This window comes from Saccostrea cucullata, unplaced genomic scaffold (assembly GCF_032062105.1).
Source record: "Saccostrea cucullata isolate Sc308-1 unplaced genomic scaffold, CSIRO_AGI_Scuc_v1 ctg690, whole genome shotgun sequence".
NCBI lineage: Eukaryota > Metazoa > Mollusca > Bivalvia > Ostreida > Ostreidae > Saccostrea > Saccostrea cuccullata.
The window spans coordinates 56,426-128,514 of NW_026918916.1; the positions used below are offsets into that span (position 1 = coordinate 56,426).

At 32.8% G+C, this 72,089-nt stretch overlaps 4 protein-coding genes across 5 annotated transcripts; 2 read left to right on the plus strand and 2 right to left on the minus strand.

Moving 5' to 3' along the window:
- Positions 1 to 12,016: 12,016 nt before the first annotated feature.
- Positions 12,017 to 20,906, plus strand: LOC134275753 (neuronal acetylcholine receptor subunit alpha-6-like). The gene is made up of 8 exons (XM_062758030.1): positions 12,017 to 12,101; positions 12,943 to 13,076; positions 15,192 to 15,236; positions 15,349 to 15,458; positions 15,629 to 16,092; positions 16,904 to 16,990; positions 19,944 to 20,062; positions 20,195 to 20,906. Exons 1-8 carry the CDS (start codon positions 12,038 to 12,040, stop codon positions 20,537 to 20,539), a joined length of 1,368 nt encoding a protein of 455 aa, XP_062614014.1. The 5' UTR covers positions 12,017 to 12,037; the 3' UTR covers positions 20,540 to 20,906.
- Positions 20,907 to 21,853: 947 nt separating this feature from the next.
- On the minus strand, positions 21,854 to 36,661 carry LOC134275761 (tRNA (34-2'-O)-methyltransferase regulator WDR6-like). Of its 2 annotated transcripts, none has more exons than XM_062758064.1 (23): positions 36,371 to 36,661; positions 34,266 to 34,361; positions 33,891 to 34,093; positions 33,492 to 33,601; positions 31,437 to 31,584; positions 29,250 to 29,489; positions 28,910 to 28,972; positions 28,726 to 28,773; positions 28,396 to 28,506; positions 28,024 to 28,091; positions 27,434 to 27,585; positions 27,184 to 27,302; positions 26,838 to 27,005; positions 26,307 to 26,543; positions 25,769 to 25,948; positions 25,421 to 25,475; positions 25,183 to 25,242; positions 24,612 to 25,002; positions 23,447 to 24,012; positions 22,927 to 23,058; positions 22,615 to 22,709; positions 22,266 to 22,336; positions 21,854 to 22,045 (listed from the first exon to the last, which is right to left on the minus strand). In XM_062758064.1, exons 1-23 carry the CDS (start codon positions 36,456 to 36,458, stop codon positions 21,970 to 21,972), a joined length of 3,477 nt encoding a protein of 1,158 aa, XP_062614048.1. In that variant the 5' UTR covers positions 36,459 to 36,661; the 3' UTR covers positions 21,854 to 21,969. The 2 variants fall into 2 exon arrangements, with proteins under 2 accessions (XP_062614048.1, XP_062614042.1); XM_062758058.1 differs by having other exon boundaries at positions 27,428 to 27,585.
- A 296-nt stretch (positions 36,662 to 36,957) lies between these two features.
- Positions 36,958 to 43,004, plus strand: LOC134275775 (protein FAM204A-like). The gene is made up of 7 exons (XM_062758073.1): positions 36,958 to 37,182; positions 37,305 to 37,398; positions 37,927 to 38,050; positions 39,316 to 39,511; positions 39,722 to 39,778; positions 40,270 to 40,319; positions 42,898 to 43,004. Exons 1-7 carry the CDS (start codon positions 37,021 to 37,023, stop codon positions 42,938 to 42,940), a joined length of 726 nt encoding a protein of 241 aa, XP_062614057.1. The 5' UTR covers positions 36,958 to 37,020; the 3' UTR covers positions 42,941 to 43,004.
- A 239-nt stretch (positions 43,005 to 43,243) lies between these two features.
- LOC134275755 (ankyrin repeat and SOCS box protein 8-like) lies at positions 43,244 to 44,750 on the minus strand. Its single transcript, XM_062758045.1, has one exon. It carries the CDS (start codon positions 44,560 to 44,562, stop codon positions 43,798 to 43,800), a length of 765 nt encoding a protein of 254 aa, XP_062614029.1. The 5' UTR covers positions 44,563 to 44,750; the 3' UTR covers positions 43,244 to 43,797.
- Between the last annotated feature and the right edge of the window lie 27,339 nt (positions 44,751 to 72,089).

Sequence of the window (72,089 nt, forward strand, 5' to 3'; positions counted from 1 at the left end):
GCGATTGACCACATGTCTTCGCCATTGCCAAAACAAAGTGATGTATTTCCAGTATTTGTAAGGCTATATTGTAATCATTGTCATAATAACGTTTTTCTCATCTTTGACTCCTGATTAGGTTGTAGCGTTTTTATGAGCTTGAATCAATAGACTTCTCTGCCTTTCAAGTAAATAGTCGGTTGCAATTCATTTGCTAGTTTGCCATGCAGCCATGAATGGAGAATGGACATTTTCAGATCATAAGACATTTCGGACAGAAAATCAACTCAATCGTCTAGACTTTGTTATTTAGACAGTTCAATAAGTCACGAAAGAGGTAATTAGATGTCTGTGGAATTTGATTAAGATATATTAATAGGCAAACATGTATTCATTTCATATTGCAAAACATGATTTTTTTTTCCTTTTCATATTAACTCAAAAAAATGTTTTGAGTAATGTGGGGTCATTGAGAGGGCGAGAGAGGATCTTTGATTTAAAACATCTGTAAGTCTAATTGTCTTAAAATTGAAACAAAAAACCCTATATACTAGCGATATAGAATATGATTTTATTTTTTTTTTTAGATTTTTATCTCCTCAAATTCTATAATAATGGTGGGTTTTTTTTTTTTTTTACAAATGAAAAGCTTATTGTTTAATCTTTGATTGTTACTTTTCTAATACGACAGAGTCGCAACCTTGAGAAATAGAGTTTACAAGCTCTTTAGTATTTTTTTTCAAATCGGGAAACAACATGCCTTTTATTCTCTGACACGATGCTACAGATGTATATGATGTAATAAGATGAAAAAAATCTCAGTTTTTTTAACTCCAGCAGGATTTTAGAAAAATTCTAGAAGAATTAGACTTTGAATACTGATTTTATATATTTTGTTTGTTTTGTATTTTTAAAAAACAAGATGAAAAACAAACAAACATTGCTTCTGAAAGGTGCAGTGTGTTCTAAAACTACTAAAATTACTTCAATATCCTTGACACACATTGCTGACGTTCCTTATGCTTGGTAATGGTTGAAACCAACCTCTTATGATAATTTACACATCGATTTTATTTAGAAACACTTAGATGGATATTAAGCAGCATGAAAAACGAGATATCATAGAACCAATATGTCTCTCATTTCAAAATGTGTGCAAAAAGATACCTTAATGTTTTGTAAAATATGAATTTATTTAATCAGTCCATTAGTACAGCAGTTGGAATGTGTTAATCCTCGTAATGAAGTCGGGTTCGGGAGCACTAATGTTCTCACCAGTGGCTCGTTAGTCGTCCGTGTTCGTTTAACTGCTTATAGCATCAGATACCTTTTAAAAGTTTATTAGAGGTTCTTAAATTATGATATTTGATAGTGTGTTGAATGAAAAATAAACTGAAACATTGAATTTCAATTATGTGCATAATAACTATCTGTACCTTCTATTACAAGTACGAAAAACATGGTGATAACGAACAGTATTCAAGCTCAAAAGTCCATCAAACAATACAAATTCCAGAGAAAGCAAACATAGATGATCTCTAAAACATCAGTAGGTGGGATCAGGTGCCATGGAGGAATGAGCAACTCCTGCTGACCGGTGTCACCGGCCACACCAGCCGTGTGCTTCTTGTCGTGATCGGCAAATAACGGGAAATCCGTTAACAATTCAGTGTGTATATACTGACCTAGCAATAAATATGAAAAACGTCAGTCAGTATTTGACTTTAATTTATGGTATATTGTGTTTGCTGACAAGGTCATTGTATCAACCATAGAACTTACAAAAGTATGATTTTATCGAGACTGCTGATATTCTTGTTCCATCAATTTGTTTAATAATTTATCTCGTTTTAGAAATTTTTCGTACGTGCACTACATAGAGCATTGTCTTACGTATGGAATCAACTGAGAGATATATACCCCGAATGCAGGTTAACAGGTATATTGCTGTGTAAGTAAGGGAAGTTGATGATTCAAAACTTGGTTGTTAGTATATTATTCTAAAAAATTACTGATTGGTTATTATTCAAAGCTAATTCACTCTGAATTAGCTGCTTTTATCGAAGGAAGTGCATAAATGCTTTACCGAAATCTCAGTACTTATTCCTAGTGATTATCGTTCTTGTCAAATATCTTAGTTGATTATTCCCCCTTTTAATAAAAAACATCTGAGGGCGCTTTGGTTGCAACTTCCTTTTTCAATATTCCAGCATCATCTTGGGTCGGTAAAAATTTTCCAGCTTGTTATTGTGTATTTTAAATTTGAAACAGTCATTGAAATTAATAACTGATTTGGAGAAGGCATTTTCAAAATAGATATTTTCAGCTTTTATGCTAGTATTAGGTATAGTTAGCCAATTGTCACCGATGTTAATGGATTTCTTGGTGGGGGGGTATAGCGTGGTTATCATGTAAAGCTAGTAAGATGGGGTCTTAGTTATAAATAGATGGTCTACTTAGATAAAAATGTATTAAAAATACATAATTAAATGGCGGGGGGGGGGGGGTCGTCGCCAAGCCTTCCAGCACGATAGATTCAATATTGAGATCGGGGCGGGGGTGGGGAGGGGGGGAGGGGGGTAACTCTAAAAAAAAAAAAAAATGTCGATACGGATAGCTATGGTCGATATATTAAAATTAGGGTCGATTGCACTCACTAGATTAATGTAATAACTAATATTTTAATACGATTATTCTATACCCCGCAACATTATCCGAGCATTTGCTGAGCGATCTGACAAGCGATTATATCCGGATTTGGTTTTCTAAATTAGTTTGAACATTCAACTTCCAGTTTAGAAAATCACTTCATGTTTACTTTCAGTTTTGAGTTTAAGTCCACTTTTGACTAAATATTTTATTACCCTGTGAATCGATTTCTTAAAAGGTAAGCGGTATCAAGTCAGAAGAACAAAAAAGATATTTCTATCCGTTGAGTCAATATCAAAATTGTAACTTTATAAATTTAGTTTAATTTAAAGTTGCTCATATGCTCCATGTTTTGCTCGTCGATGAACAACAATTCAGGGGTTCCATTTTTAATGGTAAAATTCAAGAAATTAAATATAATTAATGCACTTAAAGCAATTATTATTATTTATCATTAAAATTGTTTTAATATAGTCATGACTTCTTGTAAAGCAGTCTGAAATGGGAAATGTAAATTCACTTGTTGTTTACCTATTGTTAATTTTATAAAATACAAATAGGAAACATTATTATCACTTAAATTACCATAATTGACACTTGACATGGTTCTCAACAGTGTTTGAAATAACCGTGCACCTGACCGCCAGAGTTGCACAAATTTATACGTATTGACGCCCAGCTGGACGAGTAAACTAAAAATTTTTTTCCATAAGTTAAAATTCAGATCGATATTTAAAACTCTTTAATCAACTAATACTGGTTGCAAATTGTAACAAGCAAATGGGTACAATCCATCATGCAGCCTATACTGGCTATAGGTTAGGAATCGAATTTGTAGAGTCAGCCCTATTCACATTTTTGCTGACAGCAGCTGTATAAAATTTTTCAAAGACATAATTTTTTGCGACTAGTACATTTTTGGCAGGGCGGACAACTTCAACTAGCAATCAGCCGTGCATGCTCAGCTTATTTTACAGTGAGTTTTAAACACTGCAGATAAAAATATGGTACATTCTTAATACAATTTAAAAATTTTTCTCTCTTAAATATTTTGGATGGTTTTATCATATTCTAGCCAGATAAATTTATACCTACTTCCAGCAAACCTGTCATGCTCATGTAAAATAGGAACACATGTTACATGTATATTTGCTATCTTTGATAATGCTATTTGTAAGACACATCCTTACAAGATAAGCCACAAAAATACATTTTAACACATGTTTATTTTACACAAATAGCCTCAAACATTCTATGATATAAAAAGTGGTTCATGGACCTGCTAATTATATATGCCAGAGAAATGTTTACATATAATTATTTTTCCTGTTGATACAGACAATCCATTATTATACCGATCTTCATGTCTTTTGACGGCGACTACCTATCTCAGTTGAGTTGGTTTTCATATTTGTTATGTTACCTTATCATTATTTATAAACACAAACGTTGATCTAAGTTCTCTTGAAAGGGAAGACTTGAAAAGTTTAAATAAAGTACATTTCAAAATATTTTTGCAGATAATATGAAAATAAAAATAAGACAAAAACATAATCTCCGTTTCTCTGATACATGTAATGCAGGCTTTTAACATTGAAACAATAGTAAAACGTAACAATTTCATCATTTTGAATTACACAATTTAAAAACAAGGTTTGCATTCAAAGATTAAGTGTCAAAAAGTTTCAAAAACCTGAGGCATCATCTGCTTTCTTCTCACTGCAAAGGTCCTGTTCATTTCTTTTTTTATAACCCAGTAAAGTGCTTTGTCTTGACGTTCTGAAGACATGCTATTTGTTCGTTGTAACAAAACGAAGCCCCATAAATCAAGCCGTCAAAACGAATCGTTTCTTTGTTAGCCTCTGTTAATTGCTTTCCTCTTTTCACTAAAGGCGCTGGAAGCCGAGTTTGTAGTAAATATAAATGTAAGTAATTAATTGAGCGTGTTATATTTCTGACAAATGGGTCAAATGCTGCTGTGCTTTTGGTTCCAGTTTTATCCGACTCAACGAAAATAATTCGACACTTTTGTTTGTTTTGATTTTTCATGCCAAATTATTACTTTTACTCGAAATAGAACGGAAAAGGCTACTCTAAAGCCACATGTACTATAAAATTCAAGTAAAGTAGCTAAAGAGAGAAATTAATGTAAAGTATGGACTAAAATACTCTTTGATACATTTTACTGAAAAACAATTGTTATCCACACATTATTTGCTTTAGGTTTTGCAGTTGTATCGGTAAAAACGATAAAGAATCTATTTTGATATATTTCAATCAACTTTTCTGCCAATTCTTTGTACTTGTTTGGCATAGGTTAATGTACGTTAGAAATGCTTATGGTTGCTTGATATCAAAAACAATTTCTTAGTTATCAAAATTATCAAAATTTCATACGGATTTATCCATTGACACCTTTCATGCATGGTTCTTTAATTATGTGTGCCTCAAACCTAAATCCTCTGAGTGCATATCTTTGAAAGGTTAAAATAGAACTTCAAAGCCGAAATTATGCCTCTGTGGATTCTGTATGTTCCGTTTCTGATGGAGAGGGGGGTCAAGGTGATGTTGAGGATGTTTTTTTATCGACTTTTTCAAATATTTTTTGTCACAGCTTGACCAACATGATTAAGATAAGATTGAATATAAACAAAACAGATTGTTTTTTCATATATGCAATTTTTGCAGTAATTTCCTTCAAAATGTGTTAATATACACAAATTGAATTCAAATCATGTAATCCATGGATCTTAATGTCCATGCATTTATTCTTTTACTGACTGAACATCAACAGCAGTTAGCATCCACTCAAAATTCAATACCATCCACTTGAATCCTGAGTGTTTTTGCTCTGGGAATTCAAGAAAATAGATAACGCGATGCCCTGGTGTCAATTAATGGTTTCCGAGGGACATGGTTGATTCTGTAATTAATGGATGCATTTGTTCCGACTACTGCATTAATCACATCCTATTTAGGATACAACCAAACCTCTTTGCTTTCACCAGTCTGCATCATAGCAGGTTCCATTTACGGTGTCAACTGGTCTTGGGAAAATCAAGTAGAAAATTTAACACAAAATACGTCAATATTTGTCTTTATACACATGAAAGATGAATAATATCTTTAGGTAAAAAACATCATTTCAAATGACATTGATTTTGTGACTTCATTCATTAAAAAAGTTTTTTAAAAATACCAAAATTACATTGTTGTTTGTAAGGCTTATCATTTTAATTGTATTAAAAGGAGCTTTAATTTCATTCTACAAGTGTTAATTCATCTTTACTAAAAGATGACGACTTATTATCTGTAAAATACATGTACATGTATATTCATTTTCATTCCTACGTTAATTTGATATAACCCTTTGAATATGAGATACCACAAAGTCTGAAACACATCATTCATATTTCCTACAAAATAACGTTGATGGTAAACTGGTAAATGATGATAAACTAACAAATTGATGGTAAACTAACAACAAAACTTCATGATAACTGTGATTACTTCAACTTTTCCAATCAACTTCCCTTTAGCAACACACTATTATAGCCTGCTTAGGGGTATTATTTTTCAGTTGATTCGATACGCAAGGGCAGACTCTACGTACTAACAATCTCTGAAACGAGGCAATCTACTGGCAAATTATTGATGAAACAAGGATTAATTTTCAGTCTCGTTTAAATTCAACAATCGCAGGTTATTTGTTCAATATAATGACCTTGTCAACAATTAATCAATCCATAATTAAGTAGAATGTTGATTTATTTTCATTCACTATGAATTCTGTTGAGATTTTCTTGTTTACCCCATTATGACAAGGGTGTTCTTATTCACCTCACTGTGACTAGGACTTGGAGAACACGGCAGATGTGACCGGTCGGCAGGGGATGCTTATTCCTCCTTGGCACATGATCCCACCTCTAATATTGTTTGTTCTGCTATTGATTTGCATTATTTCAATGGACTTTTGAGCATTTACTGTTGTATATTTCTATATTTCATTTACATTAACAGCATATCCCCGCTATTTTCACAATAATAACTCTTTTTTAGCTTTCTAAATTCTAATCAAAATTTAAGCATTATTTCTACTAGAAGCTGTTCATTCAATTTCTCTGAATGGATGCCGTCTTTCCAAGGTTATTTGCTAATCAGGTTCAACAGGTTCGTCTTAATGATGTTTGCTTGCCCTCGTTAGTAATTCTCTACAACAGGATGAACACGGAAATAAAAACTCTCTGAAGTGGTGATACGTCTGAAAAAACGTTATATATCAATGATTGCCACATCGAACTCTGATGTACAAATTTGCTTTAAAGCATGCAAAGAAAATATCGGGACTGTTTTGATTAGAACCCTCGGACAAGGGGATTAAGATAATTGATTTCATGCTTGATAGTGGCTGCAATTTGATTACAGATGGATTTTTCAATTAATTAATTAATGTCAAGTCATCGTGTACCGGAAAATAGAAAAGAAATCTACTACTGCTGCACGCAAAACACAAACATAATATTTTCTACATCATGTTGGATTCAGCGTGTAAAATAAATCTATCAAAGATTTTATTTGCTGGTTTTACTATTGATTTAAGTAGTTTCATGGTAATTAAACAATACAATAGTGCGTATACCAGCTTTGTCTAAGGTGGTTTTACTACACTACTAACAAAGGTGCTAAATAAAATACAGAGTCAAATGCAATAGGTCTACAGTAGTAAAATATCTGGCCTGCATTACAAGGGCATGTCACCTTAAATTTTATTGACATGCCAAGAAAGATAATTCTCACAAGAAAACAACAAAGCAAGAAGGGGTACTATTATATGCAATTGACGAAACAAATGAAGTAATAATTAAATTTATAATAATTAATTTGTGTATGAAAATGAAATAAAAAAATCTTGGTTTAAAGAAATAAAAAATTATCACACGGGAAGAAAAAAAGATTGCCTTGATATTTATTTATATAGATATGTTATTAATAGTTATACTAATTGAAAACTTCATTTGTGACTCGATATACATGTATCGAAGTAAAATTGAACTTAACAACAGCACCCATACATTCTTAAAAGATACAATTTTTAATTGCACAGAATAATTACAATTTATACAACTGTCAATTTTCCGGCTAGATCTAAAAATACCTCACCGGAAAAGATACCCTTACAGGAACCGATCAAACTTCGACTTATCCGTCAAATTGATGTAACATTTTATGGCCTCGTATCTGTGGTCTTCCGATACGTTTGTGTAACGTTTTGCTGTAATTAGCCATCAAAGCATTAAGGGATTTTGAGAAATTGTATTTCTTTAATATGGTGGGGAAATTGTTGTCAATCTGAATAGTCATTTTTTTAATTAATGATTCCCAAACTAACTGCAAATGTCCTGATAACAAGTAATAAATGTATTTTTGTATTCTAGTGTATTGTTAGTATCAGGATGGTTCTTTTAATTAGGTAAATTGCGTCTACTTTTAGAGGACAATAAGGCAAAATACGGAATACAGTTTAAATGATATTTGTAACCTAATGCACCATTTTAGTTCAATGAGTATAGCAAAAAATATTCTGAAGAGACTGAACATGCAACGTTGATTTCAAATTTACGATGCAAACCGATTCATTGTATTTCATTAATCAAAGTTTCAGATAGATGCATTTTTATAATTTCTTTTTAGATAAGAATCCATGAGTTCCATTTCCAAATGGAACCAAATTTCTAAAGTAGGAAACTTGAGATATTTTGTGAAAAAAAAATCTTTGATTTCTAACAACCTCATAGGACTAAGCCTAAAACTTGGAATTTTCTTTACAATGTGGTGTAATTTTTTTCATATCGTTAAAAAATGAGAAGTTCACTCATAAAGATAATGTCGGGGGCATAGGTTTGAAAGATAAGAAAGTTTGGAACAAGTGATATCTTTAAAAGGTTTCCAATTGACCACTATATGTTAACAACGAGGGTAGGAATTGTCGAGAAAAACATCATCATTAACAAGTTCCTGTTTTAGTTTTCCCTAATCCATTAAAAAAGGGGGAAAATATTCAGGAACAATACAACTTGAAGAAGGCATTGCATTCTTCGGACGTAGATTATACAATAAATATACCGATAATTATACATGTACATGTATATACATTTTGTGTCCTTTGATTTTTTTTTACCTTAAGCTTACGTAAATATACAATTCAATCCTTATATTTGCAGTAATTTATACTCAGTTATACTAATTTATACTCAGTTCTTCTGAATTCTTTTTAATGAATTATAAATTATATCAGGAAATAAAAACAAGTCTTCACATTTCAAAATTCAAACTTGTGATTGTGATTATAGATGTTGCAAAGAACCAACCCTCTAAGTAATCACGTGTGTCGTAAGATATTTCAATCCGTCTGGTCCCTTTATTTTTATTTTAACAAAAAAAAGGTGCTGTTAATAATAATAATCTTATGTACATTTTTTATCAATACATGAAGAATTGCATTCCACAGTAATTATTTCACGTTGAAAAACTACATTTCTACAGATATAACAAAAATGTTGCTTTAAATCTTTCAAACTACAGTAGAAGCATAAGTTTTTCGTGGGGATAAAATTTCCTTTATTTGTCATCCAAAATATTTTCGTGGGCATTTAATTTCATTGTTTTGAAAGTAACCCTATTCAATATAAAGTCATATCAAATTTTCTGTGTGATTTAATTTCGTTGATAATTGTTAACAACGAAATAAACGAAATTTAATCCCCAACGAAATATTTGTGCCTAGAAATTGATCATTTGAAACAAAATCGTCTGAATGTTCTTGTTCTTCTTTTAACTACAGCCCTGCTTAGCATGCACAACCGGTGATACTAATATATGGTTAAAAATTAAGACCTAAAGATATAATTTAAAATATCCTAACTTTATATGTTTCATGTAAAAACGATAAATAATAAACATAGTCTTTTTAATACAATATTCAACAGCTTCTTCAATAAAAGTGCAACTCGGGAATATTATATCTTGTAGTTGGTCATCGTTAAAATCAGAGTCTGCCACGTCTGTTTTATATCTCCCCTTCTTATAGTTTTAAATGTAGAGAAAATGTGAAGATAACGTACAGTATTCGAGCTCAGAAGTCCATTAAACATTACAAAATAGCAGCGCAGCAAACACGTACCTCCAAGACATCAGAGGTGGGATCAGGTGCCATGGAAGAGTGAGTATTCCCTGCCGACAGCTCACATCCGCCGTATGTTCCTTGTCACGATTGGGAAATTAAGGTAAAAATCCGTGGAAATATAAGTGTGTAAATAATGGCCTAACAATCTGTATGAAAAAAGTCAGTCAGCATTTGCCTTAAAGATAAATTGTGTTTGCTGACAAGTTCGTGATATTGAATATAGAGCTTACAAAATGATGATTTAAAACGAGACTGCTTTCATTATTGCTTCATTAACTTGCTTAAAATAACTTATACCTTATTTTAGAAAATGTTCATACGTAGAATATGCTCTTCAGTATGGAAAAATTGAGAGATATGACTCCGTATATAGGTGACAAAGTATACTGCTGCATAAGGGAAGTTGACCATTGAAAGTTAAAGTCATCACATTTATCATAAAGCTTTGTTGTTAGATTACCATTAGCGTCTTTTTCTACTAAAAGATCCAAATATGAAACAAACATGTCAGACTCTGGGGTATCTTTTAATTATTTATATTTATAGCAGACCTTTTTTGTATTCATATGAAGCAGAATTATTGCAAAATCTTATACGTGAAAAGAAGAAAACACTTGCTGTGGCCTTCAACTCAACATTTTGCGATATCGACGACGTATTGTCAATTAACAATGGTTATTTCCATTCTTATGTCGATACGATATATCCTGGTGAGTTTGAGATAAAAGATACCACAGAGTCTAACACATTTGTTTCATACTTGGATATTTTACTTCACAAAGACGTTAATGGTAATCTAACAACCAAGCTTTATGATAAACGTGATGACTTTAACTTTTCTATCGTCAACTTCCCTTACTTATGCAGTAATATACCTTCATCACCTGCATATGGCGTTAAGATATCTCAGTTGATTATATATACAAGAGATATACAAGAGCATGCTTTACGTATGAACAATGTCTAAAACGATGTAAATTATTGACAAACAAGTTGATGAAACAAGAATATCAGCAGTCTCGATTAAAGTCATCATTTTGTAAGTTCCTTGGTCGACAAAATAATTTTGTCAGCAAATACAAATTATCATTGAGTCAAATGCTTACTGACGTTTTTCATACTAATTGTTATTCTCTTATTTATACACTAAATTGACGACGAATTTTTCCGCTATTTCCCGATTATGATAAGGAGCACACGGCGGGTGTGACCGGTCAGCTGAGGATTCTCATTACTCAATGGCACCTGATCCCACCTCTGATGTTTTAGAGGTCTGTGTTTGCTCTGCTTCTATTTTGTATTGTTTTATGAACTTTGATATTGAATACTGTACGTTATCTCCATATACTTCGTTATTTCAAGCTCACCTGGATATATCGTATCGACGTATGAATGAAAATACATTGTAACTATCGGTGATTCACAATACGTCATCGATACATCAAAATGTCAAGTTGAAGGCCACAGCTAGTGTTTCTTTTCACGTAAAAAAATTCGGAACAAATTCTGCTTGATATGAATTAATGTTTAGGAATTTTTAAAGGCATTTTAAAGTATTTTATCAACTTAACATTTTAAAAATAACCAATTATAAAATTATCACTTAAGGAATTTTATTCGACAAATTAGAAAAAAAAACTTTGTATGTAGAAGAGGACAGTGCAGTCAGGAAAATGTGATACCGACAAAAATTTTAGTCGCTTCAGTTACCCTATGGTGATCGCCTGAATAAATCTGAAATACGATCGATGTTGGCATTATGCGAAAGCTTGTAAACCCTTAGGGGTGTAAATAGGGGAACTCAAATTTATTCATTCTTAAAGCCCTTCAAAGATCTTTTTTTTTTTTGGTTGTTTAAATAACTGGTTATTTTGAAAATATATCAAACTTTCTAATCACAACTGACATATACATAACATAATTATATGTCTGATCATATTTATTTACGACTTCTAATATTTATTTGGAGGGATTTGCGTTAAGGATAAACTGCTGAAACTTTTCTTTTTCTAAAAACCGTTCCAGTATATAACGTTGTATTTATCATGATATTTGTCATACTATTGTAATGAATTTTATATTTATATTTTTTCTCCTCAATTTTTGCTTTGGAAATCACATTTTAACCTTTAGTGAACCTCGAAATGTTTTCCTATACATACATGTACACATATACATAAATCGCAATTTTTTTTTCATTCCAATGACTGGAGAATTAATACCGACATGTTCAAGAAGAAAGGAGTTTTCTTTTTATTTAATGCTTTGTGTATTAGCCTTATAAAAGCAGGTAAGATATAATCTTTAATTGAATTCCAATGACCTGAGATACACTGTATATACGGAGGGGTCTCACACATCACTTTGCAATAAACAGATGTGTCCCATTCTCGCACATCGGATGGAGTTTACCGGTCATATTTTGTTTGCATGCAGTAAAATTGTATCGTTTTTTTTTCATAAAAAATTTAATAATGCCATTGCCATAATGCAGTCCATGAAAATATTGTTTATATCAAACCTACATGTGACAATCTAAATGCCTATTACAATGCTTTGAACTGGCATACAAACTTTTCAATATTTGAGCCATGATCCCTCTTGATTGTAATGATTACTAGTATTCTAGCCTTTGTGGTCTTATTAAGGTATATGCAAAATACATTATGCTTATATATTTTAAAACATAAAATCATCATGTTAGGTATATATCGTATACCCATATATCCAGTCTTCAAGGTTACGATAATAAAATTAAGTGACAAATGACATGTGCAACTGTAATATAATATTTGTATATAAATAGACTGTTTTTAAGGATTCATGACACTTTGTTTCACGTCTACGTTTAAATGGGGCAATGTTGCTTGATGTACATTTGCCTGTTTATTCGGAAATACCAGGTATTGTTACACACAATATATTAATTCCTGCAGTATTTAGATTTTCATACGTATGTAAGAGGTCTTGGCTGTTGCAAAGGATACTAAAAACTGAAAAAAATATTGTATTCTCAAAAAAATTGAATCTTTAATTTTTGATAGATGCTGTAGTCATGTTAACAAATATATAAAATACTAGTAGAATGAGGATGAAACTGTGACTGACTATTTGATACAATTACTTCGCAGATATTTTCGCCCATGAACAAAGACTACATAATACTCTCATGAAAAACTACCTCACAGCAGTTCGACCAACGACAAATCTCAGTAAACCAATCCATGTTCAACTTCTGTACGACTTAATCAGAGTTGATGAATTAGTAAGTATACAGATTGTACTGTATGAAGTCATTCCAATATTTGTTTAGAAACCTAACTGAGAGTCGTTTTAATTCCACGTTTCTAAAAAATGTATCATTAGCAAAAGTTTCAAGATCAAAAGTCCATTAAATAATACAAAATAGGAGCAGAGCAAACACGGACCTCCAAAACATCGAAGGTTGGATGAGGTGCCATGGAGGAGTGAGAATCCCTGCTGACCGGTCACACCCGCCGTGTGCTCCATGTCATGATAGGGAAATAACGGAAAAATCCGTTGTCAATTCAGTGTTTAAATAATGGACGAACAATTAGTATGAAAAACGTCAGTCAGCATTTGACTCAATGATAAATTGTATTTGTTGACAAGGCCATGGTATCGACCATAGAACTTACGAAGTGATGACTTTAAATGAGACTGCTGATATTTTTGTTTCATCAACTTGTTTGTCAATAATTTACCTCGTTTAAGAAATTGTCCAAATGTATAGCATGCTCTTGCGTATCGAATCAATTGAGATATATAAACCCCGTATGCTGTCGATGAGGGTATATTGCTGTATAAGTAAGGGAAGTTGACGATAGAAAAGTCAAAGTCATCATGTTTATCATAGAACGTGGTTGTTAGATGAGCATTAATGTCATTCAAGCAAAATATCCAAATATTTATAGATGTGTCAGACTCTGTGGCGTCTTTTATCTCTAACTAACCAGGATATATCGTATCGACATTTGACAATACGGCGTGAAAATATCTAAATGTCGAGTTGAAAGACACAGGAAGTGTTTTCTTCTTTTCACGCATAAGTTTTTGCACAAATTTTGCTTCATATGAGTACAAAGATAGGTCTGCTAATAAGCGGGCACAATTGGTACCCATGTGAATTGCAATAGATTGTTGGAAGATCTGGTCTCAAAAAACGACACAGATATTGTCTATTAGAAACTCATGCATCTTTTTGATGTCATCTTCAGAGTACTTGTGTGACAAAGTAACCACAGGCACCTGAAGTATGGATAATACCCCCGCCCCTTTTTTTAATGAAAAAAAAAATTTAAGTGTGTATAATATCTCAAAAATATAAAATTTCCCCGTCAAACACACCTATATGTCGTTATATGCGAGCAGATTGTACTTTTTCTCACGTTTAAAGAATGATCCTATTCGGTAAAAATACACAAGGTAAGAAACAAAAGTTGTAAACAAACGGGGGTTCCCCCCTTCGAGACAGATTTCCAAGGTAATAATAGTGTTACCTATCATAATTTTGCAAGCACTCTGTCAGGGAGATGTTCTCCTACTGAAGTATTTAACCTAAACCCCGCCATTAATGTTTAATATGCCGTAATCGGACGATTTATTAATCGGATACATAAAATTTTCTCCATTGGCAGCGTTGGAGGAGGTTTTGGAGTCGCACTTCTGTTTCGCTTTATTTGATTGGGTAATTGTGATATAGTTTGAATATCTAACCAATCAGATAAAGCGGGGGTTTAGGTTAAATACTTCAGTAGGAAAACATCTCCCTGACAGAGTGCTTGCAAAATTATGATAGGTAACACTATTATTACCTTGGAAATCTGTCTCGAAGGGGGAACCCCCGTTTGTTTACATACAACTTTTGTTTCTTACCTATACCGAATAGGGTCATTCTTTAAACGTGAGAAAAAGTACAATCTGCTTGCATATAACGACATATAGATGTGTTTGACGGGGAAATTTTATATTTTTGAGATATTATACACTCTTACATTTTTTTTTCATTAAAAAAAGGGGGGGGGGGGTATTATCCATACTTCAGGTGCCTGTGAAAGTAACTGCAGCTTCTGGAGTTGAACCACATTTCTAAGGCTAATGCTTGCTCTTATCATAGATTTCACTGCTTGCACGTTGTTGGTCTGTTGTTTCAAAAAATCAATCTTGATATAAAATCTTTGATGTCGTTATATTTTGGTATACCAAAGATCTATAAGAGGGAGTCATAAAAATTACATATTAAAAGAAAAATAAAAAATACAATTTCTTTAAATTTTAAACACATTTAGGCTTTGGCACTCAGTATGCAATAATACATTGGTGAAATATTATTTCTTCTTGTATTTTTTACAACTCTTAGGATGCTGCAAAGGAAACGATTACCACTACATTTTTATTCGAACAGGTAAGCATAGCATATATTAAATATGCCAATTTAACTAAACTGCATGATGTACATATATAAATTATGTCCTCTCTTTAAACAAAAACTGATCTATTAAAAGTTTTATTTCTAGATTTGGAAAGATCCTCGTTTGACTTGGAACACTACAGAATACGGGGACATTAAATCTATACGGTTTCCATACAACTCAGTTTGGCATCCAGATATAGAAATCGAGAACTTGTAAGTGGTCTGACAAATAAGTCCGACGGGTACTTTTGCATACACACAGCATAACCAGTTAGTAGATACGTCGATATCAAAAATACTGTATATCTGCTGGCTTTTAACGTGTTGACTTGTCATTGTCATGAAATATCAGCACTACAAATTGCTTCTTACAAAATTTTCAGGGCGCCTGGGCCATCTTGGTCGTCTGAAGCTTCTGTATACGTCAGCTATGACGGTACAGCCATCTATGTGCCTCACAAAACCGTGTCCACTTACTGCTCAATGGACCTTACATTGTTCCCATTTGATACCCAGACATGCTCTATAACGTTTGTTCCGTGGACCCACAATGCGCTTGAACTAAGATTGGGAATGTTTGGTCATTACTACAATACAACAAAGATGGAAGTCAGTTTAGAAAGCCATCTCGATTTTCAGTGGAAAATTTTAAAAGCCACGGCCGTCATCAACAGTAAGAAGTATTCTTGTTGTCCAGAGGAGTATCAGAGGTTTGTTGTGACGATAAAGACGATGAGGAAGACCAGCTTTTATCGTTACGTCGTCACCTGGCCATCTATCATCGCTTGTTTCCTTGTTCCTTTTCTCTTTGCTATACCTTCACATTCAGCTCAGAAAATTACATTTGGTAAGAAGTGAAACATTTTTGTTTTTGTTTTTTGTTTGTTTACAAATGCATGGGCTTCTGTTGAGGATGTCTAGTGTGAAATGTAATATAAGAGGCAGTGAACTGGGGGGTCGCCTTAAGGCGGGTGAGGTTCAAGGGAGCCCCTCAGAAGTTTCTCAGTTCTAGAGATTTCAAGGTTACATTGTAACATTTAATTAATAGATCCATTACTCCATATGCATAGTCGCATAGTCTTTTTCTTCAAACATCTCATACTTATTATAAACAAGCAGTATCCGGTTTACCCTTTGCAATATGTATTTGTCTTGTACACTTGCATTAAGGTTTAGAAATTTTCATTTCACTTAGGGGCCAATTAAGAGTTTGAAAATGACATTTCTTCGGAAAAACTTAGTTTCCAGAACTCTGACTTGTTACACAAAAATTAAAACATCTATATGATTGGTGGTCAACTTTACGATAGCTAGAGCTCTGTAGATACAAAAAGGGTTTTTTGGAATTTTTCTTAACTTTTTAGTAGGCTTATCGAAGAATTTTTTAATGTAATAAAATATGTCTTTCTAAAGTTCCTAGTTAAACGGAATTATGTTTTTTTTACTTCTTAGATTGTAGACGATAATGATTTTTTTTAAAATAAAGTACTTAAACACTTCAAGAACCCATGGGTTCAATTTAAAACGAGTTTATTATGTAAATTATACCTTTTGCTGCTTTTTGATGGTTCACTAGGTACAGAGGACAATAATTTTAGAGGCAAAATACCACTGTCTCTTGACAACATTCTTCTGCTTAAAGTTCATTTTTCTTGCAGGTCTTGGACTTATGATTTTTGAGTCCTTAATCGTTATAGTCTTCGTTGAGACGAACATTTTCGATCACACTACAGTTCCAAATCTTGGTAAGATATTATGTATAGCATAATTGATGTTTTATTGCAGTTGCTTGTCTCGTCGTTATTTTATCTGATCAAGAGTACACAAACAGGCTATCATCTATGCATGCCTTGCTTTATTAATACACACATTTACATGTACTTTAACTATAATTATTTCGAACTGCAATGAAGTTGAGCAACAGTACATTTGTTTCCATTTGCACCCTTCTAAACCTTTGAACCAACTACTGCAGTCAGTGGTGGGGTAACTTTCTCTTTCACTGCAATTTTAATGATGTTTCTTTTTGAGAAGTTGCTTTAATAATAAAAGTTGTCCGCTTGCCTGCACTTCTCTTTTGCATGAATTATAGTCGAACAAAAAACCCCCGGTGTTATTTTATATTTTAGAATTTATGAACGCCATTTGATGTAAAGTCATGGTTTAATACAACCCTTTATGTCACACCACTGCACTACATATCGAATTTTCAAAATCAACGTACATGCATGTATGCAATTAAGAAATGCACAAAAACATTTTTTTTCTAATTGCACCAAACTTTGTCATTACAATCGTCAACTTCCATTTCTTATGCTGCAAAATACCTTCATTGCATGCATATGGAATTTATATATCTCAGTTGATTCGATACGCAAGAACATGCTCTCCGTATGAACAATTTCTAAAACGACGTAAATTATTGACAAACAAGTTGATGAAACAAGAATACCAGCAGTCTCTTTTAAAGACATCATTGCGCAAGTTCTATGGTCGATACAATGACCTTGTCAGCAAATTAATACATTTTGTCATTGAGTCAAATGCTGACTGACGTTTTTCTTACTAATTTGTTAGGCCATTATTTACACACTGAATTGACGACGGATTTTTTTCATTATTTCCCGATCATGACAAGGAGAACACGGTCGGCAGGGCTCACTCCTCCATGGCACCTGATTCCACTTCTGATGTTTTGGAGGTCCGTGTTTGCTCTGCTCCTAATTTGTATTGTTGTATGGAGTTTTGATCTTGAATGCTGTTCGTTATCTCCTTATGTGTTTCATTCAAAGACTGCATATGAATCCTGAAACATCGGGATACTCAGTATATAGTATCTACATGAGAATTGAAATAAACATGCATTGTTGATTGACATTACTTCGTCGATATACATGCATCTAAATGTAAATGTCCAGTTGATGGTCACCGCAAGTGTTTTCTTCTTTTCACATGTAAGATTTGAATACAAGAATAGGTTTGCTTATAAGAAGGTGCAATCGGTACCTATGGAAATTCCAATAATTGCTGGAAGACCTCTGGAATCCAAAATCCACAAAGATATAATTGTCAATCAGAAACTCAATTATCTTTTTAATATAAACTCAAGAGTACTTGTGTGTACAATCAGAATGTTTTCAACAAAATAATTTTGCCAATGGCCAATGACAAGGTAAGTAAATTTACGAGTTCCATGTTTATTGAAAAAGCAGCTGTCAATGCTGATATCAAAAAGCCTAGACTTTATATCAGGTCGAGACCACTACCTTATATGGAAGGCAATTTTTAACACGTGACGATGTCTTCGTCACACCTATTCTCCAATCAAGTGAATGAGTCCCAAAGCATAACAGTATATACTACTTGTTTACGATTCAATGGCGACACGTGGTTTTCGTCGGTTTACTGCACAATATTTAACTCGTCACCAGAAAAACTGTAGAGCTTCTTGATCACTCTCCATGTTCACATTTAATAATAGAGTTGTTTTAGATGATTAATAGTTGCTTCGAATACCGTACAAACGCTTTGACGTTTGCATGTACATAAAAAAACTTTTTGATAATATTGAGGGGTTAAACAATGATTGCACACCTTCTCCTGCTGTCTAAAACCAAGGACCTATATACTACCTGCTAAAACTATGTACACGTATATCACGTGAAAAAAACTCAAAGGTTTATCGACACGATAGCACCTACTTCTCTTTAAACAATGGGTTAGGCCGATGTATTATAAGTTGATATAAGGCTTCATAAAGCAAATTTTGTAAATGTGAGCATAGAAATGAAAGATTATACGTCATTTTAAATATTTCTTTCACAAATCTCAAAAAAGAATTGAAAATAAGTTTCCAATGGACAATTCAATTCGCCCTTTATTTTCAACACAGCTGGGTACTTGTAGTAGCCCACAATGCATTGCGACTCATTCAGCAGTAGGTAAAGTACACAGATAGCTAATTTACATGCAAATTTATGCTGACGTCAGAAAATCTAGTGGTCTCGACCTGTATATCGTGTGGAATAGTTGTATATAAAGTTGAAAAGGCGCGATTTTTTATGTTGTTGAATCGGGTAAAGTTTTTGATTTTAAATTTTCCAAAAGTTTCTTAGATTTTACGTATCCACATCTTAATTTCCCCCTTCTTTGAAAATATTGTTGCACATTACTCTTGAAGGTTCCCCTTAATCTGTTAATAGAATTACATTAGTATGGAAAACATTTATATTTTTATTTAATTAATTTGGTATGCAAAGATTTAATATTCAACCCATTCCTAATGGAATCCACTAAGTATCTTTGTTTATGAGGATTTTTATGAAGTCTCAGAATCCTATATAGATATGGTGATACAAATTCATTTTGGTTGTTGGGAAATTGGAATATTCAAAACTGACGTTAATTGATGATTCAAATTTGGATTAGAAATCCCAACAGTATATGAAATATAAATCCAAAACAGTTTGTCAACTACTATATGTTCATTGAATAAATAATTAGAGTGTAAATCAAATTCGAGTTTCAAACTGGATGAGGATATGACCTGATATTCTTTTTACTCACTGACGGGCTATATTTCATAAAGCGTTAACATGCATCATGAAATATGCCTGAGTGAAGTATCAGATCATACCTTTTTGCACTTTAGAAATTGACTAACAATGCTAAATAATAATCAAATTTTATTTATTTCAGCCATTTTCCACTTGATAATTTTGATTCTAACATCAGTGAGTCTCCTTTTTTCCATTTTCATCGTCTCGCTGTGTGATGATCGTGGAAGACGGAAGCGAGTACCAGCGTGGTTACAAAGGGTAAGTTTGGCGAGAAAAAGTCGGGGAGTCTTTGTTCTAAGCTTAAGAAAATACTCATTCCTTAACTGATGTTTTATATTTATTTTTCTTACATTTATGTAATGTACAAAAACTACAACATTTTATTTGAAGCTTGCCTTGAATGATACTTGCTTGAGGAAAATACTTTGTCTTGGACAATATGGAAAGTCCTTCAGATATTCTAATGTCGGTCTTTTAGAAGACCCGGGAATACATGAACCTCCACACGACACCCCCGAAATGCACTCAGTGTCCAACAACGATATTATGAGGGACTTATCGGAGTCCATTCGGAATATCTCTGACAAGATGGCCTCTGAGGAGGCTACTGCTAAGATAATACAGGATTGGAGAGAGGTGGGGAGACTGGTGGATAGAGCTCTTTGTTATATCTGTTTTGTAGCAGTGTTTAGCTTATTAATGTGGTCAGTTACCTCCTCCATCTGGTTGAAATGACGACAAGAATACACTTGTAACTATCAAAGAAACAATGTATGTATATGTAAACTGTATTGAATAAGAACACCATTCATGTACTAAAAGTAAATACATTGAAAGTATAGTTGTGGGGGGAGGGGGATTTTAAAAGCGGGCTGTGAATTAAAATCGCGTCCTTCATAGCTGCTCAAAGTACGTAAGCATTGAGAATCTGATAAAAAAGGATGGAAACAATGAAAAGCGCACATCTTCAACTTAAAAAGTTATACAACTGCATATTTTGCTATTGGTGGTATTTAGCTATTGGTGCCTTTGTATCACAGAAAACTGTAGAAAATATATTTTTCTGTATGTGTATTACTTTTATTATTAATTAAAACTTTACAGTATCAATAGTGTAAATTGTGTTATGTATAAAGTATTACAAAACAACAACCGTGTTTACATGCTTTGTTTGATTCTTTAAACTTAATTTTTGAATTGTCAATTTAAAAATCCGTTTTAGTGTCAAGAAAAGTAAATTATTCAGGTTTGGTTCAATTTTCATGCTTTTTGTTGAGGAAATCCAGAGCCATAAGAGCATGAAGCTCCAATAGAGTTTATGAAAGTTTAATGTTGATTTGCAATGATTGCTTAATAATTCACGACATATGAATTCGATAAGTGTTTTATTGGTTTAAAAGAACTATGTCGGGATGGAGGAATGTAGAAAATGTCTTCTGTGAATAAACTTGACATTTTAAATGACATCCTAAAAAAATGATTCCCTTGCTGCTAAATGACCTGAGTGCCAAGTACAGGTCTAATTTTGGGGCCATCTAACAGTAAGTAGGGACGTTAAAAAAAGAAAGGTATTGCAAGATTATACTTAAAAAAGTACAACTGGAAGTGTGATGAAATGAGTACAGATGCTACACCAAAAGACTACAAGTTAAACATTCTGCTTGACATCGTTTGAAAGAGAGGGTCACAATTGCTGCACCTTATTTCATTGCACAAAAAGTACGCAATCGGCTTCGGGAAAGCCTGCAAGCAAGACTGGCCATTGAGCACAGTGAGAGATCTTCATAATACCAACTCCGGTTGTCATGGGGACTTGCCTTTCAAGTTTTATTCAAAAGACCAAACAACCTTCATTTCAAAGTTCTGAGCACTTGGGAAGGAACACTTTCTACTTAGGAGCAGAGAGTTATTTTGAAGTTATTGACTAACTCACTATTTAAAGTTCCTATTTAAAGTCAAAATGCAGCTTTCAAATCAGACCTATTAAATGTGGTAAAGAATATGAAAAACATTTTTATCAAGAATAAAAATTTATTTAATATACTTAAATCTTTTCAGCTACATGCATATGCTTAAGAGAAACTAATGTAAACATAATTTTCTGCATGTGTAATTGTGTGTTACAGTATAACTGTCTCATTTTGTAGCCACAGGCACAACACATGCTATTCACACTGAGTCTGCACATGTACTTCAAAGGTTGCTAATCCTTCACCAGATACCACAACAGTAAATCTATCCCTGTAAAAACAGAGCTATTTGTTCATTTTAAAAAGTTAAATGAAAGGCTCATAGACCACAGTGCTCATCTGGAATCCATCACTGATTCTATGCAAACCAGATAAATAGGAAGAAGATGAGAGATAAGTATGTAGAGAAATAGGTAGATAACTGTAGAAAAATGAAATCTTTCACTGTGTTCAGAAAATTTCTGAAGTTAGTTTAATTTTTTTTTACTTACTTGTCAACTTTCAAGATGTCCATGTTTGATATGTCAGTCACACACACAAACTTACAACTAAGCTGCTGTACCTGGAGTTAAAATTAAATTCGTCCATGAAAAATAGAATAATGTACACCTAAATTATATCACAGAATGCACAACCTCTTCAATTCATGGAGAATTATAATAAAAAAAATTTAATGCAAAAGCTTTTATAGCACTTCTTGAAAATCATCAATGAACAAAACGTTACATACAGAATAAAACTGGCAGAAGAACAGCTAGAAACACAGAAAGACAAATAACCCTTAGTTGCTTTTAGTGAAAGCTGAGGAATAAAATTTAAGAGTCAATGTCATGTATGTACCTGTATATGATCACTATTAACCCTGAGATCCCACAGTATAAGCCTCTGATCAATGGACACTGATAACAGCTTACTGGGAGATAGAAACTTCACACCTAAAAGTTTGCATATTGAAAATCATATCTTAATGAAGAAATTGAATGAAAATTCAATCAATTTACAGCAACCTTGAGCTAGAACAATCTAGAGATAAATAAATAATTGTTAACTCATCTTGAAAATGTTTATTTTCAGAAAATTTAACGGTGAGTATGTTCAGCTTACAACTGTGGGTTAAATGTTTTATTTAAATACTTCTTCACATACAAGTACCTGTTATTTCTGTTGCATGAGCACATAAACAGGACCCTTTAGCCTTGACCCTGATGACATCATCATCAAACTGAACCAATGAAATACATATAGCATTGTCATCCCCACCACTGGCTATCAGGAAGTCATCATCTGTATATAAAAAGAAAAGTATTATAATAATACTATAAATAGGGTTATTAAACTTATGTTGGTGAATATTGGCACAAGTTGGCTGTACAAATGCACAAGCTTGTGATTGCATTTGTACAGCCCACAAGTACCAATATAACTCCTTTATTACATGTATTGAAAACTAACAAACAATTCGACAAAATAAATTACCCATGAAATTTCTGTTTTTCCTCACATCACAAAAATTTTACCACACTAATTACACACTTTACAGTAGTATTCGATCTTGCAATGATTAATACACTTTTTTGCAGGCAACATCAAATGGTCTTTTTTTTTTTTTTTACTTCAAAAGAGTTCTGGTTGGTGGTATGGTTATATGATATCACTTCCCTTTTTAAGTTACCTTTATAATGGAGCCAATCCATTCCATTGACACCTGACTGATGGTGACTCAGGACAAATCCAGGTCTCATTATTTCCATGGCCTCTTTATCAACCGAGTCTGTCTCCAGAGATCCGTCAAAATCTTCGTGTATGCCATCAGCTTCATAACATACTCCTGAACTATCATCACTGTACTGAGAGTACTGTAAATCACTTCTTGCTTCCTGTTTATCATCAGTATCACATGTATTTGAGGCAGATATCAAAGAGTTTTTCATATCACACTGCTCCCTGAGACTATTACTGATATTGTTTCCTATATCACTCTCTATGGAAGAGAAAGTCCTCTCCATTTTTACTTTTTCAGGACGTGATTCCACTCTATTTTTAACAATAAGGGAGATATTTTCTTTGTTTATTTTCCAGAATGCTATCTGACCATCAGTTGCAGCAGACAGTATGTACAGTTCCGAGTCTGTTTTGTTCTTTCTTGTGAGTGTGGACACTTTTAATACGCAGTGTTCATGAAAGACAGATTCCATTAGAAGAGTAAGGTCTCTCTTTTCTTCATCAAAAATGTATAACCTGAAAATAAGAACAGAACATTTGAAAGAATACAACAGTTTTTGAATTCTCTCTCTCTCTCTCTCGTCCCTTCTCTTTGACGTTCCATCAAGATTTTCCACAGCCACTAATTCTGTAATGTCATTGTTTGTAATATGGTAAAATGCAAGATCAAGAAAAAAAATCTTACAGAAAAAAAAATACATGTAAAAATACATATGGTACATTCACAATATACATGATCACTAAATTTTTTCTAAGTTTTACTATTTACACAAAATAGATTTAGGTCTATATAATCTTAAGGAATACTTTTATACACAAGAATGAATTTTTTTAAAGGCATTGAGTAAAAATACAATTATCTCCTTTAAAAATATCTACAGTAGATTCCAGTACAGAGAAATTCAGAGAGAAATTTTTTTTAAAGGCTGAGTACAAATACAATGTATCTGGTTTTCAGGTAATTACATCACACAGGCACACATGTGCTTGTTCAAGAAATTAATAAATTATCTGTACATTTTACATTTTATTTTATAACTAAGGAATGCTAAAAGATACCCACATAAAAATATTCATCAGTACCATCATTGAATCACTCAAAATTTGGAGTTTACCTAACATAAGCATCTGAGCAGGCAGAAGCCAGGACATGTAAATGATCTGGAAATTCTGTCCACACTCTTGTGAGCTGAACACTACTAAGGTCCATAAACCTCGTCTCTGGATTCAGTTTTATCTGCTGTAGTTTCCACATCCTGGTTCTTCCTTTTCTTTTGATCTGACCAATCATGAAGCTGCACAGATTCTCAGTTACTAGGGAGGTGGAGTTTTCTACTGTCAATCTCCATACCAACATCTGAGCTCTGCCACCAGCAGAAAACATTAACATGGACTTCTGGTCATGTGACTGTTTGTAGGAGGGGCATAAACAGAGGGCCCTCACACTAGATATATGTCCATTCAGGTACTCTATGCAAGACATTTCTTTCACTGCATAATCATTATCTTGCAAGAAATTAAGGCTCATACATTTTCAACAATGTTTAAACAAGAAACAATAATATTTTAGTCATTACCTTTGCATGTTCACAATTTTTCAGTTCACTTCATAACTCTTAAGACTTAAAATTGCACTTCTATGAACAAATAAAATTTTAAATCTTTTTAATAGTTTTTAAAGGATACATTTTATACTTGATATCTGTACACTTGTGTCCTCACTTCCAGTTAAAATAATGCATCCATCTGTTAATAAAAATACTTGCATCACATAGCAATTTAAATATCACATTTCTGCAAAGTTACAATCTTAAATACAACATAGATTAGCTTCATAAGTTTTGTAACATATCTTCTGACTATGCTGGGGGTAAACAACATTACTAAATAAACAACTTTACAATAAAGGGCCATTTTCACTTACCCTCTCTCGCATCAAGAAATCTAACACAAGTTATCTCCCTTCCGTGTAGAGCACTCTGCAAAAAAAAAAAAAAAAAAAAAAATAACAGAATCATATCCTTACCCCTCATGCAGTATGCACTTTAAATAATCAATAACCTAATTATTTTCAGAAATAAAAACCAACAACAAATTTACATAAACTTAAACAATCAAAATGTTCAATGAAATAAATTTTGGACAAATTTTTTCATGTTCTTATCTTAGAATTCTATTCATTTCATATTCACCAGCAATTAAATGTAATGAATATAATTTGCAGGATTATACACACTCAATAATAAATGAAGAATTGTATATTTGTGAGAACCTTGAGCTTCACTTGATTCTGTTGGAGTTTGGTGTCACATACAATCACCTCCCTTGTTTTCTGATAAACAAATCTGAAGTTGTCTCCCTTGGTGTTGCTGTCCCATGACCTATGACCTCCACCACAAGGAATCTGTATGAGCTTCTGATTGCTGTTTACACTCCATAAAACAAAGTCACTCTATAGGAGGAAGTACATGTACAAAACAAGAAGTATGTGAGCCAATTTATATCTATAAATTAACTATTATATCTCAGTTAAATTTATACATTTATCTCTATAAATTTACATTTTATCCATAAATTTACATTTTTATCAATAAATTTAAATTTTTATCCAAATATCTGCATTAATATATTAAATTTTAAAAGATAACTTATTCATGTTTCAGTAATCTAGACACATTATGAGTCAGGTATAGGCAGGGGAACAGAAACTTCCATATTTATACTTGCACTCAACTGTAGCTTAATATAAGAATTTCAGAATACTTGAACAAGTAAAAGTTCAAAATATTACATGAATTCCAACCACTTACTGACTGAAATCCAAAGACAAAAAAATCTGCTCCTTCTTCAGCTATCTGAAGTCTGTCAATCCACTCAAAGCCCTTGTACACACGGTAGCTGTTTAACAAGGTCATGTGACCAGCATCATGGCTGAACACTCTATAGCAACCATCTCTTCCTGTTGTGTAAATATTGTCTCCATAGAAACAAATGCTAGTCACACCTGTTTTTCCATGAATTTTGGGGAAACTCTGAGATGGATTCTTCTGTAAAAAAGAACAATTAATTGATTTAAACAAATATAGAGAAAAAAGATGGAGTAATTCTCCCCTTCAACTTCATATGCATCCTTGTGATCTAATTTTTGACATATGGATAGGACAAATAAAAAAAGACATTTTCATGTATATAACTTTTATCTCCAGGTCAGACCTAGAGCAATGGTAATATGGAATGATAATGAATTGTAATATTATTGAATTCTTCAGTAATGTGATGTAATGGACACATAAAATGACAAGAATGACTGAAAGTCCTGGCTGATAATTACTAAAACTTACACAGTCACTTCCCAGATGATACAAATGGATGGTGCCCCCTCTGTCCCCACAGATCAGTGATCCGTGACTAACTACAGCAGCTGACACCCATCTATGTTTACACACAGGAAGAGTGTACATTCCACAACACTCTAAATGCATGGACACAACTTCAAAGTTCCACAATTTCTAAAATATTCAAGAACATGGGTGTTTCTAGTGTAAATGTACAACAAAGTAACCTTCTACCTTATGAAACTTGAATTTCATATCTACTATGTAACTTAAAGATTTTGCCAGACTTTTTCAGGTGGTTTTGAATTCAAATTCAAAATAAATTGATTAATTGTAAAAACTCTGTATTTACTATTTCTCCATCTAGACCAGTGGTGAGAAGCTGGGTACCAGACAACCAATGGACACTCATTATTTTACCATTACATATCCTCCAGTCCTTGTTCACCCAATTTGACTTACATGTTGCATCTATAAGTGCAAGTAGACTTTTAAGAAAGCTTTAAGTTAAAAAAAAATTGATTAATTACGCTTTTAAAGACCATTATAAATAAAAGTAACTAAATCTTATTTAAGAATGAATTTAGCACAAACACCTCTACAGGTAAAAATCCTGAGTGTTCCATGGATATTTCCCAATGTAAAACATCTCTGTTTTGTATGAGCTACAGACATCACTGTATAAGACCTGAATTCTGAATCAGCCTGTAGAGTCAGCCATCTTTTTTCCTCAACCTCATACAAGTACAAATACCTAGAAATTTGAAAAAAAAAGGGGGGGGGAAGGAAATGTAAAGAAAATACAGAAGGAGATTTTTAAAATATGTGCTAGCTAGATTAAACATAAATATTTTTGTGGAAAACCAATATTTTTGTTAGCAACTTTTGCATTGCTTCTTGTCAGCTGATTTACATACATGCAAAATAAATGATTAAAAATGATATATTTCATTGTTAAAACTTGTGTGCTTTTTAATAATTGCACTTAACAGATGATGAGGATATATGTGCTTAATTTTTTAGTGTGCTAATTTATGTAATATGCTATAAGCATCACTTGATAAATGTATACTTCAACAAAAAAAGTGCTTCATGAATTTTTTGGCAGCAATCTTATCCATTCTTTTATTTCTGCTTACTATACATCAAATATGTATTTACACAACAGGTGATAAAGTGCAGCACATCTTACCCTTCATTGGTTATGATGATAATCTCATCATGATTTAGCAGAGCTACTGAGCGTGGGTAGTCATCTACCTAAGATCATAAAGAAAAGTTCTCAATCAAATTAAAATACAAAATCATATATATATCTGAAAACATTGACTTTACAAAAAAAATTTTATATAGGTATACATGTACATGTAGATTGAACAGTAGGGAGTGCTGCATTGTTTGTCATCTTCTTGACAAAGGTATGAAAACATCTTCATCTGTTTGTTGTTCTTGTCCATGTTTTCTTTTGTACACATCATTGAAAAATTAAATGACACCCAAATTTAAAGATTAATATTGTTTTAAGTCATGGAGATTTCTACAGTTATTCCCCTTGGAGAAATACCTTTCCAGGTGGCGTATGTGGCAGTTGGAGAGCATGCGTTCTGTAATTTGACCTTTCTGACCTTGATGACAAATACCAGAGACGAACACTGGCATCACCCCCTCCTGTCACCTGTAGAGAAGAGAGACCAATGGAAACTCTATAAATCTCAGGAATAGACTTTTTTGTTATATTAAATGTTTATGTCATTTTTAAATGTTTTTATTTATAATGAAATCCATCCTTTATTATTTCTTCTGAAACATATATATATAAATTAAATAGATTATGAAATTCTTGATCTGAGAGTAATAGAGATTTGAACAATTGAATTCATAGATAAAGGCATACCACAAATCTTTCTTTGTCATCAACTGTTAAACTCCAAATACTTTTACCCTGCAATAAATCTAAATACTTTCAGAAAAACACTCCTATAATTGATAAAACTCAAGGTACTTGTATTGAAAAAGCCATTCTAAGATACATATGTAAATCATTAGATATACACTGTACATGTAATTAGAAAATTTACCTTATGACCTTTAAACTTCTGAAGAATATCTCCATTGTAATTCCATACACAGCATGTTGAGTCCTAAAATGAATTACACTGCAGTAGTATTGAAAAAATGCCATTTCAGTTATATATGATTTCCAGTTAATTATCTTTATAGATGTATTCAATTTTAAGCTTCTTGTCTTAAAAAGGCAAAAAATTTTATAACCTTATACACTGTAACATTTTTAAGTATGATTTATGTTTTGTATATTCAATAAAAAAGAACAAAATTAGGGAAGAAAATGACATCAGTGATCAACATCATCCCTTAATTTAATGAATGTGATAAAAAGAAAAAAATGTTTGTGCCTACCTCTCCAACACTGACCAGAGTTGTGGACAGTAATCTGACATCCCACACTCTGGCTGAGTGACCATAAAACACCCCAACACAGGAACAGCTGCTGTTTTCCCATAATTCCAGAGGAGTCTCAAGCTCACTGGGAGCAGAAGAGTTCTCAAATCTGAACAGCCAAAGTCGGATGCTGCGATCATCTGAGGCTGAACACATCATCTGTTTCTGGTGGAAATACTCCACAGAAAAAATTACTCCCTGAAAAACAAGAGGCCCATGGGCCACATCGCTCACCTGAGAAGCTTTGACCATTCTGTTCTTTACCAGATTTCACCCTTGTTATACATAATGCATTCCCACCCTACCCCACTGATCATAATTTAGACATTTTGAAATCTACACTACCCCATGATCCTTCCATGGGCACATATGTTTCAGCATTTTTGGCCCAGTGGTTCCTAAGAAGAAGATTTTCAAAGATTTTTCCTATATATTTCATTGTAAAACTTTGATTCCCTATAATGGCCCCGCCCTTCCCCCGGGGGTCATGATTCCTACAATTTAGAATTTACACTACCCCAGAATGCTTCCACATAATTTTCACTTTTTCTGGCCCAGTGGTTCTTGAGAAGAAGATTTTTAAAGATTTTTCCTATATATTTCTATATAAAACTTTGATTCCCCATTGTGGCCCCGCCCTTCCCCCGGGTGTCATTATTTGAACAATTTAGAATCTACATTATACCAGGATGCTTCCACATAAGTTTCAGCTTTTCTGGCCCAGTGGTTCTTGAGAAGAAGATTTTCAAAGATTTTTCCTATATATTTCTATGTAAAACTTTGATACCCCATTGTGGCCCCGCCCTTCCCCCGGGGGTCATGATTTTAACAATTTAAAATCTACACTATACCAGGATGCTTCCACATAAGTTTCAGCTTTTCTGGCCCAGTGGTTCTTGAGAAGAAGGTTTTCAAAGATTTTTCCTATATATTTCTATGTAAAACTTTGATACCCCATTGTGGCCCCGCCCTTCCCCCGGGGGTCAAGATTTTAACAATTTAAAATCTAAAATCTACACTATACCAGGATGCTTCCACATAAGTTTCAGCTTATCTGGCCCAGTGGTTCTTGAGAAGAAGGTTTTCAAAGATTTTTCCTATATATTTCTATATAAAACTTTGATTCCCCATTGTGGCCCCGCCCTTCCCCCGGGGGTCATGATTAGAACAATTTAGAATTTACACTATACCAGGATGCTTCCATATAAGTTTCAGCTTTTCTGGCCCAGTGGTTCTTGAGAAGAAGCTTTTCAAAGAATTTTCCTATATATTTCTATGTAAAACTTTGATTCCCCATTGTGGCCCCGCCCTTCCCCCGGGGGTCATGATTTGAACAATTTAGAATCTACAATACCCCAGGATGCTTCCACATAAGTTTCAGCTTTACTGGCCCAGTGGTTCTTGAGAAGAAGATTTTTTAATGACCCCACCCTATTTTTGTCTTTTCTTGATTATCTCCCCTTGCGAGGGGATATGTCCCTTCATTTTAACAATTTAAATTTCCCTTAACCCAAGGATGCTTTGTACCAAGTTTGGTTAAAATTGGCCCAGTGGTTCTTGAGAAGAAGTCGAAAATGTGAAAAGTTTACAGACGGACAGACAGACGGACAGACGGACGGACGGACGGACAGACAGACGGACGGACGACGGACAAAATGTGATCAGAAAAGCTCACTTGAGCCTTCGGCTCAGGTGAGCTAAAAATTATACACATATTAAGGCCATAAAAAATTAATTTCTTGGTTCTCAGGCCCTCCCTCATCTCTTCCAAGGGTGCCTCATTGACCCTTTTTATTGCTAAATCAATAAAATAAAAACAACAAATCACCTCCCTCAACATTTTTTGAGGTTTTGTACAATTGATGTAAAAAGCTGCCTCATCATGTTTTGGGGGCAATAAAAAAAAAAGAAGCCTCCCTCCCTCATGATATTTTTTGAAAAAAAGACCTGAGAACCAAGGAATTAACTTTGCATGGCCTAAACAATATAAAAACTTGATTTTCATTAAAATTTCTTTATTTCAATCTACAGGAATATCAAGACTTTTGGGGATGCCATCCTTGAAATGATACTACTCTGTATTACTTTTATAGCAAATTAAAACAAAACTGAAATTAAATTTAAATTTCATACATAATAACAAACCTTGTGTCCTTTTAGACTTTTTAAGACTGTCACTTGACCAGACTCTGACTTCTGACCTTTTGGGGCCCACAACAATATTTCATTGAAAACAGTTCCAGCAGCCAAAAGAACTTGATCCCAATTAGAATTGATAAACTTAGCACAATATCTTGATACCCAAGATAAGGAATTATGTGTAAATATTGTTTTATACAATTAGTACAAAATCATAAATAAAAAATAAAAATACAAGTAGATTCTGGTGATAAAAAGAACTTATATAAAAATACTTTCCTTGTATTTGATGTATCAAAATCTTTCTCATACTGTAAATGTATCATATTTAGCATGTACAATATTTGGTGGAAATTGATTTTTGAATAAGTTGGCGTTCATTTGATTTAGCGCATTTCTTCATTTTCTTAATTATGTGTATATGTGCAAGACATTTAGCTATGTACTTGATTTAGCGGTTGCTGGGTTCTGCCAAAGCCGCTTAAAAGAATACACAGCCAAATATAATACGTTTACAGTATATGGAAAAAATCGAGAATCTTTGCTTCAAGGAACTAATATCGCTAGTCCTCAGGACTTCCTTCAAATAATTACAGTACTTTTAATATAGAATTGAATAACTATATCACTTAATAAAACTCCATGAAAAATAAGTTAAAGGTACTTGGACACAGATTTGAAGTTATTATTTTCTCCATAATATTACAACTTATATATTTTAATAGCATTTCACACAAATATTAATTAAAAATCTTATTTCGTTTAAAAGATATTGAAATTTCAAATTTTTCGGCGGGTTTGATTGACATATCGTTGCACTCTCACAAATTTAATTTTATTCTTAATCCTTAGGAAAAGTGGCAATCTCGTTTTGTATAAATGAAAAATATTAATACTATAATCCAGAAAATTCAGAGTAGACACGTTCGAAAGCAAAACAAACACACAATATATTGTCAGTCCGTGCAGTTGTGGTAAGCAGACTGTGACGATTGAACGCACCCGGTGAATTCTAAATATAAACAATAACAGAACTCGAGCCCTGTTTACAAAAACTGTGTACATAACACGAGTGTGCTCGATTTGCTAAATTCTGCACGCACCTCTTAGTTCGGAATGACGATACTTGTGAAGGTGTTTTGCTTTCTAACATTTCTACTCTGAATAAAATTATTTTTCTTGATAAAAGTTTTAATATTTCTCATTAAAACACATCAAAATTGCCACTTTTCCTAAGGATTAAGAATAAAGTTAAAAGAACTATATGCGGTATTAACCAACATTTGCCCCCCAACATCAAACTTTGATGGAGTAATATTTAATTAAGTCCTTAAACAGGGGAGTATATGCTGACTTCAAAGCACTGAATAATTTCATAAGTAATGACGTCATATGTACGTAATGACGTCACAAATATGACGTAAATTTCAGTTTTTAATGAATTTTGCAGAAAAATGTACATATTTCGTCGATATTTTAAATAAAAGTCCCCGAGCGCATGTGTGTTCAGGATAAATATTTTGATATAATGTGTAGAATGATAATATCAATGAAATATGTCAATATTGTTCCTGAACACACATGCGCTCTATAAATTTTAAAGCTTAAATTGTTGAAATTTTGTCCATTTTGTCCTCTTTCTGAAAAAGGATATAAAATCGGACTAGTTTGTGACGTCATAAAAACAGAAATTGTGAATACACTGCTCTGGAACTATAATATTTTCTGTTAACTTATATTTCTCGTACAATTTATTGAATTCAGCACATTTCAGGAAGTTTTCAAAATTTGACTTTTGTGGGGGCAAACATATATGCAATATACCGCATATAGTTCTTTGTGAAAGTGCAAGGATGTGTCAATCAAACCCGCCAAAAAATTTAAAGTTTTAATGACTTTTAAACGAAATAAGATTTTTAATTAATTTTTGTGTGAAATGCTATTAAAATATATAATTCGTGATATTATACAGAAAAAATGAGAAAATATTAACTTCAAATCTGTGTCCAAGTACCTTTAAGACGTACTGTATTATTATATAGTCACAATGTATTAGGATACAATATACAGTTTTCTACACAGGTCACCTTCTCCACTATCTGGTTCTGTTTCCAGTTCCACAGAATCACAGTGTTATGTCCTAAAGCTAAAGCCAAATTATCATTCTTCTCCTGTTTAAAAAAGAACAAGTTGTATTCATAAATAACATCGTAAACTGTGTGCATGTATGATGAAAAGGTCACATTACCTTTGACAAAGGCTCATGACCTTGACCTAACATGAACATTTGACCTTGAACTTGAGCAAACTTTAAAAATGATTAGGTCTCTATTTCTATAATGTTGAGCTTTTAATTTGTTACATGTTATCTATGTTAAAAATCCCACACAGCCAAATGGACCAACAAAAACCAAAATAAAGACAGACTGATGTGTAGTTTCCCCCAAAATATAAACTCACATTGCCTAAAAACAATACATCCCAAATCCAGTCTTCAAATTCTGTCAGATCCACTTTTGATGTCACGCTGCAAGCATTTTTAGAAGTTTCATCATCAAATGCACTGCTCTGTGTTTTCTTTGCAGGTAGATGAAAGTCTATCACTGTAATGCTTTTTTCGCCAAACACTGCCAGAGTTGATGACTCTAGCTGACCTTTGAATGCTATAAAAGGCAGAATTCATATACAAGTGTAAGCTCAAGAGCATGTTGATGCATATTAGCTAGTATTTGTATAAGTAAAGCAAATACCACATCTTTGTCCTAATTTTTAATTGTCAGAAACAAATGGTATGCACTCAATTCAGAATTCTCAACCACTAAGCAGTCAATTTACCTCTGATTCCATGAATACAGCGACATGGCAACACCAACTCACAGGATATGCTTCTCTGTTGAGAAATATCAAGAGTGTGAAGATAGCTTCCGATTCCTAATGAAATAAAATCAACAGATCAGTTGTGGGCAGGTAAAATTTTGGTTGAGGCAAGTGTAGGTAGTTCTGCTGTTGAAATGACTTTATCTTATAACCTAGCTGCAGTTCTGTAGCGTTATGGTTTTATATATTTGTCTTTGACCATAACGCTACAGATCCCGTAATGCAAAAAAGGTGCAATTTACGGTGCAATATTTTTTGCGCACTTTTGGGGAAAATTTCTCCACTTTCTAGCATTGGTCAATAAGCTACATTTCACTCCCTAATTCTAGACACATTCTGTAGCCAATATGTATATTTTATCCACCTCCCAACCATTTATATTTGTCACTACAGGCAATAAACTCTCTTGAAGTGAATTTTTCAGCAATCTAACAAATAACTTTAATCTAGCGAGTTTATCACTTGTAGAGACGACTGTAAAGGGTTGGGAGATGGATAAAATATACAGATTAGTTAAATAATGTGCTTAGAATTAGGGAGTGAAGGGTAGTTAATTGATCGATTCTGGAAATGCTACAAATCTGCAGCTACTTATGACTTTTGATCTGCACCTTATGAGGTGAAGGCTGGACAACTCGCCCCCAAGACAAGTCGCCCCCAAGACAACTCGCCACCTTTTCAGGACAACTCGCCCCCAATTTAACTCGCCCCCTGTTAAGACAACTCGCCCCCAGGTTAAGATAACTCGCCCCCAGCTTTAAGAAAGCAAATTGGGGGCGATATTTTTTTTATATAAATGTATATATTTTTTATTTAATATATATATTTTCATATTATTTCGATATTTATTTTTATTTTAAATGTTTCTGGTGTCAGTTACGCTAAAAAATTGTACTCCTCTCCTCACGTGAAATGCCTGAAAAAGAAATATGTTTTAGATTAAATTCATCAAGTCATTTATGCCTATAACATTGCGCTTAAAAAAGGAGAAGATACGATTAATATAATTTTTTTCTATGAAATTAAAATGTTTATTTTTTATATAATATTAAATATATTTTTTTATTGAGTTATTTGAATGTGATTTTATATTTTAAATTATTTGTTTCCAACTCAAGCTTTCTTGAATTCTTCATCACTTTAAGGTTTTAAGTTGCTTCGGAGCTTGGATACACCATTTTTTTTTATCAACTGTATATACGTAATTTTCGAGGCTTGCATGCTCTGACAATTCTTCATTACTTTAAAGCTGCTTTGGAGCTTGGACAAGCCAATTTTTGGTCAACTAAATATACATAATTTTCTTGGCTTGCTTGTCCTAATTGATCATCACTTTGAAGTTCCAAATTACTTGTGAGCTTGGGGATTTCATTAAAATTCTGTTTGATGTTTTCATTTCAGTTTTCATAAGTTTCCTAAAAGCCGTCAATAGAATATCATTAATATGTCATTAAATAATTAAGATTGTTCAACTTAGAACATTGTACTTGATTTACCTAGACATATTCTACAGTTAAAAATTTAAAACAATATAATGCATTTTTTGCTTTATTTCATAAGAAAAAAGTCTAAGGAAATAATAAATATTTCATACATATATTGTATTTACTTTATATATGAAAAAACCCAAACAAATAACAACATATTACACACACAATCGTAAATATTAATTTTATTTTACTTATAATAAATATCAATTATAAATCATAAATTAATTTTGCATTTAAAATATATTTTAGTGAATAATATATGTCGTTTTTTCCTTGCAATACACAATGAAATATAAAATTCTACAGTGGGGGCGAGCTGTCCATTAATACTAAATTGGGGGCGAGTTGTATTAACAGGTGTTATTGGGGGCGAGTTGTCCTGATTCCGTCCCGAGACATCATTTTAACTAGGACAATCTACAGTGAATCTTACAGTCACTTACCCCGGATGGTGCTACCCAAAATATCTTATATTGAGAGTAGATATTTCTATTGAAACAGCACATGGGGAGTGCAAATTTTATAAGGGACAAACATTTTGCGATGATAACATGGATAAGTTGAAATGTATACCTGCCAAAACAAAGTTGTCTGTGATAATTTGCAAAGCGGTAACTGGGCCTGTCATGAAATCGCACCGAATAGCTGTTGCACGCTCCATGACCTCAGTTGGAAGCTGTTGACAACGCTTATTCAAGTGCTGGTTGTAGCTTTAGCTGTTTAGTTGAACAGTTCAGGCATGCAGCTTGCACTAGTTATATCGAATCGGTGACAGTTTACTTTTAAGGCCTCCGGAGATGCGTTCTATTCAGTTCATTTGACAGATATAAGAAAAGTACCATGGTTTTTACACTTATTAGCATTATGTAATTTTTATCTAACCTAAAAGTAAAACATTTTAACAACAGATTCACGTGTTCTTAAAACACTTAAATGATTATGACAAATTTTATAAATGCTAAAATATGACAAATAAAATTCCGGATCATTAATACTACTTTTTCGTATTAAAATATTGGACCAAATTTTCGACAGTCTTTGAATAAGACCTTTTTTGTGATTAAGCTTTAAAGTACAATATCTTCAAGAAAAGGTTAAAAAGTATTTTACATATGGATTAAAGAAACAGTTGCAAAGCACGCAATCTACCTTGACTTCCTGTAAAACTGAAAGTAGAATTTGTAAACAAACATAATTTACATCGGAATTCAGCACTCAGCGGAATGTTTAGCCGAGTCCCACCTTTAAGTCCTGATTTAAACAAGGAAACAAAAAGCTTAAGCGAGAGAAAGATCGAAGAGAGCAAGGGATCAAAAAATGAAGAAACTGAGCCTGCAGCAAGTGCAACAAATAAGCCAAAGAATGTCAGATCGGATCTCTGGAGTGTAAGTTTAAACAACATTAACAGCTGATTAATTTGGAAAACATTTTCAAAGATTTAAAACATAAGAATCGGTATTACTTTTTATTTTGTATTTTTTTTAAATAACAAAATGCTTATTTTCAGAAATTTAAGGCATTGGAGAAAAAGACAGATGAAGTTACCAAGAGATCAGCAGAGAAAAGAATTAAACATCTACAGAAAAATTTAATGCAGAAAAGTATGTGATTTTCTTTAATCTGTTAATTTAACAAATAAAAATCCAGTATTTTTAAATTACTTGAAATAATTAGTCCTTATCATCTCGATTATTACTTGATACATCTGGAATGGTTGGTAGTGATTCTTCGTTTTGATGGGTTCATACATTTTAAATGTTCATGGACCCCTGGATCAATTAGCAGGGAAAAGTTCCTTTCAGTGTCCTACAGTATGATAATGAATTCCCAAACACTTGAACAACATGAGCAATCCTTGATCTGCTATACAAATGTAATAGCAACCGAAGCTGTCCGACTGCCACATAAAATGTCAAAATAATACTGGTTTCTTTGGAACAAAATTTCAAAGCATTCTATTCAATTTGAGAAAAAATATTCATGTGCGATTTTTTATTATCAAATGTTTATTTGAATGAAAAGTTTTAAGATATAAATTTATAAATAAATGTTTCATTATTTTGTTAAAGTTGGTATTGTATTTTTTTTAAATGCTACTACATGTATATTAATTTATATTACATTATTAGTTCAAAAGGAGATTACAGATGAGGAAGACAAAGATATTCTACGTCAACATGATGTGAAGTTTGGACCAGCTGTAAAGGATGATCCATGTACCTCAAGGAAGAGAAAGCACCCTGAATGTGAAAAGTAGGAAATTATTAGATACAAAAAGTTTCAATTATGAAGACATTTAAGAGTTTCATTGATAGAAAGACCATGCAAGGATTTAATTAAAGTAAACTAAATAGTAAGAATTGATTTACGATCTAATGGGAAAAACGGTTCAATCAATCATGCTATGTGGTCCTTATACATTTTCCGGTAGTGTAAAACATTCAATAATTGTTCAACAAAACGTTGCAATAATTGTTACCATAATATACAATTATTGCTGGTTTTTGAGGTCAATACAATGATTTAGCCATCTGAGGAGTACAATATTCACCGAGCCCGAAGGGCGAGGTGAATATTGTTCGAAGATGGCTAAATCATTGTATTGACCGAAAACAATCAGCAATAATTGTTTTATTATATGATTCACTGATAAAATGATACAGCTAATTACTTGCTTGCATTTTATTAAGCCCTAGCCAAATACAAGAGAGTAGCAGAATCTAAATGTGAATAAACCTTACCAGTCGTATCAATTTGAAATGTTTTTTAAAATCAATTTTTGTAAAAAAAAAAAAAATGCCATGAGAGAAATATATATTGTCAGTCTTTTTTATGGAATAGATTTTGAATGGAAGGAGTTTTATTAGGAAAAACTGACTACCAAAAAGTTTTTTAAAAAAATGTTGTTCAGAAAAAGTGATGGAGGGGGATGTGTGTCCCTGCATCCCCTCTTACCTCCTCACCCAAAATGTATATTTGCTGTTTTTTCACATGAAAATAAAAATCATAGTCGTTTAAATAGCTTTTAAATAGCTTTTTAAAAAAATTTATATAAATTTTGAATTTGCGAATCTATTTTTAGGTAAATGTAGAGGAAATAAATCCTTGTATTGACCTGGAACGTCACGTGCAGGTCAATACAACGTAATATTTTTCTAACATAGTTGGATCTCAGCCAATCAGAGAGATTGAAATTATTCAATCATATAATAAAACGTTTTAGAGTTTCATTGATGGAAAGACCAAGGATTTAATTAAAGCAAACTAAATTGTAAGAACAGATTTACATTCTGCAGGGGAAAATGGTTGAAACAATCATGTTATGTGGTCCTCATACGTTTTCCGATAGTTTAATTACATTTTAGCAGTTCTGTACAAGTATATACCTACAATGTACATGTATATACCTATTACTATGTACATGTACTATGTACATGATGTAAGGATATGCAACAATGTTTTCATGCTTTATATACCTGAAAACCAAAGAGTGTATTTTGTAATCTTAACTTTAATAGTGAGCCAAAAGATGAACTAAAGAACAGTGAATGGAAGAGCATTAAAGGATTTCTGAATGTTAATGATCATCTTAAAGGCACAGATCCTGGAAAATATGGACCAAAGTCATCATTAGAACAAAAAATTGATGAATCCATTAAAGAAGCAGACTTTAAAACAGCTGAGGAACTTAGTGATTATATGTCTACCAGAGAGGTATTCAAACTTCAACACTTTCATTTCATAGAGTTTTTATAGACCTAGCTAGCTAAACTATATAGCCAAAATTTCCACATTTTCATCTAATCTTGATCTCTGTTGAAAAATAAAATTATTGCATAATTTATGTAGTTTATAGATTTAATATAAGTAAAATATATGCGTGGTCTAATGGAATAGTTTTTAAATAAATTTAATTAATTACAGTTTGGAAAAAAGATTGCAGATGCTATTGATGCCAAAAAGTTTAGTCAGCAATTAGAGGTATAAAAGATTATAAATTTAAATTTCTATGATTTATGTCATATTGATAGTTCAAATAATTTTTCTGTCAAAGCCTGAAAAAATATCTTTGTTGTGAATGACAATATTTTAGTTATACAATATGTATTATAGTTGATGATGATGACTGTCACAATATACTATGAAATCACTACTTTTTGTGGGGGAGAGATAAATTTTTTTGCTTTTGTGGCATGAAGAGACATACAAATTCACATCCTCCATGTACATGTACACTGTGATGTGAAATCGAAATAATGATTAACTTGGCACTTCTTCAACCCAAAATAAAATCCCACAAAATGTTTTCCCCTCAAACCATGAGAATGTTATGCAACAAAGATATGTCATGCAAGACTTAGTTAAAATACATCATCTGATTTGTTTTTTTCTTTTTTTTTGGAAGGTTGTTTTATGCTTAACCGTGTTTTATTTTCCATTAAATACAGTGTCATTTGTGTTTATTTACACAGGAGAAGAAAGAGTCAAGCAAAGAAAAAAATAAAAAGAAATTACCTTGGGGGTATGTCAGTAATTACTTATATTGCAAGGAAAAAAAACTGCAGTACATATACTTCAAAGTGTTTCAGCTATTTAAATAAATATACATTACCCTAGTACTTGTAAATGTGTAACTTGTTACATATTCTGCACTTTTGTCTGGAAGAATGTTCCTGGCATAATTTTTTCGTTGTTTGTTATGAATCTCTGTTTTTAAGCTCACCTCAAGGAAGTTAGTGAGACTGATGTATTAAAAACCCTCTTTATTAGGGTCAGCATCTCAGGTTAGCAGACCAGATTTGATGTTTCTAATTTGTTCCAAGATTGTACCAGTCAGGTGTCAGATGATTCATTTTTATGCCCCGCCATGAATATGGCCGGGGCATATAGTGTTTGTCATGTCCATCCTCTGTCTTTCCGTCCTTCTGTCCTTCCGTCCTTCCGTCACACTTTGCGTTTAGCTCTGTTCAAAGCTAAGTTTCAAAGAAACTATCCAAGATATTTTCATCAAACTTCATATGCTGATAGATATTGATGAGAGCTATGCAACTGCATCAACATTTTTTGACCTTGACCTTTCCTTTGACCTTGACCTCACTTTTCTTGAATTAGCATTTAGCTCAGTTTTAAACATACCATTCAAGATGGTATTATTAAACTTCACATGTTGATATAAACTTGCACGGATGATGCATCTAGGGATGAACACTACAAGACTTGCTTTGGATGCTGGATCTGACCTACATTTTCTAGATGAGTGACCAGGTTACAGTTTTTGGAGCAGGTTCATTCCTAAGGAACTATAAGCCCTACTTGGACCAAACTTGCATGGATGATGCATCTAAGGATAGACACTACCAGACTTGCTTCCGATGCTGGATCTGACCTACATTTTCATTCCCAAGTAACTATAAGCCCTGCCTGAACCAAAAACTTGCATGGAAGATGCATCTAGCGATGGACACTACCAGACTTGCTTCGGATGCTTGATCTGACCTACATTTTCATTCCATTGTAACTATAAGCCCTACCTGAACCAAACTTGCATGGATGATGCATCTAGGGATGGACACTACCAGACTTGCTTTGGATGCTGGATCTGACCTATATTTTCATTTCCAAGTAATTATAAGCCCTGCCTGAACCAAACTTGCATGGATGATGCATCTAGGGATGGACACTACCAGATTTGCTTTGGATGCTGGATCTGACCTATATTTTCATTCCCTTGAAACTATAAGCCCTACCTGAACCAAACTGGATGATGCATCTAGGGATGCACACTACCAGACTTGCTTGGATGCTGAATCTGTTATATATTTTCATTCCCAAGTAACTATAAGCCCTACCTGAACCAAACTTGCATGGATGATGCATCTAGGGACGGACACTACCAGACTTGCTTTGGATGCTGGATCTGACCTATATTTTCATTCCCAAGTAACTACCAGACTTGCTTCGGATGCTGGATCTGACCTACATTTTTATTCCCTAGTGCCTACTAACTATAAGCCCTACCTGAACCAAACTGATCAAATTTTATTCACATACAAATTTTCATGTTGCTTTACTAATATATCCTCGGCGGGGCATTCATGTCCTATGGACATATTTTTAGTTATTCATAGTGATTAATAGATTTATGTTTTCCAAGCAGGTTTATGTTTTATACCTCCACAGATGAAGATTGAAATGGGGAAGGGATTATAGGGATCACTTTGTTTGTCTTTTCTTTCAGGCTATAACTTTTTTGTGGTAGTTTCAGATACATGGCTTCCTACTAGCTTGGGCTAGTGAGTTAACCTTTTAGCTCAATTGGTAGAGCACTGGACTGGCAAGCCAGAGGTCCTGGGTTCAAACCCCGGTAGGGACACATAAAATGTCTCTGTTACATTTGGTGTTCATGTTAGGACCCGGGTGTTCTTTTCACCACACAAGTATCAACACTTTGAAAGAGATGAGGGCACCTCATTATCTGGAGGTGGACAATGTGCTTGTCAAGGACCCTCAGTCATTCTAGGAAATTCAAGGTCATGGCAGAAAAAGTATAAAAATGTACCTGAACTTAAGTTGCATGGATGATGCATCAAGGAATGCCCACTACTAGACTTGCTTTGGATGCTGGATTTAACTCAATTGTTTTTAATGAAGGACAAGGTTCAAAGTTTTGTGAGCAGGCTCATTCCAATATAACATCACTAATCTTGACCAAACTTGCATGGATGATAATAAGGATGCACACTATCATCAGAACTTTGGATGCTGGATTGGTTATATATTTTTTTGAAAGTGTCTAGGTGTACTTTTTTGGAGCAGGGTTGTACCAGAGTAACTTCTAGCCATACTAATACAGCAAACTTGCATGGATGATACATCTTAAGATGCACACTACATATTTCAGATGCTGGATCTGACCTGTATTTTTTACATGTAGAACAAGTCCATTTCAAAGTAACTGTGCAGTAGTGAAGCCCCACCTGGACTTAGTAATGCACACTACTAGCTTATTTGTTGTTACTTAAAGGAGGTAGTATTCCTTGAGGTGAGCCCTGTATTCTTCACTCTCCTTTGATTATAATCTCATCTTTTCTAATCTTCAGATTTGAGCATAAACAAAGATGGGAAACAAAATCTGCAATGTAGCTCGACTTCAATTACCTCAAATTCGATGTTCATATTTAATTCAATAAAACATGTTGATGTTTTTATTTTATGTTTCTATTAATGAGCACTTGGCGACCTACTTTTATTAACAAACTTGCAGTTATATATCACTGTGTATGTGACAATGAAACTTGGGTTTTCATTCAATTTCTTTTTTCACTTTTTTTGGGCCAGGTAAATATCACCATATTTCAAAAGAACACAACTGAGAAATTGCAAAAATATGGTGGGACCAATTAAAACTCTATAAAAGAACAACCTCACTGTTAAATATTCATTTATTGGCCCCTTAGACTACAGTGGAACTACAATAGAGGGACAGTTTTTCAACAGTTTTTTTTAATTGGCAAAATTATAAATTGAATGATACATGTACATAAAATTCTCATCCAGCTTCAAATTTAACCACTACATAAATATGTAACTAAAATTACAAGTTTATTGGTTATAAATTAATATCTACAACTTGATATGTATCAAAATAAAACAGTTATAAAATGATACAATGCTCTTTACTTGTACATTATATAAAATATGAAAGAAAAAACCTGGGTTTAGATTTTCATCACAAAAACTGAAGTATTAAGCTATCAATATTTCTTAAATTCTGGTTTTATGAGACATAAAACACTGTAGATTTATCAGAAAAAAATTTATTCGAAGTGTACAGAATCCAATCTTGCTTGAATGTGCTTTGCATGAACTTGTGTGACAGCATATTGATATATAATACATGAGATATTTGCTGGGTGCTCACCACTAGATTCATCAATTATATGACATTACAGACAAGATTACCAGTGGATCTTACAGGTGCAAGTCAAGTTTAATTAATTTTACATATCAACTTCATTAATATCCTTGATGATGATGTAATCTTTTAAAAGTTTTGGGACAGGTAATATCTCAGCTCCATAATAAACATTGCAATTTCCAAGAAAGCTACGTCGAATCTTTAATCTACAATAATGCATAAGTCGCTGAGGTTGTTTACAAAAGTTATTCAACCAGGCATGAAATTCTTTGTCACTTTCAAGAGGTGAGTTCAAAAAATATTGTTTCTCTTCCTTGCTGAACCGGAAACCACTTATAGCCATGGTGTGTAAACTTCCATACATATTTTTGGCTTTACACAAGTAAAGCAAATTACTTTTCAAGTTGCTCCTACATCTTTCTAAATCTGGAGTTGCTTTTATTAACACAGAAATCATTGTATCATTTGAACCGTTCCAAACATTAACTGCATTGTTCATTTGCATCCATACTGGGTCAATGCTCATCATCACTTTGTTGATTCGTAAGAGAATTTCAGCACACCTGGCCTGATTTCTTCTGAGAGCAATGTAAAGAGGTGTCAGGTTGAAATGATTAGTCTTCTCGGGATCTGCATGGTATTTTAATAATGTCTCCACGCAAAGAAAGTAGCCATTGTGAGCAGCTATATGTAGAGCACAGTTTCCTCCCTGTGTTTGTATTTCAGCGTTTGGATCCACGCCACTTTCGAGGACTTCTTTCAATTCCTTGACATTATTCTCCGTGATTGCTATTTCTAACTTTTTAAGAGGAGATGATTTCTTTTTAATTAGATTTAAGAGATCCATTATCACAGTCCTAACGGTATTTCTACATTAACCAAAAGTTTTTAACTTTAAACAAAAAAGTAACTTTATCAGAAATGTATCTAATTGTTCGTGTTGATCACTATTTACGCAGTCATAATACGCTACTTATAAGTGCACAAAATCCCCAGAGCAAAAGAGGATTGGCTTTGAAATGTAAACATGACGATGAAAATTTTCCTATTTACAATTTTTTTTATAAACATCCGGTTTCAGAATTGTAGGCAGTTCGATCAATGAAATTTCGATTTAAACATTTCCCTTTCGTTGTCATTGGGGTTTGATTTTTTAAATATATTTTATGCCACCCGTCTGTCTGTTTGTCCCCAAAAACTTTAACCCGGCTCCATCTGACGTCTCTAATTTTTCTCTCATAAAATACTGGTATATCCCCTACATTAGCCAAGGTAGGGGTATAATTTTTCATTAAAAGAAAAATAAGTTAAGTCGGTTGCCTGTGTATTATTAGGTAGGGGTTATATTTTTTTTTATTGAAAGAAAAATACGTTAACTTAAGTCGGGTGCCTGTATCCTGCTCCAAGTTCACATATATGGCAAGAAATTGGTACTGTGTTTTTAGGTGATACTTTTGTACCCTAGGGTACACTTCTATTTATCCTTTACCAATAAGGTAACAATTAGGGTACAGTACAAAACCATTGGAAAATGAAAGTAGAAAATTTCTGAAGGACTGTCAATGTAGCCGGGTTACAATGGGTACAGTGGTTACTTATTAACATAATTAACAGTAATAACACCTTTTCTACTTTTATCCTAAAACTATTTGATTTTAGAATTTAAACAGGGTACGGAGGAAACTATATGCCTACAAAATCACAACAATTGACATTTTCATAACTTAAAGTGTTTGATTCATATTAGCATGATCATGACCTAATGGCTTCAAAGGTCTAATTACAAAAAACAACCACACTCATGTAAGTATTTAAGAGGGTATAAGTCAGCTTCTTACCTTTAATTATGATTATAATAGTCCTGATTCTTGGAGTTATAATTAGCTACACTGATAATTATATTCCAGACTTGAGCATTGCATGACACACCTGATACTGTATACCTATCGCAAATGATTTACCTGTACCCCCACTCTGTCTGACAAACACAAACTCTACTAACAGTACCTGATGGTGTGTACTATACACAAACTGATCAAATCATTGTGATCATGTAGGATTGGGTGATCATTTACTTCCATTTCAGGCCAGACTAATTTAAATTACCATATACACTGTATTTATCTTATCCAATTCAATTTTGATTAGTAAATTAAAGTTATATACTAGTAATTTCTAAACAAGTTTAGCTAAACTTTATTAATATATTTGTAAATAGTACTAGTACTTTGAACAGATCATTTAATACCTTTTTTTAACAAAAGTATATACCATGGGTAGCTAGGTCCCTGCTATCAAGTATCATATGGGCTGGTAGATTTGAGATTTTTACCAGCACAGAGATTTTTTTTTTATTTAAGCCCCTCCCATCACCATGAATATAATATATGTCACTTATCTGATAAAAATCTGCATTGCAAAACTCAGATGCTTTAAAATTTGTATTAAGAATTTTTATCCAATTAATTTATTATATTATTTCCTAAATTAACATAGTTCAATACTTTATAAATAAAAGACCATGAACAATGAAATTGAATCAAAAGCTTTTTCAAAATCGATTAAAACCAACAATCCTTGTATATTTTTAGCTTCTGTGTATGCCATTAAATCATAAATAAATCTGGTGTTTTCACCCAAATATCTTCCTTTTAGGAATTAAGTGTGAGTGTCTGAAATCAAAAGATCCAGAGTATATTTTATTCTGTAATTTAGTAGAGTTATGGTCTCCAATTGTTCAAAAATTGTCTGGGTTTATTCCCATTGGGTATACATGAAATTATCCCTAGTCTATGTGAAATAGGAATTTCTTTTTTTTTGACAATATACAATTTGTAGCTCGCATAATGTATGTAGACTTAAAGATCACTCCAGAAAAATTAAAAAAAAATTCAGTTGTAAATTAAGCTTTACCATATCACTTCCAGGAGATTTATCATTCTTCATATTTTTTAAAACTTGTAAAACTTCATTTTCTTCAATATCTTTTTCTTAATCAAGGAAGTGATTTTATCTAATTTTTGAATTTCAGTTGAGTTAATAATTTCTTCTAAATCAATATCAATCAGTTTATAATCTGTATTAGAATATAAATCTTGATAAAACTTTTTGACTTGATTCAAAATTTCTGATTGATCATATATAAGGTGACATTTTGTTTATTTCTTGGTTTACGGATCCACCGACCTGATTTTTTTTTTTTAAGTCTCCTGAATTGATCGAGTACTTTGGATTAGAGGAAATTATTTTTCTTTTCTTTTTTTTCTTAAATTAAACTAAATTCTAGATCAGGTTCGGCATAGGACATTTATATGTTCTTTCAATGTAGCTCTAAAATATGGCAGTATATACACGTACCCTGGTAATACATGCATATAAATCTGTGAAAATTTTGATGATAATTTAAATTTAAGGCTCAGAAGGTATGTAAACATTGGGTTTGGGAAATGTTTTGCAGTGGAATTATAAAGTTGCAAAATCAAGTATGCTAGGAAAAGCCAGTGAAATTTTTAGGTGGCAGCTAGTTTAAATGCATGTAAACAGAGAAAGAAATAGAGAAATAACAGACTTGTAAAAGTTTTTTTTTTCAATAGATGGCACTGTAGCTCTAGGTTTTCCATCCCAATTTTTCCTATTAGAGCTGCAGTCTTGCAGCTATATGTAACGAGCAGGTGAACTTAGGTGTTAGTTTTTATATATGGCATGCATTTTATTCTTCTGCCAATTTACATAGGTATCATAAAAAGAAGAGAATATGATTATTAAGTAGAAAATAGAAGGAAAGAAGAGAAATTTACAAGTATTTTGAATTTAAAAGCATATGCCTCTGGCCTAGCTGCCGCCTCTGATTTGTTAATTATTTTTATACAAGTAGTCTTAGATCATGATTACATGTATATCATGTGATCATAATAAATACTGCATAATTTTTGGTAAACAGAAATTTTGACAATAAATATTAATTTAATTAAAAAGAAAAAATTAAAGTTAACAAATAAGATTACTTTTATAAATAAAGTTCATCTACTTTTTGGGGATTACTTTAGGATATGAGCTAATTTTATATTTAAAGCAAATGATGACATATAGAGGCAGTTGTGCAAAAAAGAAAATTAATGAAATATGTTGTGGAGGGGTGGGGGTCAACTGAAATGCTGTTGTATGTGTACTGTATAAATCAGATCTAAGGTAGAATCTGAGGAAGATCAGGTGATAATCCACCTGGTATACACATACCTATGAAGTCGCATGTTTATTGTTCTCCTGGCCAGGTGTCAAACTGTAAAACCTTCCAATTCGCATAGAATATACAAGAAATACACAGTTCTTTTGTCATGTCCAGGAAAGGTGTGAAAAGTAGAAGGGGTCTTTCAATTTGCAATGAGGTAAACTTGTTTGGAGGAGATAGGGAGGGTTCACAATTACTTTGAACCAGATTTTGGTCTACATTGCATGTACATATTTTTCACAATCCCCCCCCCCCTTGGAATAAAGGTTTTGAATAAGAAAATAGAAAAAAATATATTGATTCATTTGTTAAATTTATAAAGTATGTGACCCCCTTCCTTACTACAGCATGTAACACTGGCACTTTATGTTTTAAGCCTATTTTTCATAAATAAAAAATCCACTATGTATTATACAAAGTAACTGGAATATTTGTATAAAAATTAATAAGTTTAAAACATCAAGCACCTATGGCATGTAAGTAACATTTTATTACAATTAAGTTTTACAAAAAAATATATTCATATAAAATGGTGTGGCATTCTTCCTTAAGCCAGAACATGTTAAAAAAAAAAAAAAAAAAAAAAAGAGCGAGCGATGTTCATGTGATACGCATATCAGTATTGTACATAATTATATGTCCACCAATAATGATAGTTTACAAACATAAGAATTAAATTTAAGTTATTAATAACACAAAAAAAAAAGTGGAAAAAATATCTAATTTTTTTAAGACTATGAAAACTTAATTAAATTTTGGTGGGATTTGATGGGTTTATATTGTTAGAACTTTATACAATATTAGATATAAATTTATATCAGTGACTCCATGTCTCCTTCTCCACTTTTTTCTTTGCGACAGGAAACAAGAACTTATAAATATAGCCAAACAAAACATAGAGAGAAAGAGAGGAAAATTATTTTTTTATTAAGATATTCAATCAACCTCAGATAAGATTATGTTTTAGAATTTAAATGTTTTAGCTAGGTTTCATAATACTGAGAAAGAAATGAATAAAAACTGCTAAAAAACTAGAGGTACTGTGAGCAATGAGCTCACTAAATGATACCCCCCCCCCATATGAATAAAATGGCTGTGTCCATGTTTTCCTCTGGAAAATCCAAAATATGTGTCAGATCAAAAAGTAAAATAGGAGGTGCACAATGGCAATATGTAATAAAGATTCTGAGAAAGTTTCACTAAATTTCCTTCAGTGGTATGAGAGGAGTTAAAAAGGATAAGAGATGAGTACCCCAAAGCGTAACAGACGGATGGGACTGAAATACCGATTTACTATACTATTTTCAAGCGGGGGGTATAATAAACAAAATTCCCATATTGGATTGGTGCAAACCTAAATTTACAATCCCCACTGTATTTCTACTATAATTGTTCAGGCACTGTGTGTGCATGCTTTTGAAATCATGATGAAAATGCCAGGGGCCTGTTTCACAAAGCCTACTTAGGACTAAGTTATATCTTAGGAAGGAACTTTTTCCTATGTCATTACTTATCTGTTTCACTAACCTTGTCTTATCTTAAGATATTCCTAAGTTATGTCGTAACTTTAGGAAAGGTAAATCGATGACTTAGGAAGAAACTAAATATTGCGACTGCATATACAAAATTTCTTATGGAAAGAGAGAATGTGTTTGGGGAGAGAAAATTCAATGAACTACTAGTAAGGATGTGTCAATCAAACCTGCCAAAAAATTTGAAATTTTAATATCTTTTAAATGAAATAAGATTTTTAATTAATTTTTGTGTGAAATGCTATTAAAATATATAAGTCATAATATTATAGAGAAAATAATAACTTCATATCTGTGTCTAAGTACCTTTAAATAGAATTTGAAAAATGATATTTTAGATAAATGGAAACACTTGTTAGTGTTATTTATATAGATGCGTGGTTGCATCTAATTTCCTCTAGGACGTTATTATTGAGGGGACACAAACAAAACATTATTATTAACCCCCCCCCCCCCCCGTGCTCCCCCACGGTCATGAGATTACAACCAGTTATGCTCTCCGCTTAAAACAATGTATAGCTGTGCATGAGATGTTAAAAAATTTCCTTTTTTAACTTCTCCTTTTAGCATTTTCATATCTGTAGTCGCGAATTTGGGATTTTTTCTGGCATGACATTCTTATTTCATATATGTGAGAAAGCTTTTTACACAGCAGATTAGCAACTAACTTGGAGCAGTCCTTGGCAAAGCCTTTTATTAATTGTTCTCACGTGTTCGATACGAAGGAATAATTTTTAAATTTCATTCAATAATTGACAAGTAGAAAAGTACAGTAAAAAAACAATAACTGGGATCGATACCATATAAAGTGCAAAATAAAGTAAACGTATAAAGGTGGAACAATGTTTAAAAAAATTAGGAATGGCAATTAATCGAATACACAATTGCTAATCGGTTAACTGCAAGACGTTCCGACAGATTAACTGGTTAACCGTATCAAAATACGCATTTTCTTGATGTACATAGTATGTAGATCTATTGTATACACAAAAAGACTGATAAGTCTACATATATAATACTGTAATTGTACTTGAGTTTTTAAAAAAGAATAGGGAAAAATTAAGAAAAGCAAAAATCATGTCTGAGAATTAAATCATTCATTTGATATTTTCCCAGTTGTCACCAGTTGTGTTGTCACCATAATTAATACTTAGTATTCATCACTTGATTTACAAAGTTTGTTTAGCAATTTATTCGATAGATGACTGTAAAAAAAAACATACTAAATCTCAGTTCTCGACGGTGATTTAATCATCATTAAAAAAATACAGGACAGTCAGGGTAACGACTTGCGGTGTTTTAACAGTATATAATTATCACTTCAAACACACAATGGCTAATTACCTTATAATATCAGTCCGGAGAACGATAATAACATCCAAGTCAGCTTCTGAAAACGCTGAATTATCAACATTTGTCCAAAGTTTTTTTATTTCAAAAATGAATTTCTATCAAAATTTGGTTCAAAATTACATAAATTTTATTTTTTCCGAGTAACCGATTACAGATTTTCTAACCGATTGCAATCGTTCCGACTGAGTAATCGGTTAACCGGTTACAAATTGCCATCCCTAAAAAAATACAAATGTCATGTGCCCGAAAGGGAAGAAGTTTTGAAAGGGTGTGTCTGTGAATGCTTAGTTCTAGCAGCAAACTTCGCAAAGTTAAAACATACTTCTGTTCAAGTCCTTTGAAAGTGGGGATAATCCCCCGATCCCATACCATAACTCTTTTGGTCTAATATAAGGAGACTTCTTATTTTGGTTGAAAACATCAATTGCAAGGTCAAGATTATCAATTTATACATTACGTGGGTATAAATTTCTGATCAGTTAATTTTCATGGCAATTTGAAGTAATTTAATTCATATCTCAAGAAGCTTTTAGGTTTTTGCAATGTAATGTTATACAACTCGCTATGGCCTCACCCTAAGGGGTCTAGATTTGAACAATTTAGAATCTACACTACCCCAGGATGCTTCCACATAAGTTTCAGCTTTTCTGACCCATTGGTTCTTGAGAATATGATTTTTTAATGGTTTTCAGCTCAGCTGAGCTAAAATGGCAAAAAAAACCAGCCTCTTCAAAACTTCCTGTACAAAAGTTCGAGGCGGAATAGGCACGGCTTGGGCTTGGCTAAGACACGGAATCCGCACGGGATTTTAAAAAGACGCACGGGTTCTGCATGTCCAAGACACGGACACAGCTTCTGTGTCTGAAAGTGAGGAATCCTTACTCACAGAAACCCATGTGGAGGCACAGAATCCGTGTCCCAGGTAGAGGGTTTTTTTTAACTCTGGCGGGTTTTGCTTAAAACTATTTATTTATATATCTCACGGCTTTTTACTGAGCATGCTCAATCATAACTTCCTTTATTTGAATATGAAATTGGAGGGATTCATGGTCATGAGCAAAGAATGTGTCTTTTTTACTCTAGTTAAAGAATATTAAACTAATAGATGTTTAAGTTGCATGGAATTGTATATATGTCAGTCTGGGATAATTTCATCACTTTTGAACTAAATGCAGTAAGTGTAATCTAGAATAAATAAGTCAATTTTTTTTTCAATTTTCATGATCTTCCTGTATTGCAATGTTGACAATGAACATGATGAAAGAGTTTAGGTTAATTTGAATGACTTTCACTAATCCTTTATAGTTTATATTTTGTGACATCACTGTTTTAGTGAAAGTTTTATTTTAACTAAATTCTTTCTCAGATTGTGCAAACTTAGCTACTAGATTAAATTACAATAAGATTGAATATTGCACATTATCATTAAAATCTTAATTTAAAACTAAGCATGGATTGTAACTGATAAAGTAAATCTTTAACAGAAAGTAAATGGACATATTCATGTAAGATTTTTAACTTTCAAAATTCTAAAACTAAGCATTAATGTAAAGCAATGGGAGGTTAGTTTGGTTTCAGTCACCATTTTGTCATCCACAGTTACATCTGGGGATTTTCTAAAGGCCATGACCTAGATCTAAACAAATTCACAGATCCTTTGATGCCGTATATGGCTTTTTTGACACGGGTTTCCAAAATCATATTCACATTTCCCTGCCGGTGGCCATAGACGTAGTGGTAATTGGAGGTAATCTGTAGTGTGAGCGATGCCCCAAGATATGGGTCCACATCGGCCTAGTAGACCTTAAAGTATCAGTCACATTATCAGTCAGGGGCATAACTTGAACAATTTATTTTCAAAAATAACTCAAATGAGTCTCAATGAATTACTTCTCTTTGCTATGACCTACTTCTTCCCAGCCTTAGTAACTCAAACACTTTATTTTTCCAAAAAAGCTTCAATAAAATAATAATTTGTTTAAGTTATTTTCTGTCATTCCTCCCTAACTTCAAACCCCCTGCACCAAAGGATTTTGCTCGTGCACCAAGACAAAAACAGATGTTTGACTAAATTTAAACCTTGCTCAATGCAGGAAAATTTCAGCCTTCTAAACCCTTGTATCTGTTTCTTATAGAGTTGTAACCTGCTGTACCCATGTGTACCCTTTGTACCCACTGTACCCTGAGCATTGGCTCCATTATTTTTAATTTTAACTTAGAAATTTTCAGCCTTCTAAACCCTTGTATCCATTTCTTATAGTGTTGTAACCTGCTGTACCCATGTGTACCCTTTGTACCCACTGTACCCTGAGCATCCGCTACATTATTTTAAATTTTTACTTAGAAAATTTCAGCCTTTTAAACCCTTGTATCCATTTCTTACAGTGTTGTAACCTGCTGTACCCATGTGTACCCTTTGTACCCACTGTACCCTGAGCATCCGCTTCATTATTTTTAATTTTAACTTAGAAAATTTTAGCCTTCTAAATCCTTGTATCTATTTCTTATAGTGTTGTAACCTGCTGTACCCATGTGTACCCTTTGTACCCACTGTACCCTGAGCATCGGCTACATTATTTTAAATTTTAACCTAGAAAATTTCTGCCTTCTAAACCCTTGTATCCATTTCTTATAGTGTTGTAACCTGCTGTACCCATGTGTACCCTTTGTACCCACTGTACCCTGAGCATCCGCTCCATTATTTTTTATTTTAACTTAGAAAATTTCAGCCTTCTAAACCCTTGTATCCATTTCTTATAGTGTTGTAACCTGCTGTACCCATGTGTACCCTTTGTACCCACTGTACCCTGAGCATCCGCCTTATTATTTTTAATTTTAACTTAGAAAATTTCTGCCTTCTAAACCCTTGTATCCATTTCTTATAGTGTTGTAACCTGCTGTACCCATGTGTACCCTTTGTACCCACTGTACCCTGAGCATCGGCTCCATTATTTTTAATTTTAACTTAGAAAATTTCAGCCTTCTAAACCCTTGTATCCATTTCTTACAGTGTTGTAACCTGCTGTACCCATGTGTACCCTTTGCACCCACTGTACCCTGAGCATCGGCTCCATTATTTTTAATTTTAACTTAGAAAATTTCAGCCTTCTAAACCCTTGTATCCATTTCTTATAGTGTTGTAACCTGCTGTACCCATGTGTACCCTTTGTACCCACTGTACCCTGAGCATCCGCCTTATTATTTTTAATTTTAACTTAGAAAATTTCAGCCTTCTTAACCCTTGTATCCATTTCTTATAGTGTTGTAACCTGCTGTACCCATGTGTACCCTTTGTACCCACTGTACCCTGAGCATCGGCTACATTATTTTTAATTTTACTTATATAGATGTTACAGTCTTCCTTCCACTGGGAAGCATCTACTTTCGTTTTCAGTAGGAATAAATAGTGTATATATATGGCAAGAAATTGGTACTGCGTTTTTAGGTGATACTTTTGTACCCTAGGGTACACCCTTATTAAATGTATGGAGAACAGGTTACAAAAAGGGTACACTATTTATTCCTACTGAAAACGAAAGTAGATGCTTCCCAGTGGAAGGAAGACTGTAACATCTATATAAGTAAAATTAAAAATAATGTAGCCGATGCTCAGGGTACAGTGGGTACAAAGGGTACACATGGGTACAGCAGGTTACAACACTATAAGAAATGGATACAAGGGTTAAGAAGGCTGAAATTTTCTAAGTTAAAATTAAAAATAATAAGGCGGATGCTCAGGGTACAGTGGGTACAAAGGGTACACATGGGTACAGCAGGTTACAACACTATAAGAAATGGATACAAGGGTTTAGAAGGCTGAAATTTTCTAAGTTAAAATTAAAAATAATGGAGCCGATGCTCAGGGTACAGTGGGTGCAAAGGGTACACATGGGTACAGCAGGTTACAACACTGTAAGAAATGGATACAAGGGTTTAGAAGGCTGAAATTTTCTAAGTTAAAATTAAAAATAATGGAGCCGATGCTCAGGGTACAGTGGGTACAAAGGGTACACATGGGTACAGCAGGTTACAACACTATAAGAAATGGATACAAGGGTTTAGAAGGCAGAAATTTTCTAAGTTAAAATTAAAAATAATAAGGCGGATGCTCAGGGTACAGTGGGTACAAAGGGTACACATGGGTACAGCAGGTTACAACACTATAAGAAATGGATACAAGGGTTTAGAAGGCTGAAATTTTCTAAGTTAAAATAAAAAATAATGGAGCGGATGCTCAGGGTACAGTGGGTACAAAGGGTACACATGGGTACAGCAGGTTACAACACTATAAGAAATGGATACAAGGGTTTAGAAGGCAGAAATTTTCTAGGTTAAAATTTAAAATAATGTAGCCGATGCTCAGGGTACAGTGGGTTCAAAGGGTACACATGGGTACAGCAGGTTACAACACTATAAGAAATAGATACAAGGATTTAGAAGGCTAAAATTTTCTAAGTTAAAATTAAAAATAATGAAGCGGATGCTCAGGGTACAGTGGGTACAAAGGGTACACATGGGTACAGCAGGTTACAACACTGTAAGAAATGGATACAAGGGTTTAAAAGGCTGAAATTTTCTAAGTAAAAATTTAAAATAATGTAGCGGATGCTCAGGGTACAGTGGGTACAAAGGGTACACATGGGTACAGCAGGTTACAACACTATAAGAAATGGATACAAGGGTTTAGAAGGCTGAAAATTTCTAAGTTAAAATTAAAAATAATGGAGCCAATGCTCAGGGTACAGTGGGTACAAAGGGTACACATGGGTACAGCAGGTTACAACTCTATAAGAAACAGATACAAGGGTTTAGAAGGCTGAAATTTTCCTGCATTGAGCAAGGTTTAAATTTAGTCAAACATCTGTTTTTGTCTTGGTGCACGAGCAAAATCCTTTGGTGCAGGGGGTTTGAAGTTAGGGAGGAATGACAGAAAATAACTTAAACAAATTATTATTTTATTGAAGCTTTTTTGGAAAAATAAAGTGTTTGAGTTACTAAGGCTGGGAAGAAGTAGGTCATAGCAAAGAGAAGTAATTCATTGAGACTCATTTGAGTTATTTTTGAAAATAAATTGTTCAAGTTATGCCCCTGACTGATAATGTGACTGATACTTTAAGGTCTACTAGGCCGATGTGGACCCATATCTTGGGGCATCGCTCACACTACAGATTACCTCCAATTACCACTACGTCTATGGCCACCGGCAGGGAAATGTGAATATGATTTTGGAAACCCGTGTCAAAAAAGCCATATACGGCATCAAAGGATCTGTGAATTTGTTTAGATCTAGGTCATGGCCTTTAGAAAATCCCCAGATGTAACTGTGGATGACAAAATGGTGACTGAAACCAAACTAACCTCCCATTGCTTTACATTAATGCTTAGTTTTAGAATTTTGAAAGTTAAAAATCTTACATGAATATGTCCATTTACTTTCTGTTAAAGATTTACTTTATCAGTTACAATCCATGCTTAGTTTTAAATTAAGATTTTAATGATAATGTGCAATATTCAATCTTATTGTAATTTAATCTAGTAGCTAAGTTTGCACAATCTGAGAAAGAATTTAGTTAAAATAAAACTTTCACTAAAACAGTGATGTCACAAAATATAAACTATAAAGGATTAGTGAAAGTCATTCAAATTAACCTAAACTCTTTCATCATGTTCATTGTCAACATTGCAATACAGGAAGATCATGAAAATTGAAAAAAAAATTGACTTATTTATTCTAGATTACACTTACTGCATTTAGTTCAAAAGTGATGAAATTATCCCAGACTGACATATATACAATTCCATGCAACTTAAACATCTATTAGTTTAATATTCTTTAACTAGAGTAAAAAAGACACATTCTTTGCTCATGACCATGAATCCCTCCAATTTCATATTCAAATAAAGGAAGTTATGATTGAGCATGCTCAGTAAAAAGCCGTGAGATATATAAATAAATAGTTTTAAGCAAAACCCGCCAGAGTTAAAAAAAACCCTCTACCTGGGACACGGATTCTGTGCCTCCACATGGGTTTCTGTGAGTAAGGATTCCTCACTTTCAGACACAGAAGCTGTGTCCGTGTCTTGGACATGCAGAACCCGTGCGTCTTTTTAAAATCCCGTGCGGATTCCGTGTCTTAGCCAAGCCCAAGCCGTGCCTATTCCGCCTCCAACTTTTGTACAGGAAGTTTTGAAGAGGCTGGGGTTTTTTCCCATTTTAGCTCAGCTGAGCTGAAAGTCAAATAAAAAATCATATTCTCAAGAACCAATGGGTCAGAAAAGCTGAAACTTATGTGGAAGCATCCTGGGGTAGTGTAGATTCTAAATTGTTCAAATCTAGACCCCTTAGGGCGGGGCCATAGCGAGTTGTATAACATTACATTGCAAAAACCTAAAAGCTTCTTGAGATATGAATTAAATTACTTCAAATTGCCATGAAAATTAACTGATCAGAAATTTATACCCACGTAATGTATAAATTGATAATCTTGACCTTGCAATTGATGTTTTCAACCAAAATAAGAAGTCTCCTTATATTAGACCAAAAGAGTTATGGTATGGGATCGGGGGATTATCCCCACTTTCAAAGGACTTGAACAGAAGTATGTTTTAACTTTGCGAAGTTTGCTGCTAGAACTAAGCATTCACAGACACACCCTTTCAAAACTTCTTCCCTTTCGGGCACATGACATTTGTATTTTTTTAGGGATGGCAATTTGTAACCGGTTAACCGATTACTCAGTCGGAACGATTGCAATCGGTTAGAAAATCTGTAATCGGTTACTCGGAAAAAATAAAATTTATGTAATTTTGAACCAAATTTTGATAGAAATTCATTTCATTGTTTAGAAGCAGCTAGAATTGTTCCGTCTTTCATGCATGCGTCGATGTCTAGACCAAAGAAAGAACTTGTCTGGAAAATGATGAAGTTAGGTTGCATAATACAGAGTCGATTTAGAGCATACCATGCCATAAAACAGATCCGAAAGAAGTACCTTACTCTTAAAGAAGCAGCTGTGACCATACAGGCCTGCTCTAAAGACGAGAACCAGAGGCCTGTACAAAAGAACCAGACAGTCTATAGAGTACTGCTTCAGGCTGTATCTAAATTAAGGCTTTCTAGTCACAAAACAGCTAAAGGAACGCCGTGCCCTCATCAAACAGGTAGATGGGACAATTTATTCATGGATTTCAAAATTTAAAGACAGTATGATCAAATTCTGATGATAACATAAATGTTTTTGTGAAACACCGATGTTCCTGTATGGTAGCTAATGGCGAGGGTTGAAGTGTCTGAGATGCAAGTCAATCTCCAAAGGTAAAGATCAAAATGTCAAAAATATGCATCACTTTGAGAAGCCAAGAAACAATTTTGCAGTGTCCTCATAAACAGGTACTGAGGTAGATGGGAAAATTTATTCATGGAAAAAAATATTTTTAAAATAGCATGATCAAATTCTGATGATAACAATATGTGTTTGTGAAACACTGATGCTGCCGTATGGTAGCTAATGGCGAGGGTTGAAGCGTCTCAGGTGCATTGGTCAAACTTCAAAGGTAAAGGTATAAATGTCTGAAATATGTATCACTTGTGAACCCTTGAAACAACTTTGCTGTGCTCTCATAAAACAGGTTGATGGGACGATTTTTTAAATGAAAAAAATATTTCATAAATGGCAAGATTAAATTCTGATGATAAATAAATAAAACAAACAGTCACCAAAATACAGGTAACATATATCAAATATACCCAGGGCTGTTCCTAAGATCCTGGGTCTGGAGAATTTCCCCACATTGTCATCTTTAGTGTAATGATTGTCTTAACTAGTAATTGTGGTATTCATCCTTAAGCCCCTGTTAGGGAAAGAATATATGCTTATGTAATGTAAAAAAAAAATCAACATTTTTACCTATTAGATTTACTTAGAATACAGATATGTTCTTCCTTTATTACATTGACTTTAAGCAGTATATAATACTGCATGAATTTCAAATTTTTGAAATTTATAACTACAGTTTGTTAACGAAAATAAGAAATATTTATATACACGTACATGCGTGTAAATGACTTGTTTGTTGCTGTGGTCCATAAAACCTGTTGAAAATTAATTAGTATTTTAGAGCATTGAATACTAGTATTTAATTTTAGATTCTGATCAATCTTTTTTTTTCATTATTTTGAAGCAGCTTTCAGTTTTCATGCGTCGATGTCTAGACCAAAGAATACAGGAAAATGAAGAAGTCAGCTTGCATTATACAGAGACGATTTAGAGCATATCGTGTCATAGAAATACCTTGCTCTGAAAGAAGCAGCTGTGACCAGCCAGAGCCCTGTACAAAAGAACCAGACAGTCTATAGTGCTGCTTCAGACTGCATCCAAAGGTTTTCTTGTCAAAATCAGCTAAAGGAACGCCGTGCCCTCATAAAACAGGTAGATGGAACAATTTTTTAAAATTTAAAATATCATTTTAAAATAGCATTTACAAATTCTGATGATAAATAGATAAAATAAACAGCCACTAAAATACAGGTAACAAATATCAAATAAACCAAGGGTTGTTCGTAAGACCCTGATTCTGGAAAATTTCCCCACCTTGGCACCTGCGATGATATAATTCTTTCTTTTGTAATTGTGGTATTCCCTCTCAAACCCCTGTTAGGGGAAAATATACGATGTTTGGAATAACCAACATTTTTACCTTTTAGATTTATTTAGAATACAGCTATTTCCTTCCTTTATTATATTAAATGTAATCAGTATTCTGCATGAATATCAAATTCTTGAAATCTATAGCCTCAGTTTGATGACAAGCATAAGAAATATTTTTATACATATACATTGTACATGTATGTAATTTGATGACTTGTTTGTTGTTGTGGCACATATAACCTGTTGAAAATTAATTAGTATTTTTGAACATTGAATACTAGTTCTTAATTTTAGATTCTTATCAATCAATCTTTTTTTTATTAGGAAGTAGAACTGTTCAGTCCTTCATGCGTCGATGTCTGGACCAAAGACAGTACAGGAAAATGAAGAAGTCAGCTTGCATCTATAGTGCTGCTTCAGGCTTCATTAAAAGGTTTTCTTGTCAGAAGCCAATTAAAGGAACGCCGTGCCCTCATAAAACAGGTAGATGGGGATAATTTATTCATGGAAATTTTTTGTTTAAAAAACAGCATGATCAAATTCTGATAATAACAAGATGTGTGTGAAACACTGATGGTAGCTAATGGCGAGTGTAATGCAGGTCAAATTCCAAATGTAATACATATGTATAAAAATCAAAATGTTAAAAATATTCATCATTCTGTAAAGACAAGAAACGATTTTGTAGTGCCCTCAAAAAACAGGTAGATGGGATAATTTATTCATGGAAAATTTTTGTTAGCATTGTCAAATTCTGATTATAACAAGATGTGCTTTTTTAGACAAAGGGGTATTCTGCAGCTAATTCCATACTGTTATTTTAATATTTTTTAATTAGATACAAAAACTTTAGAAAAAATATTATTATCATGACAAAATAATATACCAGTCAAAGTTATTTTAAAATTTCTGTTTTCTCAAAATGTGGAGTTTTTTTTCCCGAATTTCACATCCCAAACGTAAAATATGTTGTGATTAAATGCATATGGGATGCAGACGATGGAAAATATGAAATAATTGTTAAATGTCTGGGTTCCGAATTGAATGATGTATTGATACAGAGATTTATTTTTTGTTTAAACTGTTTACTCAGTAATTACAGGACTTTTTTTTCTTTTTTGAGTTTTTTTTTTAAAGTAATTACATGAACAAAACAAAAACACTTCTTTGTGTAATATTAAAATTAGTCATTGCACATATATATGTACCGATCCGAGTTTTTTTTTTTCTACAAAACAAAAAAGAAAAGTTGCTTTAAAAAACACTATGTAAATACCCCCCCCCCCCCAAAAAAAAAGGATAGAGTAGGTGTGATTTGTTGCACCTCAACTGAATAGCGCTTTCTGGATTTATTGAACATCCATACCAAGGTCTAATCAAATGAGTAAAATGTAAAGCGATTCTTTTATCTGAACAAATTTTACAGTAATTAAACTTCACTCACAGCCCTTAATCAAAATTTAATTTTATACCTTCTGCTTTGCAGAATTTTCAATTACCTCTTGAAATAAGATTATTGAGAAAGCGCATACATTTAAAGAACTTTTTTCTGCATGCATTTTTAATAAATATAGTGCATCTCGTCGGTTTAATTCAAACGACAACCATTAGTTATTTTCAGTAAATTCTTTTGGTAATACATACTAGTCTGTAACGAAATATGTATGTCAACTATTAACAGAATATAATTTCATGCTTGTCAGGGTCAAATTTAATCAGGGAAGCTTAAGAGACCTTATTCGCTGTCTCTAGTCTCTCTAAGGTATCTCATCCGACTGTAGACGTGTTAAATTTGACAATTTGTTTCAACACCTACTACGTGTTCACATTAGTTACCGATTAAGAATCCCATAGGGATATTGAGGTATTCACTATTCTCAGTTTCTTGCAGACGGTTTAGGAAATGTCTGACTGGAGCTCAGCTCTTTCATCGAAAAACAACACGCGGCATCCGACAACGAATACTCAGACAATGTTGCTGAATGTCCAAAATTATTTCAAGTATAATCTCTTTAAGAATGAACTGTTTACACTCAAGCATAATTTAATACTGCAAGTTATGTCGCCTGATTAAAAATTACCTTTTATTTGACGACAGAAGTTGTTTAAATTCTGTAATAATAATCAGAATTGTTTTTACTAAATGAAACATATGGAGATAATGAACAGTATTCAAGATCAAAAGTCCATAAAACAATACGACACAGGAGCCGAGCAAACACGGACATCCAAAACAAGGTGGGATCAGGTGCCATGGTGGAATGAGTATCCCATGCGTGCTCCTTGTCATGACTGGAAAATAACGAAAAAATCGTCGTCAATTCAGTGTATAAATAATGGACTAAGAATTAGTATGAAAAACGCCAGTCAGCATTTGACTCAGAGATAAATTGTATTTGCTGACAAGGTCAGTGTATCGACCATAAAACTTACGAAATGATGACTTTAAACGAAACTGCTAATATTTTTGTTTCTTCAACTTGTTTGTCAATAATTTACCTCGTTTTAAAAATTGTTCATACGTAGTTCATGCTTTTGCGTATCGAATCAAGTGAGATACATAAACTCCGTATACAGGTGAAAAAGGTATAATGCTGCATAAGTAAGGGAAGTTGACGATAGAAAAGTTATAATCATCACGTTTATCATAGAGCTTGGTTGTTAGATTACCATTAATGTCTTTTTCAAGTAAAATATCCAACAAATATGAAACAGATGTGTCAGACTCCGTGGTATCTTTTATCTCAACCTCACCAGGATATATCATATGGACATAAGAATGAAAATTACAATTGTTAATTGACAATACATACATGTACGTCGTCGATATATCTAAATGTCGAGTTGAAGACCACAGCAAGTGTTTACTTCTTTTCACACATAAAATATCGCACAAATTCTGCTTCATATGAATACAAATATAGGTCTGCTAATAACAGGTGCAATTGGTACCCATGGGAATTCCAATAGATTGTTGGAAGACCTGGACTCCAAAAAGAACATGATAGACATTGTCAGTCATAAACTCAAGCATCTTTTTGATGTTGACTTCAGAGTACTTGTGTGTACAATCAGAATGTTTTTTAACAAAAGCAGCTGTCAATGATATCGAAAAGACATGACTTTAGTTTATCGTGAGGAAGTCGTGTATAAAGTTGAAAAGTCGTTAGATTTAAAGCTGTTGATTTTGGTAAAATCTTGTGATTTCAAATTGTCCAAAAGTTCCTTGTAAAAAAAAAAATTCAAGTTTTTTGAATACTTTTATCTGTCTTATCTATTTCAATAAAGGTGGCGAGGCACATCACTTTACCACATTATTTATCTTGTTAATACAAAAAAAAAACATCAGAAGATCCCGCTCAACAGCAACAACTAAGAAATCATTTCTTTGCACTGCATGCTCAGTTTTTTCTTCTTCAAATAACTCCAATTACAATGCACATGTACGTGAAAAGAAGAAAACATTTGCTGTGACCTTCAATTCGACATTTATATATATCGACGACGTATGTATTGTCAATTAACAATAGTTATTTCCATTCTTATGTCGAAACGATATATCCCGGTGAGATTTAAATAAAAGATGCCACAGAGTTTGACACATCTGTTTCATAATTTGATCTTTTACTAGAAAAAGATGCTAAAGGTTATTTAAGGATGACGTTTACTCAGGTTTCAGAAATCAGAGAGGAAATTTTATAAAGTATAATATATTAAACCAAAACTTGTTCTAAATGGATAAAATAACTAAGTTTTATCTCAATATCAATTTAAAAATTTAATATGTAAGTACTTGAAGAAAATATACAAGAACAAAACTCAATGTATGGCTATGCAGAGGAAATTCGGACTAAAATTTTGATTTTTCATTTTTGTCAAAATTTTTATTTCTTGCGATATTAATCACAAAGTAAAGGTTACATGTATTTTAAGACATCTTTTTGCAAATTGAATATGTGTTTAAGCTCATAAAATATTTCAAATAAATGAATGCTATGAAATAAAGAAATTCAAAAACATGTACAAAAACCACTGCAGTCAACATATCTCAATAATTTGATCATGGACCCCATATAATATTAATACCATGAGAATGAGGGTAACAAAAGTAACATGAGGCTATAAATAATTTAGAGTTCTTATCAGTCAGATTTTTGCAATATTTGATTAAAAACAGGGAAAAAATATAAATATGACAGAGAAAATTCGGACTGTAATAATTATCAAGTTTGTGGCCCAAACTCTACTCATTTCTTTAGATGGAGCAACTCTGTTCCATTGCTATAATATTTCATTATTTAAATAGTTTTGTTGCTTGTAATATTTTGTGAGTGAAGAAAAAAATGGTCATGGTGTGAAAAATTGAGGTATTTCCCAAGAAATACTCAGGGGCCCCTAGCATGAAAACGAGGTCATTGACCTAGTTATTTGAAATTGAAATTTAACACAAGAATCATAGGTGTACAACATGCAATAGGTGGTTTTTCGTTCTTATCAGTGGAATTTTTAGGCATCTGAGTAAAGGTATACCTTAATGACAAAGCTTTATGATAAAGATGCTGAAATTAATTTGTCAATCGTCAACTTCCCTATACAACAATATACCTTTGATACTTTGATACTCTGCAATTAACTGGATGCCCGAAGAATATCTTCTACGTAACTCTGAACAATTCCGTAGTCAACGAGGTTGGTGCTCCGTGGGCAAAAATCGGCCCCCTAAATACAGAATTTTAAAAGTTAGTCCAAGAAATCGACGACACTATTTTTTTTGTTGGTATTTTAGTTCATAAAAGGCGAAAAATTTGTATATACAACCCAGTAATAGACTATACATGTATTTGCTCATAAGGTCATATACAAAACCCTTACTTTAAACTAGGTTCTTTAAAGCCGCTTGGTCCGATTCTAATCGCTAAAAATATATATTCGTTTTTCTTCTTGAAAAATATTTGTCCATAAATTGTTTCAACTTTTGTCAAATTATATCCCCAGAGTCGTTTTCATTAAAAAGATATCAAAAATTCAAAAGTTAAAAAAAATAATCCTATGTTGATCATTGTTTATATTGCGTGAAATCACTTTCAAAAAATTAAATTTATCGCTTACATGTTTATCTCATGAAGAACAAACCCGAGCATTTTTTTTTTCACAACAAAGTACATATATTACCTGTACATGGACAATATTTTAGCTCCTTTAAAAAATCATTTAAAATATCTGATTTTCCTTTCTCCTTTAAATATGCATATCAATATAAAAATCACTATGGATTATATTCAATTAATTTCTTAATTTTGAAAAGATGTATTATGACTAAGACTTTCTAAAAATAGAGAAAAAAATAATCGGGTTTGAATTATCTTCAATATTACATATATCCGATAAACTTAATATTTTTTTCAAAATTGACTTCACAACAGATCCTAACTTCCGTCAGGAACTATAATTGTTTGTCAATAAGGTTTTTGATCTGCGTTTTCCATGTAAGGATTGTTGTAATAAACTATTAAATCAATCTTATAATTTATTTTTATATATTATCTATGTAATGACGTACTTTTATTGTGTAAGATAATATGTGCCTGTTTCGGGTTAAGCGGCTTTAAATTCCTGCAACATAATTTTATCTGTGAATTGCTGTCAGTGGCTCGTTTTTTTAAAAATGATCTTACTCAGAACGATTTATTGAACATCCATATCAAGATCTAAAAAAATGAGTAAAATGTAAAGGGATTCCTTTATCTGAGCAAATTTTAGAGTAATTAAACTTCACACAGCCCATATTCAAAATTTAATTTTCTACCTTTTTTAAATGATCTTACTTAGAGCGTGTTCTTGAGTGGCGAATTTTTGGAGACAAGTGAACAGTGAAAATGAAATACAGCCAAAAAACAAAAAATAAATTAAATTGATTAATGGCTATGGGCTTGTGTATAAAGAGAAAATAAATTTTGAAAAAACCGCATACAGTGTACTACTTGTATTCTGCATAGGCCTACCACAGTCAGCTCGAAAAAATATCAAGTTATGAAACCTTAGAGGTATGAATTCATTATAGAGTAAAAATCACGAAGTAACATACTTCGTCGGTCTCAAGTTCCACGCAGGTGTTGGTAAAACAAATGATTGGGAAAGTCAGTTATGAAGGTTGTATTATTTTATGTAAGTTCTCCCTTCTAGCCTTGTTAATCTATTATTGCTATTTGAAGAATTGGCCGTTGATTATACTTATTTATTTTATCACACTGAATTCAGGAATGAAATATGAAAACAACGAAAAGCTAAGTTCAAATGTCAAAATGAAACTAATAAATCGAGTGTTTATCAAACACAGACGTCTTAAACATGAGGTGGGATCAAGTGCCTTAAACGAGAAAGCGTCCACTGTCGACGGCCACCTACACTGTATGCTCTTTGGTCGGGCGAACCGAAAATTTCATACATATGTTTCAGTGTGAAATAATTGTTAATGATTTGTATAACAAAATTTTTTTTAAAAAACCGTATTATACCTACGACTTGTATTTGCTTTAAAAGTCATTGTATCGACCATAGAATTTGCATAATGTTGACTTAAAAGGAGATAACTGATGTTTTGGTATCGTCAATTTATTTGTTAGAATGCCTCGTTTAATGAATTGTTGGGTTTGACAAGGAGCATATGCCGAGTATGACCGGTCGGTAGGGGATGCTGAATCCTCTATGACACCTTATCCCACCTCTGATGTTTTTTGAGGCCTGTCTTTGCACTTCTCCCGATTTGTTTTCTAAATGGACTTTGAAAATACATATTGTTCGTTATAACCATATTTCATCTAAACCAAGGATTGATGGCCACATCAATTGAGAGACTTCTTTTCTTGTTTGTTTTCTTGGAATACATTTCATGCGTACAAATCAAGTTTGCTTAAATGGAGCGTAATTAATTATATCAATTTCGATGCACTTGTATAAAAAAATCGGAATGTTTTTTTTTTTTTTTTTTTTTTTTTTTTTTTTTAATCAAAATAAGCTTGAAGATAACCAAGAAAACTTATATTGAGTATTTAAAAATCTTACTTTTTTTATTACTTTGTTTTTAGAAAACAATTTTGATTTCACTTCTAATTAATATTATCACTTTTTGTATATGTTGTACATGTAGTATAGCTAACTCTTGAAGTTTTTTTTCTTCTTGCTGTTGTTAATATGTTGGCGAGGATGGATAGGTTTGGTAGAGCTTTTACAAGAATCTGATATGAATGTTTGCAATTGTGTGCCTTTGCTTAAAGAATTTGAAATTAATCATCATGAATGTCACGTTTTCTTAAGTTCATGTAGCGAAGTCTTCGATTTTTTGAAGGGTTTTATTAATCAAGGGTTCTTTCTTTGTTTTTATCTGATTTCTTTGTTTATAAAAATAGTTTTCCACTCTCCACTTTTTCCCAAAATTGCATAAGAATTCAGTGTAAAGTTGTCATTGTTCAAGTAAGTACCTTTAATTTAGATCTATTCTTCAGTACTAAAACCTGGTTGTGTCTTAACAAATCTAACGTATTATTTTGTTGTCTTTTAGAGCACAAAAGAAAATAAAGTCATATCGACAGCAAGGAAATAGTCATATCCAGTCGTAAGTTCAATATTTATGATGATTTATCTTTATATAATATCATACATGGTTAGATAAGCAGAGTTTAATTTATTTACATAGAAACAAAATTGATAATGAATCCACTGAGGCGATTTTGTCAGGTCCCTCAAAAAAGGTTATTCTTGGAAATTTCTTAAGATGCCCGACTTTTTCTATACCACACACGCGGTCTTCTATGGCATGCCGATTGGTTCAAAAATATTTTCTGCACGACCTTAAACAAAAATTACACGAGCAAGTCAAAACTTACACAAAGTGCGGAAAATACATACAAAGTTATTGAAATTTACACAAACTATACAAAAACTACACAATCAAGAAAATATTTACACGATATAATGAGAAAATTACACAAACGTAAAAACGAAAACTGCACAAGTGAGAATACAACATCGACATAATATACGGCGCATCCTCATTGCGCACATTTCATTAATATTCATTAGAGAACAGCTCAGTGTGGCTTGGATGCTTGAAACGTTATAAAAAGAGGATGAGTAAAAAAATGATTGTCTTTCAGAATTAAGCTAGACTCTCAAGAATATGCACATTGTGTTTTATACATTTAAAAATTGACAGGTACACAATATGCATATAAATTAACACCCCTCTATTAAAAACATTCTACACAATCAGGTATAGAAAACGTAAAAGGGGGGGTGCATATATATTATCAGTTGCGTGTTTAATTGTTAGATTTTTTATGTCATTCCTCTAAACAGCAATATCTTTTGAAAGTTCAAAACAATGATAATATCATAGTAAAGGTAAATAAATAAAAACAGCGTGAGGTAATACAGGAGAGTTAACAACAAATGAAACTCTTTTCCTCCATCACCCACTGTGTGTACTCTGGTAATAATTAAGGTTGTGGATGTGTGACCTTTTCATATCGAGAGATTCCTTGCTCCCTGCTGGTGCTGGAATGAAAGACACCTGTACGCTAATCGATTTATAGTTATTTGACGCATCAATAATACCTTTTGATTGAAGGTTACTAGCAATTCATTCAGAGATTTTTTAGCAATGTTGCTGCCATCTGGGTTGTGGAATTTGCCCGATACATTTTTAGAAGTAAACAGTAAAAAAAACGAGCAAATAATTGCGCAACTTTAATTTTAATATTAAACGAATACATCATTTTTTTAAAAAAATAACTCGTAGTAAAATTATACAGTGTTTTACTTATGTGAATTTCTGTTTTTCTACTGTAGATTATTTTGAATAGGTAAGATGCATATAAAGCATGCGCGGATCTAGAGGGGGGGGGGGGGGGGGGGGTCAGGACCCCCCTGGAATTTACCAGGTTAAAAAATGTATATACTAAAACAAGAAAAAAATTTTTTTTATTGCTTCCTATTTGTAACATTGTAAGCATAGATGTACTTAGTAAATCACAATGTTTTAAAAGTAACAAAACACAAAAGCGCATGTACATAAAGCACATAGAGCTTATATATTCTCCTTTCATCTGGTCCTTTTTATTAAAATGAAAACATTTATCATGCAATCGCCATTACGAATGAGGATAACGCTTACAAGAATTGTCTTGTTTTTATTGAGTAGCTTATAACTGAAAATATGAGTTTTCATGGAAGGAATTCATAACAAAGTATGCTGAAGATTTCCAACCAAAACTGATATCCTGATATTTTATAAGTATGAATACATGTGTTATTAGAATAAAATATTTTTTATGTTTGACGTTAGATCTAAATACATGCTGTGTACATCTAAGGTAATACCAAGTTTTTTTAAGTTAAAAAATATATATCCAATAAAATGAATAAAGGTATATATAATATCCTATTCCTAGTGGTAAAGGAAATAAAATAGGTACAAATGAAGAGTACCAAAATTAATTCTACAGCTTAATGATTATAATCAGCAATAATTCTGCCAATTTCATGAATAATCAACTTTATTAATCGTTTGATTATGCAAGTGTTAATTTTATATTTATACAAATAATTTCCGTTAAAATTGTATCTATAAATTAGAAATTTTCAAAAGCTATAGAGAGTTTATTTAAATAAAAAACAAAAAAATAATAATTCTAACAATTTTTTTTAGAAAATCAAGATCCTATTCAGCCGCACTGTTTATCGTTTGGTACTTTTAGTTCGGAGTCTAGAGCATCATATGCAATGTTGTTGTTTTTTACCTCGCATTATACGATTCCTTCTTGTCACAATTTTTGTCATCAAATAATACTTCCATATATTAGTTAGGATCTCGGTCAATACAAGAAAAACATAATATTTTGAAAAACTTTGAAGTATTCTCACATATATATTTCACATGAAAACACTTCATTTGTTCGGTTGACATTAGCTAGAAATCGGATCGAGGTTTAGCAAAGAAATAAAAAAGCAAAGTAAAGCACATGCCGTCGTCAACGCCATTTAATTTCCATTCTCGATTACATCCAGCTAAGTATACATGATTGAAGAGATAAAGAGTACAGAAAACCAAGAACACGATGAATATTCTATGTGCATAATAATGATATGCGCAGCTGTATGCGCAGTAAAATTGTTTGTGTAATTTTTAGTTTCCTCTGCTCGTGCAATTTCAGATTTTTTGTTTGTGCATATTATACCCCTAAATCGTGTAAAAAATTTCGGATTCGTGTATTTTTCGTTATGTTTGTGTTAAAATCTTTCAAACTATGTGCAATTTTTACCTATACGTGCATTTTTATTTTACTCGTGTATATTTTTCATCTAGCTCGTGTATAAAATCTTGATCGTTGTGCAGAAAATAATTTTGAACCAATCGGCGTGCCATAGTCTTCCACAAAATAGAAGCATGTACAGAAACGAAAGAGTGTCGCTTCTTCCGCTGAACTGTATTTGTCAATCCTTTGGAACTTTTTATTAATGTACCCATTAAATTGCTAATTCATATTGGAGGAAAAATGAAGTCCCTTGGTCACCATGCAGCCAGTGTTTTCAAAGTTTTATGGGATTTTAAGATAATATGCTGCATTGTTTTATGTTGTTACTTTGAGCTTTGACCTCCCATAAGTTTAATCGTATTTTGAACTGCTGCATTTCTTAAATAAATAAGTTAACATATCATGATCTGAAATCTCTCTTCCACCTTTGCAAAATCTTTTTCCAGAAAACAGCAGTGTTATAAGTTGTTAAAAATACATTTTTGACGATGTTCATTTTTTCTATATTATTAAACTTGTTCATTTTTAGAAATTATTACTTTTGAAGCATTTATTTCTGGCATTCCTTTTATTTGCACTTCCTTACAAAAGGTCTGCATATATATTATATTGTAATCTCAACTTAGGTCAAAGGTCAACTAAGCTTTTCTCAGCCAAAGTTAGCTGCTGTCCATCTGTCTGTCCGTCAGATCATCTGTTAACTTTAAACATTCTTATTTATCCAGAATCACATGACCTTTTTCTCTAAACTAAACAAGAAAAAATAATCAACAAAAATCTATAGAAAATTAAATCAAGTTGGACCCTTCAATAACCACTGGGCCAGGAAAAATGAAATGCATGCAAGCCTCCTCAGAATTTGTATATTTACAATTCATTAAATCGCGGACTCAAAACTGGGAAATAAGATATGGAGGATGGTATGAGGTTTGTGGCAATAGGGGATTATGAAAGTTTTACACTATAGAGAGGGGCACATCAATGTGGTCTAAATATGCATATGTATTTCATTTTTAAGTCAATTGTACATTTCAACTGCACCAGTTTGATACGTGTTTCAGATCTGATAATTTTTTCATGACGTTTGTGATTTATTGGAGAATAATGTCCGCGGCATTTCTTTGATTACGGTAATAATCGTAGTAGAATTGGAAGTCTTGTCCGGGTCTCCCAATATTTCTCTGTTTTGCATAACTAGTGTGGAAAGAAGGTTATTTCAATGAAATAAGGCAAGAGAAGTGTTTTTTAAATGATTTTCTTTCTTCGATTTTTAGTCTGGTCCTGGTTTTTAAAAAGAAGGCTAGAAATAACTTCTAACGGCAAATAATTATTATTTGATCCAGCATAGTATTGAACCTATTTCAAGTATGCTGAATCCGACAAAATACTAGTATTCTGGCTCATGAAAATGGCGTAAGAAAGGTCAAAATGGCGATTGAATATGGTGGACATCCAATTTTTCTAATTTTCTCTTTATGTCGTTCTAAATGGAGAATTAATGAGTGAATATCTAACTGAGTGTAATAAAACTATACAAATTATAATAGGATGCTAACATTATTAGTTTAACTCAGAAAATTTAGTCGTTTCTACACTTAATTCGAATTTTCTCACATTTTTTGTCTATTGTTCCTATATTTCTTCTTTGTTCAGGATTTTACATTTGCAAATATCCATACACTGCATATTTGTATTTTTCCCACTATTCTTCAATTAAATGATAGTGCAGCTGTAAGTCAAAAGTCAAAATGGCGATTCAGAATGGCGGATATTCATCTTTTTCTTCAAATTATTTAATTCTTAATGTCGTTTACATAGGAGAAAGGATTTGTGAATATTTTACCGAGCGTAGTACAACTATGTAAAATGACAATAGAACACTAATTTGATCACTTTAAATCGGAAAATGTAGTCGTTAAATTTGAAATGTGTTAATTAGCTTAAAATGGCATTCAAATGACGTCGTATACACTCGAATTTCGAAAAATACCCAAACTGCTTAATTCTGGTTCGTTTTGCAGAAAATAAATTACAGTTTTTTTATTCATGAAATAATGTTCAAATATGCAATGAAAGTTGGAGGATATTTTTGTTAATGACTTAGGATTTTTATAATATGGATTTTTGTTTAATTACTTCTATTGTTAAGAAAATTTTTGACGAAAATTCCGAAGACATTTTACCTTTTACCTGTCTCACCATGCTTCTTCATATAAAAAACTTATTAATATCATACAATAATTGCTGTTTTGAGGACAATATGAAAATTAAGCTACCCAAGGAGCAGTATCCCCCGAGCA

Coding starts and splice junctions, on each gene's coding strand:
- LOC134275753 (XM_062758030.1), top strand. CDS start 12,038: ATGTTCAAGAAGAAAGGAGTTTTCTTTTTATTTAATGCTTTGTGTATT. Junction 16,093..16,903: donor AGCTCAGAAAATTACATTTG/GTAAGAAGTGAA, acceptor TTTTTCTTGCAG/GTCTTGGACTTATGATTTTT. Junction 16,991..19,943: donor CACTACAGTTCCAAATCTTG/GTAAGATATTAT, acceptor TATTTATTTCAG/CCATTTTCCACTTGATAATT.
- LOC134275761 (XM_062758058.1), bottom strand. CDS start 36,458: ATGGAGCGTGCAACAGCTATTCGGTGCGATTTCATGACAGGCCCAGTT. Junction 28,507..28,725: donor ATGACAAAGAAAGATTTGTG/GTATGCCTTTAT, acceptor TCTTCTCTACAG/GTGACAGGAGGGGGTGATGC. Junction 23,059..23,446: donor GGATTGGCTCCATTATAAAG/GTAACTTAAAAA, acceptor TTTTATATACAG/ATGATGACTTCCTGATAGCC.
- LOC134275775 (XM_062758073.1), top strand. CDS start 37,021: ATGTTTAGCCGAGTCCCACCTTTAAGTCCTGATTTAAACAAGGAAACA. Junction 39,779..40,269: donor AGTTTAGTCAGCAATTAGAG/GTATAAAAGATT, acceptor TTATTTACACAG/GAGAAGAAAGAGTCAAGCAA. Junction 40,320..42,897: donor AAAAAGAAATTACCTTGGGG/GTATGTCAGTAA, acceptor TCTAATCTTCAG/ATTTGAGCATAAACAAAGAT.
- LOC134275755 (XM_062758045.1), bottom strand. CDS start 44,562: ATGGATCTCTTAAATCTAATTAAAAAGAAATCATCTCCTCTTAAAAAG.